We start from the raw sequence: 70,609 nt of genomic DNA on the forward strand, positions 1-70,609 counted from the left end.
ACTTGGCTGTTTTAATATTGTTTCGTCTGTGAGTGCGGAACATGGGACTTGAACTGGCCTCCTAGGTCATCAAGTCCAGACCTCTGCTTTTGCAGGCAAACTTTCTCATGATCCTGGTCACAAATTTATCAAGCCCCATCTAAAAACTACTCTGTTAACCTCCCAATCAGAGTTGTGGGGGCAATTCCAGAACCTCACTCCTCTGATAGTTCGAAATTTCCTTCTAATTTCCAGCCCCAATTTATTTGTGGCCAGTCTATGCCCATAAAACTGCTCTGTGAGACTATGGTGAGATTATGGGCAAGTCACCTGGCTTCCCATTACAATCATGGCCTTGTTGCTATTGCTTAGGATGCTTCTTCCACAAAGAGCAACTGATGAATCTGTATTTGTTTATCAGCCCGGGAAGGAAATGGCCACATCTTCAGAAAGGAGCCTCCTTGAAATGACCCCTTCCTATGGTCCTGGGGATTGTGCCCCAGATCCTAAACAAGCTTCAGCAAAGCAATCAGCAGTGTCCCCGTGTCTCTCCTGTCTTTCTCCTACAACATCTCCAAATTCCAGCCCCCTTTCGTTCTCACTGCCCCAGATCATATTGAGGACCTGATCATCTCTTGCGTTGACTATTGTAACCTCCTTTTCTTTTACTTCTCTTTCTCTCCCCTCCCCCAGCTTTCAGTCTATCCAAAATGCTGCTGAGAAAATAATCTACTTAGTTTGATGCTCTAACTACCTCTTTCCCCTCTTCAAATCCCTCCACTGGCTTCATTTCTCCTTCTACAGCAACATCAACTTCTTGCTCTCCTCTGCAAGGTTCTCCCAACATAGCTCTTGCTTACAATTCTGTTATCATCTCTTGTTAGCAGGAGTCAGATGGAGGTGGGGGAAAAGTGATGATACTTCCCCAACCTTTGCCGACAACGCAAGCTCTATATACTCATGACATCAAAATGAAATGCCATTCATAGTACATTGTGCAGATTTTCATAATATGGGAGCCCTGCTTCTTTCCTGTGTGCTTTGATCAACCAGGGAATAGTTAAGACTGTTAACATATACATAGCTGTCATTAGGCTTCAGTGTTAACACCAATTGCAATAACATGCCATATCACACCTCTCTCAGAACTGTTGCTTCAGGCTGCCTTCAGATTTGGGCAGTGATCACTGCATTGGTTTACATTCATTTCACATTTTGAAGGTTTCCTTTGCAATCATAAGGGCTGGAGAATTTAATTTTTTGAAAAATGAGAGCTCATTCTGCCCCACAACATGGCAGTCCCCAGGGAAAAGTACTCAGTATTGTCCACCCCAAGTGTTACTCCTGGTGGAATTCTGCACCACTGTGCATGCGCAGAATTCATGGCCCCTGCAGATATCTTTGCTTCCTTGCAGAAAAATGGCTTTCTGACAGGGAAGCAAAGGGTAGCCACAAGAGCAGTCATGAGACCCTCCCCTGCAGTATGTTTCGGGTGCCCAGGGCAGCCGGCAGAGAGGTAAATCACTGTGGGGTGGGACTAGGGAAGACCCAGCTGGTGGCTCCTACCCTGTGCTGGGCTCAGCTGCTAGTCCCGGCTGGGTTGGGGAGGACAGGACTTCCTTGTCCTCTGCATGGCATCTGGGGGCAGGTCAGACCCACCCCCAGATTTCTCCCCAGGCTGCAGGAAGCTCTGCAAACTCCCCACCCATTGCTCCTCAGCTGCAGGGGGAGGGATCACTGTATGGGGAGTTGCTCCCCCATCCGCCCAATCCCCGTGCATCCAGACCCCCTCATACCTAGACCCTCCTGTCAAGCCTCACCCCCCACACACAACCAGAGCCCCCCACCAAGCCCCATTTACCCTGCACCTGGACCACCCCAATGAGCCACCCAGATCCCCTTTCCACCGAGCCCCAACCTGCACCCAGATTGCCCCACACAGAACCCTCCCAACCCACACCTGGATCCCCTCACACTAAGCCCCTCCACACTAGGATCCTGCTGGGCTGAGCCTGCCTGCCCACATGTGGTGCACCTGGCACGGAGGGACAAGGCACTGGGGTGTTTCTGAGGCAGGCTCGGTCCTTGCTCTGTGTCAGGGTTAGGTGCAGCCTCAGTGCTGAGTCCATGTCACGGGGGGGAGCTGCAGAGTGATCTTCTACCTCTGTGCAGCCAGTGACCTGTGCTCCCCAATGCCTCCACATTTATTTGACAAATAAAATTTGCAGAATTTTAAAATATTGTGTGCAGAATTTTTATTTTTTTGGTGCAGAATGTCCTCAGGAGTAAAGTGTTCAGAGATCCTGAGTCAGGCCCCCAAAGTCATAAGATTGACTTTAATCCTCCCCCCCCCCCCCCAATTCATGATTTTTAAGTTTGGTTCTTTTTATTGACCTTCTGAGCCTTTACAGTGCACTTGGGTCATATTATCAGGCTTTTCTTTGCAACCAGATCGCGATCGCGGCTTCTTTTTTTTTTTTTTTTGGCTGCTTGGGGCGGCCAAAACCCTGGAGCTGGCCCTGGACAGGATAATGGATGGAGATGTTTTGTTCAAACCAGCAGGTACAAGGTGTTGGGTGGTAACTAACTAATAGGGTAATACATAACTTGTTTGTATCAATATATAAAAGAGAAATCACAAGAGGGACATCTTTGTCTGGCCTAAGAGGCAGCAGAAAGTCCTGTTGCTAACTGAGCTAGTCCATTGTCACGGGCGTACATGCCCTGTAACCATTGAGCCAGGGCACTAGTACCGGTCTTTGTCAACAGTAAAGATGGCCGAGCGCCTTCACCACCGAACTGAGTCTGGTCTTACTGGGTAATATTATTGAGGTCTGCAGAGCTGGGTCAGCACACGCACACACACACACCACCAACTGACAACCACCACAAGTGGATAAGTCACTCAAGCAATCTACCTCCAGCCATGAGGATGGCAGCAGAAAATTGTATCTGAAACTGATGGCAGCCTCTTGTGATACAGGCAAATCTCTCATCATGGGGGAGGAATCCTGAAAGAATTTAATCTAGTTGATTTAAAAAAAAAGGTTAATAATGATTAACAGGTGTGTGGTCTGCAGCCAGGTCCTGGGGTATGATATTCCTTCAGCTAAGGCTTTTGCTAATGCCTTCACTTCAAGAAAAGCCCCACAACAGCCCAAGCAGCTCCACTTACTGAATAAAGGGATATTCAAGGGTAAGACAAAATACAATTTATTTATATATAATATATATGTTTGTATATGTAATGTGCTACCTTTTGTGTGAGAGCGTGAGAGAGATCATAGCCTCCTATGGGACAGAACTGGAACAGCTCCCCTGGTTGACATAAACCCTACATGGCTAATGCCTAAGGGTGGTTCTCCTCGAGCAACAGCCCCTACCATCTGTGCTAAGTTCTAGCCTGAAGCTTCTGTGAAGTTCAGGGTAGTCATGTTGTACAACAAAGGGATGAATATAGCTGTAACAAATACATGATCATCAACAATATTTGTAGCTTTCTTCTCTATCTGTCTTATAGTTCCCAGGCCTTAGGAGGTGAATCTGATATGCTCCGCATCCCATCTGACCTGACCTGGTCACCAATAATTCCAAGACTTGTGCTCTAAAAACTGCTGTCTGCACCCCCCTGGAATAACCATACTGAACTAGGTGGTTATTGCATTGTTGAGCTCTGAGAATGTGCTCAGGTTTATGAAACATAAAGACAATTGTGACACCCCCAGAAGATCTTACAACCTAAGGGCCAAATTCTGACTCCACTGAAGTCAAAGGTGTTACAGCAGCAGAGAACTGGCCCTTCAGAAGAGACAGTGAGAAGACAAGAGTGGTGGGATGGAAGTGAGGATGCAATATTGTGCTGTTTAACATATTCCACCTTCTAGGAACAAACATTAATGCTCTTGAGGAATGATGTATCCTCATTGGCTATAAACCCTTACAGCCCATACTGAAGATACTGTGCAGGCTTCCTGGCCTTCAGAATGTCTTCTTCTCAATAGCTGCGTGTTTGTAATTTCAGAGCAGACTGCAATGATTTTCAATGAGACACATGCTCCTATGTCTCTCAGGCACTTTTGAAACCCCCACCTGAAATGATTATTCTGCTATCTGTCCACAGTGTCTTTCTGTTGAGGGGCTCCTTAACCCAGGTCTGCCAGATTGTTTCCTTTCTCTACACTTGCCTCACTGCCGTCTGAGTCACTAGGCCATTTTAAGAGGAGAGCTTTTACTTGGAATATACTTTGAAGGCATCTGCCACAGCTGAAAAGTCTCTGGTCCATTATTAAATGCTTTGCCCTGTTAATTGGTTTCCTTTCCATTAAATTAAACATGTGATTATGTTCCCTTTCGACATTTCAAATCTCTAGAGGCACCTACCAATGGATATACCAGGAGCCTGAGAGGGTTCTGGATGTCAATGAAAGTGACAGTAAGCAAGGGGCTACTGTAACCTTAAGAGCATAATTGAAAATAGCAGAAAGAAAGGGGACATTCAGAGGCAGCAATGTCTAATGGTTAGAGCAGAGCTGGGCATTGCAAGAGCTGGATTCCAGTCTTGGAGCTGTCATTGATTTGCTATGTGACCTTGGGTAAGTTTCTTCCCTTCTGTGTCTCTTACTTCATCTGGACAATAGAGCTGGTTGGAAAATATCAACCAAAATGGGTTAAAACATCTCTTATCTATGGAGGCTGAAAGTCTATGGTTGCTCTTTGTGTGTGGGGAAAATACAACAAAGTGCACAATATTTATTTATTTATTATATAGCTTTAAAAAGATTGATGGAAGGGAGGGAAAGAAAGGTGACACTGTCTCTTTAAGAGCATCGGTGAAAGTGTTGCTACTGGGAGCTGCTCTGCGAGACAGCCAGCTGGGAAAGTGCTGCTGATAAAGGGAAAGGAGCTAGCTCCAGATCCTTGCGCCTGATAGTGTGTGACAGGCACAGAGACAGGGATCGAGTCAAGAGCACAGTTATCACCCTGCACAAAGACTGGGAGAGGGAGACACAGAGAAACGTGTGGTAACCAAACAGCAGGGGGCAATTAGAAAGCAACGAGTCCTTCATTCTCGTAGACCCCAGGGAACAATATGGATCTTCCCCAAGGCACTCAGGTTTCATCTAATTGCTCAGAGAGAGGCTCTTTCTAAACCCACCTGTGCTGCTTCCAGATAGGAGAAGAGTTCTTGCTCTATTTGGAAATCCCAGAGATGTGATCACAAAGTCTTGTGCACTGTGCAGGGAAGAGCATCCTTGGCACTTAGGGAGTGAATGGTGTGTGTGCATCTCAGCTCGAGGCACTGGTAGCCTTAGATACTTGGATTACTAGGAGATCAGTGCCACCTGTAACTCAGAGGGCAGAGTAAGTAGTGCAGTTACTTTCAGAAGAAGCGTAAGGTTTGCCTGGCTCTGTTCTTTACCTCCCTCTTTCTACAATAAAATGGAGAGTGGAAGATTATCCAGCACACAACAGGCGCTGATCCGGGAGAGCTGGCAGAAAGTGAGTAGCAACCTCCTGCAGCATGGCATCGTCTTGTTTACCAGGTGAGTAACAGGCTGTTATAGCAACAGGAGGCACCTATAGCAGGGTAACTCATCCAGATATGGAGTAAGCACCTGTGGCACTTGCTAGCCTGTTTCTTAACCATCCTCTCTCCCTGACCACCATCCCTGAATTAAGCAGTGGAAGCTTTCCAATCCCTGATCAGAAACACTTTCTTCTCCTTGGCAATGATTTATTTTTTTCTGGCTTCATCTCATTGCTCCTTCTGTCCATTTGTTGTGATTTGCACCTTGGAGAGAACAGGATTATGAAGAAGCTTGTTTGCATTTAAATCTAGAAGTTTGTTAAAAGGAGAACAGGGAGAGTGTATGGGGTAGAAGACTGTGTATTTTTTTGTGCCTTTGCAATAATATCCCTCATTTGTTAGCAGAAAAGATATTTCTGTTGTTTAAAGAGCTGCTCACTCCTTGTGTATATGCTCAACTCTGTGGAGTGTATCTAAGTGGCTTCCTAATTGTTTGTGACACTGCAGTCTTCAGACACAGACAGAGACCTGGCCACTGGGGAGAGGATCAACTAATTCCAGGTTCAGTCCCAGCACAGAGGAAAAGGTGCATGGGAGAGAGCAGCTGAAAATCCAACTCGCTGCCTCTTCCAAGCAAATGAGCCCCTAAATTAGGGACTAGCGGAATGGAAGGAGATAGAAAAATACCTGAAAAGTCCTTTTAAATCATGGATCTAAAAAGTTTGTGACGAGCTCCCAGCTTCTTCACAGCCTGCGCAGAATGGAGTGTTGCATCTGGGAAAAAAACATGGCCCAACAGAACTGAAGAGAGAAGCTATCTAAGGGGATGTTTAAAAGTTTTGTGAAAGGGGGGCGGATGTTGCAGCTGAATGTAAAGTATCTCAGATGAGGTTGATTGTAGGAGATTAGGGAGAAAGCAAATTGGCCATTGTGTGTATGTCTGTGTGAATTGCCATACAACAGAGTCCCAGGAATGGCATTAATCCATTGCATCTTCCTGACCTCTTGTTCCTTTCACCAGTATGTGAGTTATACAGGGACTCTAAGCTGAAAAAGTTGGTGGAAGGAGCCTAAATAGGAAGCCAGTGATGGTCTGTGAGCTAGGGCTTTATATGACCCTGCTCACTAGGGTATCTGGCTGCAGCATTCTGGGCCTTCCTGAAGTTGGTCGAGTTGGGATTCCGGACATTTATAAAATGGGGAATTGCAAGAGTTGAGATGGCAAACAGGCACAAATAAGGATTTCAGCCAAGACAGGGTCAGGCTAAGGATGAATTCCAGCAATGGCTTGGAGCTAATGCTAGGGAGCCATAAACCTACCAGTGAGGAATGGGGATTTGGGCTAGAGTAACAGAGGCTTTTTGTAGCCAGAGATGACCTGAACTGTCCCAAATTATTAATCTTCCTTTCAGAACTCTATGCTTTTCACATGATTGGTGGTGAAGTCAGGTCACCCTTTGGGTGGTGCTGGTGGAGGCTGTTGGATGGATTGGTAGGGAGGGGTCATCCTCTTGGTGAAGGTGGAGTCACTTTATGAGGAGTGTGAAAAGTCTGGGGTTTCTCTTTCTGTTGCAGGTTGTTTGATCTGGACCCTGACTTGTTGCCCCTTTTCCAGTACAATTGCAAACAGTTCTCCAGCCCTCAGGAGTGCCTCTCATCGCCCGAGTTCCTGGATCACATTAGGAAGGTAAGGGATGAAGAGGCCGATGTGATCAGTGATGCACAGTATAGAGAAAATTCCCTGAATGGGAGAAGCCCTGAGTAGCAAACTCTGCACTGGGGGGCCAGGTCTCTCTTACGTCCATTTGCCATGAAATGTCAGGCAACTCACTCCCTGAAATACAGAGACATTAGTGAAGTTCTGCCAGGGGCAAATCCCCATGTGTACAGCAATGAGGGCTGGGTGCCATGTGTCCTTACGCTCTCACCGCAGTTATTGATTCAGTGAAAATCAAAGGACTGGGTTCTTATTCTGAAATGTGCATGTGAATTTCATGCTGCTTAGATGATGAAGGACTGACCACAGTAGAGACTGAAGGTTCTCTAGTTACCTACACACAGAACAGGGACAGTCCAAGCACTTAGATATCACAGTGATAGCATGATACAAAACCCTATCTAGAGAGAGAGGCCATGGGCAAAGTTCCTGCTGTAACTAAAGGGCAGGCGTCACCAGCGATCTCCTCCTGAAGGTTCTCTTGCTGCAGCAACAGAGCCTGAGAGTCCACAGCCCCTTAAGTTACCTATCATGGGACCCATCATGAGGGACAGTGTTATACACATTCACCTCATCCTCAGACATCGAGGATAGAGATGGGGAAATAAAATATCTATATATCATCTTGGAGGATCCTGGTGTGTTTAATGCAGCATAGCAGAATCCCTTCATTCAGCACTGAAATACAGTCACCTCAGGGGTGGAACGCTGCAGCTATTTAGTGACACGCTACAGTGCTACACGATGGTTTGTGACAGGAAATGAAGAAAAATTCCATATTCTACTGAAACTAAAAGGAAAAATTAGGGAGGCAGAATGTAATTATCCAGGTTGGAATTTGACCAACGCTTGCCAAAAGGGTCATGGGAGCTGTAATGGTCACTTGTGGTCACATCCTCAGCTTCAGTTCTCATCCAACAAGCTACATTTCCAGCATCACAGTGTCACAGAGAGAAGAGGGCCCCCTATTGAATCACCAACACCACTTGCCATACCACCTGCTGTCCTGCTTAGCTTGTGAGATCTGGTAGGATAACCGCCTCATAAGGTGAGTGGCCCTTGAGTTTGCCTTTGCCAGAAGAAGGAGATGACGTACACAGGTGGGGAGGGCTGTGGAAAACACTGTTTTTCAACAGAATACAGGTTTTCATCAGGCTCTGTGAAATTCTGACCAAGCTCTTTAGCATAATGGAGCAGAACAGGCCTTCACTGTACAGCAGGCTAAGAATGGCTCCATGGCTGAAGATGAGAAGGCTGTTTGGAAATTTTGTTCCCAGCAGATGTTCTCTGCTAATTCTATCCTCTCTGGATTTCCCCTGCAGGTGATGCTGGTGATAGATGCTGCTGTGACCCACCTGGAGAACTTGTCCTCTCTGGAAGAATATCTCTCCAACTTGGGCAAGAAACACCAGACAGTTGGTGTGAAGGTGGATTCTTTCTCGGTGAGGCATCTTCTCTCTTCATGCTACTTCTGCCACAGCATTCTCCCAGCTTCACCCATGGTACCATCCTGATCCACCATGAATGGCAGTGTATGATTTCCTCATTGTGAGGAATTGCATCCTCACTTCCTCATGAAGCTGGGTTCTAGGACTTCTGCACATATGTTGCTGGGTTATTTAACTCTGTTGCTGGGCAAGAAAACTGGCAGCCCAACCCAGTCCCAGAATCTGAAGCACCTACAAGGTGACCGTTGGCGTGCTCAGGGGGAGCAATCCCACATGCTTGCTCTTTAGGTGGACTTGCGCTAGCTTGAGTTGTATTCCCTGCTCTTTCTGCCCCGCATCTTAAACTCGATGGGCAGAGTCTTGGGGTGCCATTTGCAAGGGAATGCAGCTACATCTCAGGCTGCATTTGCCTGGCACAAGGTTACTGAACCTCAGCCCAGGACATTGCCAGATGTGTGATCAGTTGTCCCAGCTCTCACCTTCCCTCCCTCTCCCAGGTAGTGAGGCTACCCCTATCCCTCATTTCAGACCCCAGCTTCCCCCCATCCTACCAGGGACAGGAGCAGGAGCAGAAACACTAGATAAATGAATTGCGATTATGGAAAGCATCAGGCATGTTAACTTGAAGATGCATAGGCTTCGTTCCTTTACCTCTCCGAGTGTGATGTCTTGTGCCACTAGCAATAGTCCTTGGCAGACTGAGCTAGAATTCCCATTACTTGGTGGATAATTATCCCGCTCTGGGGTTTGTTTCTAGCAGCCTGGATGAGGGAGGTTCTGTGGGGAGCCAGTGTGTTTATTCCATGTCAGATCAGCTATTTATACGGAGTCACCTGGACTGCCATGTCAGTAAAGAGGGTTGGGTTTGGGATGGTGTACCATGTAGTGGAGACTTCCCAGGGTAGGATGGGCTCTGACTATCCGGTTTAGTCTGATACGCTGTGATCTTTACCTGCTGCTGTAAATAGCTTCTGAGTATGCCTCAGTTTTGCCTACCTACTTTCAGATGTCATCACCAGCCTCCCCTGGTGCTAAACTAGGGAAGAGTGCAGACTTCCTGCAACTGGGAGCTAAAGTAGATTAATAATCTTGCCTAGAGTCTCACCCCCACTCCTTTCTGCTGAAAAGCTTCATTCAGCACTGGATTGTGCTCCCTTCAGAAAGGAAGCTATGAGGGAGATCAATTGAGAGCACGAGGGGAGTGGGTACAAAGCAGTGTGGAGCAAGGGAAGTCGGCGGGGCGTGAATCAGCCCACAAGAAGAGGTGGGCGGGCGGCTTGGAGACATTTTGGAAAATTGTAGGAGGATTAGAGAGATGGGGAGGAAGCAGGAGTGGGGATGGGGCACCTGTTGGGTAGGAGCTAGAGAAGCTGTGTTGTCCTGTTCTGGGCAATGCAACAGGAAAGGCTCACAAAGGAGATGAATAAATTCAGCAGGAGAAAAACTGACATCATGGCTGTCCTGAGGCTTCTGACCTCTGATCCTGGTGCCTCTGTTTGGTTTGCAGGCAGTGGGAGAGTCCTTGCTGTTCATGCTGGAGAAATGCCTCGGTACTGCCTTCAGCCCGGACGTACGAGAGGCTTGGACCAGGCTGTATGGTGCCGTTGTGAAAGCCATGAGCCGTGGCTGGGATGCACGTAAAGAGGGGGAATAGACCTAGCAAGTTTGGGCTCTGGCTTTCCTGTTCCTAACCCAGCAGCAGCTCCGAGGAGAGCGTTGACTCTCCCTTCCAACCACACCCATTCCAGGGCCATCTCGGTAGCCCTCTCTGTCTTGCTTTCATATTACCCACATCTCTGCCTCTGACTATGATCCCCCCCCTTCATTACAATGAGCCCTTGCATCCACTTCCAGGGGGCAGGGTAGAGCTGGGCTCAGCACACAGAGATGGAATGAGCTTGTCACAAACTGAAGCTGCCTTCCCTCAAATTCCAATAAGTTTGTCTCTCCACCTAAATATTCTCCTGGAGTCATTGCAGGTCGGTTAATCCTTGCTCTTTATTCCCTCTGCATTTGCCCTAGACTAGATCCCAGGCCCTTCCTCATGTAAGGTTAATCACAGCTGTGTGTATTTCCTAGGGAGAGGCTGGGCAGTGTAGCTTTCTGAACGTGGAACTGGGTTAATCCCAGTGTAAGGCGGCTCTTACCAGGTCTGAGCTGCTAGCTGGCTGCGTTTGGAGTGACTTGGCTGGCTGATTTAACCTGAGAGCCAGCTGAAACGCAGCAGCTCCCAGTGCTTTTTAAAATGTCTTCCCCTAAAGTAAATGACATAAAGTAACGACAAATACAGACTTTGTATTAGAATTAAAGTGACAGATGCAGCTTTCTCCTGGGAGCAGCTTCCAAAAATCATCCTGGTTCTTGGCCAAAGAGAATATAGCTGGAATTCTTCCCATTTACTGATCATTTACATATTTATAGCTTCCTGGGCCCTTAGGGATAACTCCTACCCATCACTGAAATGCAGCCACTCCTGGGGTGGAATAAGACGCCCGATTAACAGCATACAACAATGCTGTGCCCCACTTTAGGACAGGAATTGAGTAAGAACCAATATCCAATTGAAAATATGGGAGGAATGTTCAGGAGGTAGAATGTAATTACTTTAATTGGAATTTGACCTGAACCCCCGGAATAAGATCCTGACTCCTGTGAAAAGTGTCCCATGGGATTTTAAATGACCCCATGTGGCTAGGAACGCGGTTTTATGTCTTATCTGAGACATTGCTCCTCCAGAAGTACAGCGCACCTTGTTTGGGGTGTTGGTACTGACTGAGGGAAGAGCACATCCTACTGAACGTCCAGCACTGCTTCCTACAGGACCTGGATTTTCCATGCAGATCTCTCATCCGAGCACGGACTAGGTACGACTCACTGTTATGTTAATGGAACTGCTACCCAGTGCCCTCGTGACCCTCACCTTGTAACAAGAGCTCATGTCTGTGGTTTTGGAGCAGCTCTGTGCCAGTCGGCCAGGTAGAGAATCCTCAGTTGCATATTCTAGGGAGGCTAGTATGGGTGTCCTGGATATGAAATGCTCACTGAGTTCACTGCATCTCTGATGGCTGCAGCTTCCTTTTATCCAGAGGGATCCTCCTCTTCTCTCCTTATAGGGTTTTGGGCTCCACTCTTCTTTCCCTCTTCTGCAGACTCTGACTACGGCACCAGATCTCCCCTCTTACTACTCTCTCTCTATGTAAGCCAAGCTGGGTGGATGTGGTAGCTCTCCTCTAACCTGCAACTCCTGGCTAGTTAGGGAGGGGGAAGCTGGCCCTGGATCCAGGAGACCAGCGCTGGCTGTGCCTGTATATCCCAGGAAGGGAGAGTTAGGTGCTCCCCTGTGGAATTTTGAAAGGTGATCAGTGCATATCCAATACCTTCTCTGCTGCTGTAAACCTATGAGGTCAAAGACTTGTTTGTGCGTGCTGTGGCTGGGTGGGCAGCTGCGTGTGATGAATAATGTGTGTGGGTATGAACGACCCCCTGTCCAGCTTTCATAGTCCCTCAAGCTCACCTGCTCTCTGCCATGTTTTGTGTAATTCCTAAGAGAAATAAAGCAGCTGTTTGTGTATGCCTCCTAGCCCTGTCTGGACTGTGTTAATAGACAGTTGTATAGCAACAATGCTAGTATTAAATCACACCTGCCAGGGACTGATACAAGGTGACCTGCAAAGGATTTTTTTAAAAACGAGTCTCTGCCTTTTTGGCTTATTTATGATTTCAACATAAAAGACCGGAAAGGTTGAAAAAGAGGAGTGGGCGAGGGAGGGTTTTGTTTTATTTCTGTATGAATCTTGGAGATAGTGCGAATGTCAAGTCTGGCCTTGCCTGGCTTTGCTGGAGGACTGCTCAGTGGCCTCAGATGTCTATTGGGAACTTTTTCCCATGTCTCTTATTGGAAGGGGCACGCAGGCTGTTGAATCTTTAACAAAAACGTCCTTTCTACTAATGGCTCGTTAACCGGTGATGTTAAATAGCCCCTAATGGGATCAAAATGTTCTGAGCAGTAGACCAGTAATCCCTTCCCCTCTCAATTGTTCATCTTCTCTCACTTCCGTGATCATGCCATTGCGCTAATTCTCCAGTTGCTGTCAGCTGTGTCTACGCTGGGGAACTGAACCATTGCTAACTGAAGCAGTGGGATAGCACTGCTGAAAGCACCTACTATGCAAAATATTCACGCTAGCTATGTTGCTTTGGGTTAAGGAATACTGTGGTTTTGCCCCATCTCCCTTCTATACTGTACCTAAGCTAAAGGCTAAAAAGGCTTTTTTTCCCCCTTTACAAGTCACCTCTTAGGCCTTGCATCATGCCTGAGATCTAGGTAGATTCTACAGGTATTATACCCACTTGATTATGGGGGAAACTGAGACATGGATGTCTTGAAGCAAACCCAGGCCTGCAGGCTTCTAACCTCATGCTTTGACCACTCTATATGCACTTTGGAGACAGGCTAAAGGAGTGTTCAGGATTGGAGAGTGCAGCAAAACAGCTCATGTGTCCTAGACCAGAGAAGGGTCATCTCTGTAGCACACGCTGGCAGTCTTGAGGGTGTTATGGCTTTCCTGTCGGATTAACCCTTTATCATAGCAGCATTTTCCAGGCCACCAGTCACACCAATGCTCTAGCCAAAGAGGCTTTCTACCCTATTCTGCTATGCCCCCCAAGGCCAAGCCTTGGCTATGTCATTTTGCATCAGGCTGCATTATGTAATTTTTCAGCCCCAGCTGTGAGAGAGTTTCACACGCAAATGACTGTAATCAGTGGAGTGGTTTCTCTGAGTGACTGAGTGCTCTGAAGTGCAGAATAACAGTGCCCTAAACAATCGTGTTAGTGTCGGATGACCCTTGTTGAGCTGCCTGTTCTGCTCAGAGAGAGGGAAGTGAGCGCTGGAGAGGTTGTGATTACAAATACTGTGCAGAGAGGGCTCTTGCTCCCGCTCTAGGCCTCAACACCTATGCTAAATCTTTAATGCTAACCTTTAAATGGAAGGAGACTGGGGGGAAAGACATTTCTCCGGGGGTCTGTCTCTCCCCCCCCAGAAATCGTCCATTCTGTGATGAAACACTTAAACAAAATAATTGCTGTTATTTAAGTAGGACCTACAGTTCGTGGGGGGTGGGAGAGAACGGGACTGGGCTGTAAAGTCATCCGAGGGAGCCAGTGTTAACTAACTTGTAATGAGAGTGACTCCACAGCAACCGCAAGAGCTGTGTTAATTTCTTATTTCCTCTCCCCACAATCCCTGGGGAGGGATGAGGCAGTCAGGGACTGTCACCAACTTCCATGCTCCCCACTTGTGGTTTGCAAACAGTTCAGCCTGGTGACCTCTCCTTCCCACATCTGTTTTTCTTTTGGCAGGGGAACCCCAAGAGCTTCATTCTCATAATATCCACTACCTCACCTGCCCAAACAATTCCTGATTCTACCTGTCCCCACCTGTCACTCATGTCCTATCTGTCATCCCTGAAAACCTTCCCCAAAGCCACATGTACTTTCTCATGGGGATGGGGTCACTTGCATCAGATCCTCACACTACCACCAGGCTTTCCTTGCCCTATATGCACCTTCTCATATGACCTTCTGTACCACAGTTACCCCCTTGCCCCCAAACTTCCCCTCCTAGGCCAGATCTGTCTCCTGTCTGGTGCGCCAGACCTCTTTCCCTACACCCACTTCAGGGCTGGCCATGCACTCTACCTGTATTCACAGTTGCCAACTTTCACGTGGTAAATAAGCACTCTGACTTCCACAATAAGCCAAAAATCAAGCTTAATCCTATTTCAAAACAAGGTCAAAACAAGCCAATCCCTAAGAACCCCAACCCTCTATTTGACTAGATCCCCTCGGTGTGCAGTCTGGGACTGATGGGCCCACTGTGCACCCCTGACTCTCTCCCCGCTTGCCCCCCCTTGCCGGGATCCGCTTTAAAAAAAAGAATCAACAAGCTACAAGCCAACCAAGCTACAAGCCAAAACCTACCCAACAAGCAACTCACAAGCCAATTAAGCCAAAACTAAGCCCAATTTCTGCATTTTTTCCATGGGTTTGGCATATCTGCCAGTATCCTGATGGTTGTGAGCTCCACCAGCCTCCCTCCTCCACGAGCTTTGCTCCTGAGAATGCCCATGCAATGGGCAGAGTGGGGCACTAACAACTTTACGGGCTAGATGCACAGCTGCTGTGTGTAGTCACTGGAGTTCCACCCCCCCAGGTCTGTACAGCCTGGTTCTCGAGTCAAAGCTGCTCCCCATTGCTGGAGGCTCAGGGTAATTTGTCTCTATCCTGCCTGCTTTTTATTAAAATCCGGATGACAGGAGAAGCAGGAGCTCTGATTTCCATGGCAACAGTACCGTGAGCCTGCCAGGGCAGATGGCTGCCTGCAGCAGCACACAGCTCACTGGGTAACCCCTTCCCACTGCCCGGAGCGTGGCGAGGAGTCCCAAGGAGAGCGGCGTTGGATGAGCATTCGCATGAATAGTGCTGCAGCAGCAGCCAGAGGCCCCTGTGTGCTGGGCCTTGTGCACCGTCAGTGCTTTGGGGCACAGGAGGGCTCTTACTACATAAGATGGGGTGGAAAGGCGAGAAGCAAGAAAACCCTTTGCCTGCCACATTCAACACTGTGCTCCAAGCTGTCTCTGAATGGGAGAGCCGTTAAAGGGGAAAGGCTGCCTGGCCAGGACAGCCTGAAGGGAGATAAATGTATTAAAGCCTCTCAGGCTATTTTGACTCCTGGTGGTGGTGGTGGGGCTTAATTTTCACTCCTCTACTGTCATTTCAAAAGCAGTGGTGCAGGGGCCTGTACACCTAACATCAGGCCCCTCGTGTGATGCTCACGCAGCCCCCTCGCCTCCTGCAGCCCTGCGGGAAAACTGCCCTCCCAGCAGGCAATGCTGTGGTGCCTGCTCTGCCAGCTGTTGCTGCTCCCCTCTGCTGGATCGCAGGCAGATGAGCAGCTGCTGAGTGGAGGAGGTGGCTCTGGCGGAGAAGGAGGTGCAGGCTGAGAAGCAAGATAGGGTGGGGAAGGGAGCGCACACAAGTGTACCCACACAGTCTGGGAGCAAGGCTGGTTCCAGCCAGCAGAGGGCAGAGGCTGGCTCTCAAGCCAGCTTACATGACCCAGTATTTACATGGAGCCCACTGCAGGCTGCATTACCTAAGGCAGGCCTGCACAACTCGTAAAGCGGCGAGGGCCATATTACTCCAAAGAAAACAGCTGAGGGCCGAAACCTCCCGGCCCCGCGGGTTCCCCCCACTCGCTAGTTTCCCAATACACACAGATTTCTCCTCCCTCCCTCCCAGTGCCCTTCCCCACAGCCCCACCACCACAACTAAACAATGCCCCACACAGACCCCCCAGTGCCCTGACACACACAGATCTCCCTCACTGCCCAGCACCCCCCAACAGGCCCCCACTGCCTAGCACCCCAAAACACACAAACCTCCCCCACTGCCCAGCGCCCTCCACACCCTCACAGCCCAGCACCCCCCGCACATCTCCCAGACACTCACTCCACCACACCCTTCCCCCTTCCCTGGCCGCACTCACCAGCCCTGCTGGGAGGTCTCTGTCTCCTAGGGTGAGAGCGGCAAGGGGAGTCTCCAGTGGTGAGCGGGAGCCGGTTCGCACCGGTTCGCGGGAACCAGTTGTTAAATTTAGAAGCCCTTTTAGAACCAGTTGTCCTGCGCGGGACAACCGGTTCTAAAAGGGCTTCTAAATTTAACAACCGGTAAGTTGAAGTGACCAGGACCGTAGCTGGGGGGGAGCAGAGGGAGCGGCTGCTCCCCCGGAGCACATTATCCAAAAGTGGCGCCTTAGGAGCCGACCCCATGGGTGCTTCAGCTCTCCGCCCCGCTCCCCGGCCCCAGCTCACCTCCGCTCCGCCTCCGCCTCTGAACACTCTGCCCCGCTTCTCCCCCCCCCCGCTTCCCGCGTGTCAGCTGTTCGCGCGGGAAGCCTGGGAGGGCAGAGAAGCAAGCGGTGGCTTCGCGCTCAAGCCCAGGGAGGCGGAGACGGAGCGGAGGTGAGCTGGGGTGGGGGGAGCCACCCGCGCCACAGCAGGTAACCCGGGGGGAGGGGCGTGGAGGGGAACCGCTCCCCGCCCCAGCTCACCTCTGCTCCGCCTCCCTGGGCCTGAGCGCGAAGCCGCCGCTTGCTTCTCAGCCCTCCCAGGCTTCCTGCGTGAACAGCTGATTCGCGGGAAGCAGGGGGGCTGCAAGCTCAGCCTGACCTGGTGCTCCAGGCACTGCACGGTGGCGGTGTGGCCCGGCTCCAGCCGAGCGGCGTGGCTGTAGCACCGCCAGCCACCTCCAGGCAGCGCGGTAAGGGAGCAGGGAGGGGATGTTGGATAGAGGGCAGGGGAGTTCAGGGGGGTGGTGGGGGGGCGGATAGGGGTCGGGGCGGTCAGATGGCAGGGAACAGGGGGATTGAATGGGGGCAAGGCTCCCGGGGGGCAGTCAGGAAGGAGCAGAGGTTGGATGGGGCGGTGGGAGGCAGTCAGGGGCAGGGGTTCCAAGGGTGGTCAGGGGACAGGGAGAAGGGGTGGTTGGATAGGGAATCAGGAGAGGAGTTGGATGGGACGGCGGAGGGCAGTCAGGGGACAGGGAAGGGGGTGGATGGGGCAGGGGTCCCGGGGGGGGGAAGCGCTCAGGACGGGGGCGGTGGCTGAGCCCCATGTCCCTGCTGGGGGGGGGGGGCGAGGGCACCGTGCCCGTGTCCCGCTTGGGGCAGTGGGGAGGGGCAGCGGCGCGCGAGGGCTCCGTGTCCTGCTTGGGGCAGGGGGGCCGGTTTCGCACGCCGCGGCCGCTCGGGATCTCTCCCCCCCTCCCTCCCGGGTTTGAGAGCCTGGGAGGGAGGGGGAGACTCCGAGTGGCCGCGGCGCGGGCGCAGCTTCTCCCCCTCCCTCCCAGGCTCTGAGGGAGGGGGACCAGCGGCGCGCGAAACAGCTGTTTCGCGCGCCGCGGCCGCTCGGGATCTCCCCCTCCCTCCCGGGTTTGAGAGCCTGGGAGGGACTGGGAGACCCCGAGCGGCCGCGGCGCGCGAAACAGCTGATTCGCGCGCCGCTGCTCCCCCTTCCTCCCAGGCTTGAGAGTGAGCCCCCGCGGGCCGCACAGTGAGCCCCCGCGGGCCGCATGCGGCCCGCGGGCCCTATGTTGTGCAGGCCTGACCTAAGGTTTTCCTTTGCATCCAGTTAGGCTGCTGCCTTCAGCCTTTTGCTAACTGCAGCTGCGGCTGCGCCGGGCTCCAGGTTCCAGGCTGAATCTGTATGGGTGGCAGATTGAGCAGCAGATCTTCCCTGCAGCCCTGCTCTGAAGGGAAATGTGACTGTGCCTAGCTGTCGCATCTGGCACTATTCTATACGCCTAGTTCTGTCTCTCCTCCTCCTCCCCTAGTCTGTCCATTTCCCCACCCCACTCCCCAGGCACATCTTTTTCACCATGGCCCCTCTCACCCATCGGCTCCCTTGCCAAAAATGTTTTTACTCCAACCTGGTTCCTCTGTCTCCCGGAATGCCCAGTCACCTCCTCTCCTGAAGAGTGTGGGAAGGGTGTGCACAGGGAGTGCTTCCAGTTTGACATAGTAGTAGAAGATCAGGCAAAGTGGGGAACTTTCCTCCCCTCTGGCTGGAGCAGCACAGCAGATCTGTGGAGCCCGTAGCAAGGTACTTCCACCCCAGGGTTTGGAACCAGCTGGGATGTGCCCATATACGTCACTGGTACCTCTCTGAAGCTGCTGTAGTGGTCTCCAGACCCTCAGCTGTCATGAAAAGAAAAAGTCTCTAGCTGCTTTGATTGTGATGAAAACTTCAAAAATGTGAATGGAGGGGCCCCAAAGTGGAGGTGAGTCTGCAGAGAATTTGGAACAATAGCTTTGAGAGGTGGGAACTGCTCCACTCATCTAGGAGCTAGTTGCCCAGTGTTGATAATTTAAATGTTACCATTTAATTCACCACTGTCCTTCCTTGGGTAACAAAAGAGAAGGAGGGTCACAGATCGGCACAATTTGTGTTGGGGGATGGTTCTTTTTGGTGCCACAAGTCGGTGGTATTTGGGAGATAGCAATGATCCCCCACATGCACCGCCCCCCTGAAAAAGGGGGGTGGGGCCTTCAGTTCCACAGGGCTCCTGGGGCTTAGCACAAGCCCCAGGAGCCCCGTGGAGCTGAATGGCAACATGGTCTCATTTTGAACATCTGCACAATCGACTGTGAGCAGCCTCCTCTTCTGGTGGCTTGCCAGGACACGTCTCTACCCCCATTGGATCTTTACCTGGCCCTGTCCCGCACTCTGGGAAGTTCAGTATATTACAGGAAGGACCCAACTAATCCAGTCGAGGTCTTTCCTATGGAGATCACATTCCAACCCCTTGCAACCTGAGTCTGAGGGAACAGGTGCTGGGTCAGTCCAGTCTGCAGCCCAGGCGGGAGTCCACGAGAAGGATCAGTTTGACAGGACGGGAATGTGTCACTCAGTACTGGGTCAAACGGGCTGCCAGGAAGGGGAGCTGTTTTCCTGAGCACCTCATCTCTATTAAAGGGCAGTAAATTAAACCAAGGAGGAGGAGCCACGTCTTCTTGCAGTGAGTATCCTGGAGCACTCACTGCTGTGAGAGGCAGGAGAGCAAATGCAAGCTCTGGATTTAAAAATGGGCTGGGTTATGTTTATGCACCGTAACAGCAACCCTGTGTAGTCTCTCCCAGAGCCAATATCCTTCACATCACACCTCCCTGTCTTTCCTGCTGCGTAGGTGAGTGTAATGCAGTGTAAACAGGTGCCATTTACTGTAGGCAACGACTGGGCGAAGTCATTTTATTCAAGGCACGGTCATAGCAATAAATAACAAGAAAGGTACAGAACTCTGGCACGTTCCTATAGTGTGACAGCCAAGGGAAAGTCAGACAAGGAGCCAGAGCTCCTCAAGGACACCATGCCACTCACAGGCACTTTGCTTCCATACCAGAGAAACAGCAAAAGAGAGAGAGGCGTTGAGGTTAGTTGATCAGGTGCTGATAGCATCAAACTGGCTCCAACAGGAGAGGCAGCATAAGGAACAATCCACCTTCCCACAGAACTGGGCCAGAACAACCAGTGGGTGGAGACAGCACAGGGTGAGTTTAGACAGGGGCACAGTTGGATGGGGGTGGTGGTGATGGCCAGGGAGTAGCTGGCTGGGGTGAGGTGGGTGGAGCTGTGCAGACACCACTGTATACATGGGGATGTATGAGGTGGGGAATGGATGGGGGTGTATATGCAAAGGGACAGATGAGTGTTTGGCTGAATGGCTGCTAGGGGTGGGGGTTATCATGGGCTATGAGATACCAACAGTGCTCCAGGCACTGAGTCCAGGAGGGGTTTGTGATGTGGCCATGTGCACACAGACAATGGGAGGGTCACCCATCGCGCCAGCATCTCTGCTTTTGGAGCTCATTCCCCCCGCCCCCCCTTCCAAATTTGCCATCCCAAGTCCCATTCTTGGGAGCTGCTGTCCGTGGCCTCAGTGCTACTGTGACTTTTCACTGCCAATGTCCCATGCCACCCATCAGCACGCTCCCTCTGGCACCCGTGGGCATGACTGAGGGCTAATGTGACACAGGAGTGGTGCCTGGGAGGCTGAAGCCCGGCCCTGAGGAGCTGAGCCCCACCCCGCTTCAACCCTCCACCACCCTCAGGGGTGCAGACAGGCTGCCTGGCTTACTATACTCACCTTGTGCTCACTGGAGAACATTTTTTAGATGCTGAGCAGTAAACGCTCCCCCTCCTGCCTGTGTCCTGGCCCCTGGGGACAGAGCTGCGCCCCTTTCACCGTCCCCCCCCCCCCCCGGCCTTTCTAAGGGGACCAGGCCCGCTCGCTTTTGCTTGGATCCTCATTTGTGCACCAGCATCATCCCCACAGCCAGCCCAGCTCTGGGAATGGGGAGTGGTAACTGCCCTGCCCATGGGCCCAGAGCCCAGTTTCTGCAAGAGGGTTGTGGCATCATGGCTGCTTTGGCAGCAGCAGGGGAGCCAATATATTTTTAAATTTCCTCACCCTTTGTTTTTAAGTCACGGTTTTATTTGTTGGCTGTGGTGACAGATGGGACTCTGTAATGGGTTCAGAGGGCAGCTCGCATGCCTGCCTGCCTCCCTCCCTCCCGCTCCCCCCCCAGCAACTTGGAGCAAGGCTGAATTCAGCCTGCAGCCACACAGCTCAGTGAATGGTCAGCTATGTAGTTACCAGGTTTGGTGCTCACGTACTCCTGGGGGAATTCTGTGCAACTGTGTGTGTGCAGAATTCATGTCCCCAGGCAATTTTTTTTTTTTTTTTTTTTTTGCTTCCCTGCGGAAAAATGACTTTTTGATGGGGAAGCAAAGGGAAACCATAAGTCATTGCATGTCCATACACACACAGCAGTGCCACTGGTTCAGCTGCTAGTCCCAGGCTGGGTCAGACCCACCCCCAGAAACCTACCCTGGCTGCAGGATGCTCTGCCCCCCCCCCCACTTCCAGCTCCCATCACGCCTCACCCACTGGGGCGGGGGAGAGGGGTCACTGTACTTGGTGCTGCTCCCCAGTCTGCCTAACCCCTGTGCATCTGCCCCCCCTTGCAAGCCTTACCCCCCCCCCCAAACGAGCCGCCTACACCTGAACTCTCAGCCTGCCGAGCCTCACCCCCTGCATCTGGAGCCTCCCTGCACCCTGTTGCAACACCCCTCCATCCACCCCCCCCACCCCTGCAGCCAGACCACCCCCCCCCACACACACACACTCAAACCCCCACCCTGACAAGCCCCTGCCCCTTGTGACGAGCTCGCAGCACCTGGCCCTTCCCCTGCAGCGTCCCATTGCCCCTGCACTTGGAACCCCTCCGCCCCAAAACAAGCCCCTGTGCATCGAGTTTCCGCCCCACCCCACGCAGCCGGATTCCTCGCTGAGCCACCTGCAACCATATTGCCCCCATACAGAACCCTCTCAATCCACACCTGGATCCCCTCACACTAGGCGCCTGCTGGGCTGAGCATGCCTGCCCACACCTTGTGTGCCGGGGGTTGGGGAGGAGGGCCCCAGAGTGTTTCTGGGGCAGGCCCGGCCCTTGTGCTGTGTCAGGGTCTGGAGCAGCCTCACCACTGCGTCCATGTCATGGGGATAGGGTTCGGGGTGGGGGTGGGGAGGGGGGGGTGTTGCAGGGTGAGCGCCCACCTCCATGCAGCCAGTGGCCTGTGCACCCCACTGTCATGCTGGCGCTGCCACATTTATTATTGACACATAAAATTTGCAGAATTTTGCAAAATTTTATTGTGCGCAGAATGTTTATTTTTTTGGTGCAGAATTCCCTCAAGAGTAAGCACTAGCTGACCCCTCCCTGAGGCGCGAACTGCAGCTGAACTGAGCCCCTGGCTGAACATCCTGCAACTTCAAATGGGCTTATGACTCTCTGCACAGGTAGATCTTGAAGGTGACAACAACCTGCCAAGTGGCATGGGGTCCTACAGCGAACACCCCTCCCCTTGCTTGCAGCCTGCCATGCCAACAAGTATCCAAACATTTTGAGCATGCTTTGTGTCTCTCAGCCTTGGGCAGGTGGCTCCTCCACGCATGGCAGAAGGCATGATGCCTGTCTCACTGGGGAAACGGGTGGAGGTGAGGGGGCATAAGAAGTCACTGACCCTGGATTATAAGCTGCTGCAATTGGACAGAACCATGCTTTGGATGCTGGCATTAGCACTGGCGCAGTGTTGCTGGGTACCTGTTAAACAGTTGCAGCAGCCCATGCCCGAGGTGGCTGCATTTCTGAGACAGGTGGTGAGACTGGGCAGTATAAAAGTCCTCTACCAGTGTCACTAGTCTAGCACTGACTTGCCTTCCCCTAGCTCTTTGCCCAGTGCAGGTCATTCAGCAGCAGCAGCTGCTGGGGGGAAAGAGGCGGGTGACCATCCAGCAGCGAAGTGACAGCAAGCTTTCGTTAGTCATCTTGGGAATTTCCAGCGTGAGGCTGCTCCGTGTTCTCAAGTCCAGGTGACGGGGGCAGAGGTTTTTCCAGCCCAGAGATTTCCCAGAAGGGTTCCCCAAAGGAGCTCATTTAATCACATGCATAAGCCCCTGCACGTATAGCGCCCCCCCCCAACTCCCAGCTGCCTCCTTAATTAAGCCCTTGGAGCCTACATGCATCTCCGGGGGTCATGCCCAAAGAGTCGGCAGTCTGGCACATGCTGCTGTACAAAGAGTTAATGCTTCAGGGCACACAACTCTCCTTTTGCTGTTTGTTTTTCCATCCTGGCCTCAGCACTCTCCCCCTGGCGCCTACCCTCTCTCTTTCTCCCTTACCCTGTGCTATGGGGAGCCAGGTGACGGGCCCCACCTCTGACGCTGAACCAAGGCAAGGAGCCCCAAAGACAAAGACAGCATTCAGCAGTCACACACACACAGCCACAAGCAGACATGGGGGGAAGGAACAGATGACACCCAGGCCTGGCGCCAGGGCCCAGCTGAAGGGCAACTCCCCTGCCCTGCTCCTTGGGGCAGCGAGTGAGCGCACCACAAAGCTACGGGTTTGGCATCTGCACTTGAGTCTGATTGGTGCCTGTGGCAGCCAAGGAGCTGCAGGCCTTTGCTTCTGCATTGGACACATTCATTGGTGCTCTCTGGGCATTTTCCCTTGGCAGCAGGAGAACAATCCCGTGCCCACCCCCCAATCTCCCAAAATATGTTGATAAAAAAGGTTCACAGCTACGTCTGCCCTGGCGCAATGGGACCACCCACTCTCCTGCACCCCTCCTTCCCAAAGGGATGCTGAACCAGAGGGAAAGGTAGGGAAAGCAAAGAGGGGTGCCTGAGGTCTGTGGCGACTGACTCTGACTCCAGGAGAAGGGAAAGCCAGGAGTTGGCAGGCAGGCTACTGAGCATGAGATGCACTAGCAATCGGCTCCAGCTGCTCAGAGCTGGAGCACAGGATGGAAGCAGGAGGCCTCCTGGGGTCTCTCCCTCTGTTCAGTTCTGTCTCCACCACTGCACCCTAGACCCCAGTATTATCTGTGTGCATGAGCAGGAGGCCACCGCCCCAGCACTGGGGCTTGGGCTCTCACAGGCCAGAAAAGCCGCTGCTCTTCCGCCGTGTTGGATCTGGTCCTGTTAGCGGCACTGGACCCTCGCCAGAGCCTGAGAGCTGGCGGCAGGGTTGACATGGCAGCTCAGGAAGCTTGGGGCCTACAAGATGGAGTTCCCCCCCGTTCTCAATACTTGATGTCGGTGTTTCTGTCCAGCTGGTGTTGCCGCTGCGGGCGGCCGCTCAGTGGTAATGGACCTGGTCCTCCAGCACGGGCCCGGTTCTGAATTCACCCTCCACAGTCTCCAGCTCCGTCTCAAAGCTCTGCAGGCCGCCCTCCTCGCTGTTCTCCACAGGCTCCAGCCGGTTGCCCATTGTGCCGTAGGACTGGTGAGCTGGGGAGGCAGCCGGCGTCAGGCTCAGCTCCGGCTCCTGCAGCACCGTGGCCACGAACATCTGGGGCACAAAGCAGACAATGGGCTAGAGGCGAGGATCAGAAAGAAACCCCGGTCCCACTCAGAATCCAGGCTGGACGAAAGGCGGGATTTGATTGGCCAATGAGGCTGGGGTGTGTGAGTGTATTACCCTCCATTCACAAGAGCTGCGCACCAGGAGATGAGTGGCCATGCCGGGGTAGAGGCACGTCTGGGTCGCTGTGGGAGTCTCAGTGCAGTGCTCCTGGTCTCAGGCATTAGTGGTTCGTTGCATCAGAGTGTTTTGACGCTGCATGAAGCTGACTCCCGAAATGAGGCGTCTGGTGAGTGAGGCCAGGGAGGGGGCGGGCGGCGGGCGGGGGAGTGGATATACTCACATTTGAGTTAGGGGTTGAGGAGATGCTGCTTCTTTCCGTGTCGTTGAAGGCCCCTTCTGACTGCTCGGACATCTGCAGGCAGATGGCGGGAGAATACAAAGCAGTGAGTGAGGGAGGGAGGGATCAGCTCCCCAAAGTGGTGGGGCAAACCCCAGGAACACACACTCCTACAGCCCTTTGAGCCCATGGGGTTGGAGAGGGAGGGATCATGTCTGCAGCCACTGAGAGCTAGGATTAACTGAGCTGACCACGCCCATCAGCGATACCTGCCCAGAGATAGACCCACAGCTCGTTTTACAGCTCACAGAGATGGGCTGGACACCAGCAGCTGGGGAACGCTGCAGCTGCCCCTCAGCTCTGAGCTCTCACAGCCTGGATTACAGGGGGCTGCTCGCCAGGAGACTGGGGTTTGCTGGGAAGTGCAGTGAGCTCTAACTTGCACCTAGTGGCAGAATGGAGCTCAAAGCACTGGCACCTCTTACAACGCAGCATCTCCTAGTGCTGCCCATGGTGTGAGCGCTGACGGGGGAGGAGGGTGGGGCCCAGAGCCTATGATCTGGAGACAAGAAGGGCCACTTTCAGCTGGGCCACTGCAACTGCAGCACAGACACACCCAAAGCTGGTGATGGTGAATGGGCAGAGGGGAGATGCTCCAGGCGCAACTAAATCCTCAGGCACCTCAGTGCATATTGGCCCCTGAGAGGCAAGACACAGACAAACAGGACAAAGAGATGATGAGTCAGGTCCTGGGACCAAAGTGGCTGCTTCCCTCTCTCACCTGGTAGCTGGAGGGCTTCCTTGGCTGCAGCTTCTTCAGACACAGGCCAAAGAAAGAGAAGAGGATGCAGGATAGAAGAACCACGAAGGTAAAGAGGGTGATGGGACGGATGGGACCTAGAGCAGAGAAAAACAGCCAGCCAGCATGGGAGTCTGCATCAGAGTCCACCAGCTTCACTTCCTACCAGCCACAAGAGCTTCTGAGTACCAGCCAAAATCTCTCCCACCTCTGGCTGAGGCCCCCCTAAGTACCAGCCGAGATCTCCCCCCATCTGGCTGAGCCCTCCCCCCACACGGTGAGTACAGTCGAGCTCTCACCAACATTACCCTTACCCCATTTCTTTTCTCCCTGTCTGCCCCATTCCCCCTCCTCCTGTTCCTGATGAGAAGGTGATGGTCACTAGCTGGATGCTTGTCCCCTGGAGAAGTGAGCTCTGATGCAGATAAGGTCTAGGCCGGAGGAGTCCCTGCCCTGAGTCCACCCTACCTAGACGCAGGACAGAGAAGAAGAGCAGCCAAAACATGCAGAGGATGGGTGCCACCACCACCTGGCTGACGGCCGCCGAGTGGATGCGCTGGTTCAGCTTGGTGGGGATGTACACGTAGTAAATGTTGTAGCGATCGACCATGTGCTTCAGCAGCATGTAGAGCAAACCTGGGCCAGGAGGATGAAAGAGGGTCAGGACAGGTGCCACTGTTGGACAAAGGGGGGTGAGGCGAGAGCACCACGGCTTGGAGAGGGGATGAGGGACTGGGTCAAGGAGAACAGTCCCTGGAATTGATGCCAGTGGTGATTGGGGATTTGGCAGCTGATCCCTGCTCACTTCTCTGTACCAGGCCTGGTTCTCCAGTCACTGCATGACAGTGTGTGTGTGTGGGGGGGTGTTTCAGCAGGAGGCCAATGAGACCAGACAGAGCTGCCTTCTAATGATCATCTCACCTCCCAAGGGAGCAAACAGACTCTCCTGGCAACATGGGTGTGGGCGAGGCTGCTTCCAGCCCCGGGGCCAGGCCCAGAGGAGATGGTGAGACAGCTGAGGGTCGGGCTGGAAGCTCACAGGACTGGCACAGCCACTCACCAAAGGGGACGATGATGGGGCAGGTGATGCTGTAGGTCATGACGACAGCAAAGATGCAGCAGGTCCAGGCGTACTCCAGCCCGAACTGGAACTCATAGGCTTGGCTCTGAGGCACAACCAACAGCACAGTTACCCTGCTGCCTCCAGCCTAGTGCTATCGTGGGTGTTACAGCACTAGCTGGAGGCCTCAGGTGAGAGCGGGGCCCCTCGCACTAGGCACTACACATACGCATAGTGAAGACAGTTCCTCTCCCAGGGAGCTCGTACCCTACATGGACAGATGGAAGGCAGAGAAAGGACGTATTGCCCCCACACCACAGATGGGGAACTGAGGCACCGAGAGATGACAGGCCTTGTCCTAGTTCACCTAGGGAGTCTGTGGCAGAGCCAGGAACTGACCCCAGATCTCTCAGCCCATTGCCTTACCCCTGGCCCCATGCTCCCCAGCACCTCTTCCAGGGCCTGGCAGCAACTCCCAGTCCTTTATGCTTCCCTTCTTCCTTTATAAGCCACCCAGACAACATGGCGCAGCCATCGCCTGCTGACCATGGAAGGGATTCTCCTTCAGAGCCGGGCGCTGCTGCTCTTCACACAGCCAGTGGGGTCACTACTGAGCGACACAATGTACTCCCTTGCCCCGCTGCCTTCCCAGACCTGCACTGATTGCTTCCTCTGCACAGCTTACCCCTGGCAGCCACAGAGGGACTGGAACTAAAGCCAAGCCTCCTGCAGCAGCCTCCAGCCAAGAGCCTGTCCCCAGAGGCACTGGGACCAGAGCTAGGGTTGCCAACTTTCGAATCGCACAAAACCGAACACCTTAGCCCCGCCTCCTTCCCCAAGGCCCTGCTCCCCCGCTCACTACGTTCCCCCTCCCTTGGTGGCTCACTCTCTCCCCCCTCACTCACTTTCGCTGGGTTGGGGCAGGGGATTGGAGCTCTGTCTGGGGGTGCAGGCTCTGAGGTGGGGCCAGAAATGAGGGATACAGAGTGCGGGAGGGGGCTCTGGGCTGGGGCATGGTGTCGGGGTGTGGGAGGGGGTGAGGGCTCTAGCTGGGGGTGTGAGCTCTGGGGTGGAGCCATGGATGAGGGGTTTGGGGTGCAGGAGGGGGCTCCAGGCTGGGGGATGGGGCAGAGGGGTTCAGGGTGTGGGAGGGGGCTCTGGGCTGGGGCAGGGGGTTGGGGTGCAAGGGGGTGAGGGCTCTGTCTGGGGGTGCAGGCTCTGGGGTGGGGCTGGGGATGAGGGGCTTGGGATGCAGGAGGAGGCTCCGGGTTTGGAGGGGCTCAGGGTTGGGGCAGGGGGTTGGGGCATGGGCTTACCTCTGGCAGCTCCCTGGCAGCAGCTCAGCAGAGGGACTAAGGCAGGCTTCCTGTCTGTCCTGGCACTGCGCTGCGCCCCGGAAGCGGCCAGCAGGTCCAGCTCCTAGCCGGAGGTGCGGCAGGCAGCTCTGCGTGCTGCTCTTGCCCACAGGCACCGCCCCCGCAGCTCCCATTGGCCGCAGTTCCCAGCCAATGGGAGTACGGAGCCGGTGCTCGGGGCAGGGGCAGTGTGTGGAGCCCTGTGGCCCTCCCCGCCTAGGAGACGGACCTACTGACTGCTTCCGGGGCGCAGCGTGGAGCCAGGACAGGTAGGGACTAGCCTGTCTTAGTGCTGCAGCACCGCCACACGGACTTTTAACGGCCCGGTCGACGGTGCTGACTGGAGTTGCCAGGGTCCCTTTACGACCGGGTGTTCCGGTCGAAAACCGGACACCTGGTCACCCTAATCAGAGTCCCACCTCCTGGAGCAGCCCTAGGCCACGGCCCTGTCCCCAGAGGCACTGCGACCAGAGCCCCACCTCCTGAGTACAAGAAGTTGAGTTTCTGGCCAGGACAGTGGAGACAGGATCTGCGGGTCTGAGTTCCCAGGCAGGATGTGGCAGATGGGCATTGTGTGGGTGCGGGTGTGCAGGGAGCGGAGCCACATACCCGCTTGATGTGGAGCCGCTCTGGCTCAGACTTGGCGAAGCAGAGGCGGGTTGCATAGACGATGAGGCTGGGGATGCGCAGCAGCTCCATGGCTGTCCCAATCAGGCTGGACGTGATGACGTAGTTGACAAAAAAAGCGCCGTTATCAGGGAGGAAAACGCACCTGCCCCGAGAAACAACAAGGAGGGAAGAGAATGAGACGTGCCCCAAGCAGATGGCCAGAGAAGAGCTGTGCCAGGCTGGAGGCTGCAGGACTCATGCCCGAATCCCTCCAAGCTGCTGCCCAGCAGTGCAGGGGGTGACAGCTGCAGGATTGCTGGGTCCATGAGCTTGCAGCCCCTTCTGCTCAGGGGATCACTCAGAAATGGGGGCCAAAACTAGGGACAGAGGAATTGCATTTTGCACTGTCGGTGTTTTTTGGTTGTAGTGTTTTGGGACAAACACTACAACCAAAAAACACAGACAGTGCAAAATGCAATTCCTCTGTCCCTATACACACCCAGCTGTGCATGCAGCTCCCCCTAATCTACACGTGTACACACATCCCCACACAAACACGGCTCCACACATGTTCAGGGCCTGCCAGTACTCACTGGAACTTGATATTTGCCTCATCCAAGAAGTGAATGTCAAAGAGCCAGTGGAAGAAAAGATCTAAACTGGATGAGAGAAGGGAGAACAGAAGCTGGTTAGACATGTGTTATACAGACAAGAGAGAATATTATGGGCAAATAGGCAAGAGTCTTTCGCTCTCTTGCACGCACATGCAGAGAGCAGGAAAAAGTCTTGCAGCACACCTTTCCCCCACCCATCTCTGGACTTCCCTTTGGCACAGGGCCTGACCTCGGTGTGGCATGTGCCCAGCCTGTTTTGTTTTGGCATTGTGTGAATAACAACAATAATGATAATAATCAAGGCTGGTCTGGGAAGGAACAGCTGGTCCACATGGTGCAAATGCTGGAAAACACTGTTCTGTCAAAGGTGGCAATTACTGAAGGATCTGGTTACAAGACCTGGAACGCTCCACAGAAAGGGTTAAACCTACGATGGAGCCGTGTCAAAATCTTACTGGAGTGGCTGCTGCTCCTGCAGAGTGCTCTTGGCTTGATGCTTTGGTCCCTTTGCACATCTCCAGCTGCGCAAAGGGCCACTAGCTGCTTGGCAATTGCCCCAGCACAGCCAGAATCCCTAGGTGGCATAAAGCTGTTGGCATCAGGGATATGACTGAAGGGTCGCTATGCTCTGACCAGTCCCAGCCGATAGAACAACCCCTTGGTGCCACAGGCAGCTGAGGGCAAGTTAGGTCAGCCCCACGGCTTCTCTAAGTTGTGCTGGGAACCAAACTGGATCCCAGCCTGCTTCAGAATAAGGACATCCCAAAGGTGATTAAAACCACCTTTGCCCCCACCCCAGGATCCTGAATTGATCACAGCTTGGCTAGACCTGAGAACAAGGCTACATACACACCTGGCTAAGGAGTTCCTTTGCAGATCAGCTGAACAAGAGACGGGTTAATACCCAGGGTCACTTGATCTAGCTCATACTCAGGAAGGAGGGGGCTGTGCAGCTGGGGGTCCTTGGGCTGAGGGGTCACCAGGGGAGAGTTTGGGGACAGGACGGTGACAGACAATGAATGCGCTGAGAGGGGAGGAGCGAGTGCTTTCTGGCTAAAGGGCTGGACAGTTGGGCCTCAGCAGGAGTCTGGGCAAGTGCAATAGCCTGTGAGTAGCCGTGCTGCTCTTGCCATTTCTGTTTGATACACACTATCAATACATTAGACCAGGAGATTCCCCAGAGGGAGATGGTCAGTTCTCTCTCAAAGACAAACTGGGCTACTCCACAGCCCCTAAAGCTATCGACTGGCGTTGGCCAAGGAGCAACACCACAGAGAATGATAAATAACCAGCTATTGATCTGTACGATATTTTTCCTCTTTAAAGAGTTACTGCTCCAGGGGATGCTGTGCTGTGGCAGTCTTTCGGAGGAGATGTAACACGGATGCCCTCTGGAATACACATGGTTATTAAAGACACGATGGCACATTGCCCAAAAGTCAGGGAGTTAAACTTGGCATCCTGGTCAGTTGGGCCATGGGCATTTCCATGCTTCTTCCCTAATTTCCTATTACGTTTCAAATGGATACAATACACTTCACGTTCTGCCATAACTGGTGTGTAGAATTGCTGAGTGCTAAGAGCTGCTGTGTCCCACTGCAGAGGCGGCTGCATTTCAGTGGCGGGTGAAGTGATCCCTGCACACACAGTCTCTGCAAAATGCTTTGGGGTTGATCCCTCAGGATGAAGAGCTCCAGGGACATGTATATAATTCCCAGTCTGCAGGTGAATGAGGAGGGCTGTGCACATGGGTTGTACCTGGTCAGCCCCAGTGAGGGCAGGATGATCACCATGAACACCAGAAAGAAGTAACACTTGTGCATCGTGACTTGATTTTCATTCGACCTACAGAAAAAGGAAAAGATCTTTATACATTTTGGAGACAGAAGAGGAGCTGGAGGGAGAGATGCTTGGGGCTTGGGTCCGGTTCTGCACCAGGGAATCAGACTGTCCTCAAGGGGACACTGCTCTGTTGGAGCAGAGCGCTAACTGGGGAAGGTGGGGATTCTCTCCCTAAACTATGCAGAGGCCACAATGGGGGAACAGGGTGTGGTGAAGCCATCTGGGGAGTCCCCCACCCTCCAAATCCCACTGTCTCTCTCCAATTCTCACCACTTCCCACGACAGTATTTGCAGCTGGAAATCTGACCGTAGCTCACAAGCTGCAATGGCCAGCTTTACCACTCCCCCACGAGTCATGGTTGGCTCACCAGCTCAGGACATTCAGCGCTGGAGACTGGAGGCACACATTTTGTGCCCAGGGAGAGAAGTGTGGCACTTGCAGGGGATGCCAATGGAAGGAGCATGGCTGGGGGACACTGGGTGGCTTGGGCCACCTGCAGGGGGTGCTGCTGAGTGGGACATTGTGAGGGGAGCAGAGAGGGAACGCAGCTGGACAACCACAGCTGGATTGCTGGTTGAGGCCATGGGGAGACATTAGTGCAGCCCGAGAGCAGGTTTAAAGCGAGAGGCATAGATAAAGGGAGAAGAGAGGGGACTACAGGAGGTTCATCAGGTGGGGCAGCTTTGACACCCCCTCCGGTAGCAGGTCAGTTTTTAAAAGGTGGGCGCCTGTACCTCCATCCCCACAGGCATGGGAATGACTGCACTGGGAGCCATTCAGCCTGACTTGTCCTGGAAATTCAGTGCCTGTTTGGAACGTAGCCGAGAGCACTGCAGTGGACTGAAGCATTTGTGTGTGCAGCTGCCAGGTGACTGCTGACCAACGGAGGCGGGAACAAACAGCACAGCACCTAGCACAGTAACCTGGCTAGTGCAGACATGGGCAGATGCAGTGATCTCTCAGGGCACGGAACTGTCTCCTCAGGGAGGGACTGGCAGCCTGTTCAGTCCAGACTGGACAACACCCTGCGGAACAGACTGTAGGGACCAATCCCACCCTGACCCCTGCAGATGGACTAAATGGTACCTACTTGGGTTTTCATTCAAATCCAGATCCCGAGTGACTCCAAGGGGGCAGGCAGGCCCCAGGGTGAAAGGTCAGAGTGTAAAGGCCATGAGTTACCTGGTCCAGTGTGACTCAAAGAAGGCGGAATAGTACACGACGAAGGGCAGGAACACAGAGAAGGCCCAGAGCAGCAGCGTGGGGAAGAACTGGGTGAGGACGGGATTCTGGGGAGGGGAGAGACCGGAAACAAGCTCAGGACCCTGCCTGGCTGGTGGCAGAGCCCCTGGGAGGCTCGCTCCACCGCTGGAGGGGCGGCAAGGCTGGGGACAGAAGTCTTTACTGGGACAGAGCAAGCACCCAGCCCCCCAGCTACAGCTCACAGGTTACTGCGGAGGAAGGGGCTGGATTAATGGCAGCTCTGGAGCAGCCCAGCACTTGGTGCAGTCTGTAATGGTCCCACCCCACCTCCTTTGCTTCGGCACACTCACAAAGCTGCCCTGCCCCATGGGCTCCCTATGTGTGAGGTTGTGTGTGCCCCTCCCAGGGTATGGGGTCACTGCCTGGGTTGGGGGGACACACACACAACCTCACAGAGAGACAGGACCTGAGGATGCCTCCATCAGGGACACGTGGCTGCCCACCATGTGGGCTCTCCCTTTCTCCCTGCCAAGAAGACACCCATCCCACTCGTGGAGAGTGCAGAGAAGAGGCATACCCTGCTCTCCTCGGGGGGCACAGAGACAGCCCACACCCTCCCCTCCTCAGGCAAGCTCGGAGATGGGTACCCCCTAGGTGGGTCCCTGAGTCCAGCAGGCAGACCCCCGCAGGAATAAGCTACCTTGAGGCTCTCCACCGGCCGCGTCACGTTGAACATGTCTATGGTGTTGACGATGATGGCAGGTGTGGTGAGGAAGAAGAGGAGGATGAAGAGGCAGAAATTGAGGAGGACAAATCGCACCCACCATGACGTGCCACGGACAGATAAATTCTCCCTACAAGAGAACAGAGTATCCAGCAGGTGGAGCACAGGGAAAGGCACAGCGGTGCGGGTGGCTGGGGTATCCCTCCTGGTACCCGGCTGGGAAGGGGCTCTCCCCACTTCAGCAGCCTGACCCACTGGCTCCCATGCTCGCTCTGCCCTATACCTTCCCCCCCACATAGACCCCATCCTTTCTGATTATTCTAGGGCTTCTGCTTTTGGGTTTCCTGCTATTAGTCCCCATCCCACCCCATCTCAACACAACTGTCCCCTGCACTGTCCCACCTGGAACTGGGGGCATCGCCAGGGACCAGGAGAACCAGCACAATGGAATCTCTGTGCCCCCTGCAATGGGCTCTGGATTCACCAATGCCAGAGAAAGCCCGGGAGACTTCATTTTCCCCTCCCTTGCCTGGTCTAGCTGAGACTTGCAACCTCGCTGCATTGGTGTCACTGCTCAGGCCCTGCATAGGCAGATTCTCAGCCCTTAGCACTCCCAAAGGTCTGGGAGAATTAAAGCCTTGGATCCACCTTGTGCCCTGGTGCCCCCTCCATCCAGCTGTGTGGGGATTTACCAGATGATGTCACTGGGGGCGGGGGCATAGCGGACGCCCCAGCTGTGGGACTTTACCACCGTGGTGACGGAGGATTGCTGTGGGTGCCTGCGGCAGTGGATGCGGCTGTAATCCTTCAAAATCCTACAGGAGAGAGGAGGAAGAGAAGACCTTGGCTCATGGGACAGATTCCTACTCCCATATATGAGAAGAGCCAGGGAGGCGGGTGGGAGGGAGAAGGGGTTCAGGATCTCTGCCACCCTAAACGTTCTTCCCACAATCACAGGCTGTGGCCCTCTGCCATACTCAGATCATACTCTGCTGATATGATGGACAGAGTCCAGCTGAGACTAAACAACCATTTGGGTTTAGCTTACTGAAAATCAGAGTCCACACGGAACCATGGAAATACTCGGCGCGCCCCTTGATAGCCTCAAAGCACCAGGGCCACTGACAATCCCACCCCAGAGCTGGGATGGGCACCCCTGTTGGCTCTGAAGCAGGAACGGACTAACCATTCCTGATCCCAAACCCAGCAGGGGAAAGTGCTAGAGAAGCCAAAGCTGCTTGTTATTTTTATATTTACACCCCAGAGCTGTGTGAATTTCAGGTTGATTTCCCATGGGGAGGGGGTAATGTGTAAGCTGCCCAGAGGGCCGTTCTAGTTAGCAGGGCCTTGGCCCGGCTCTCTGAGGCCAGCACTCACACTGCTGTCATCCTCTCATCCTGGAAAGTGACGAAGGCTATGTCAAGACGCTTGAGTGAGATGCGGTTGCGCTCAGCATTGAACTCATCGGTCAGTTTCTCCTCCAGCTCTCCGTAGTACTGCTCAGCATCCACCTGCGGGGGGGAGAGGAAAGATCACTTTAAAAGGAGCTCTCCTCCCAGAGAGACGGGGACTGACATCCCAGCAGACCACTGGGGATGAAATCTGGGGGCTGCCACATCAACACCTGGACTGGCTGTTGGGGGGCAGTCATGGAGCAAGCTACCAGTGGGAATGAGAGGAGCTGGGTGCCTACGAGACATCAGCCAGTGAATGACGCAAGAGGCACATAGGGAGAGCTGGCCCTTACACTGTGTAACTGTCAGGTGAAAATGCACCTATGGATTTTAAACCTGACTCTATCCGGTTGTATCCCTCTCCCAACACCCTTCAGGTGTTCCCTGTCTTCTTAGGCCCCCATCCTGAATGGAGCTGCTCTGTGTGGGCGGAGTCTGTGGTGGTGCACACAGGGGTCTGCCAGTGAGGAGCAACTTGCAGGATCAGGGCCTTTGAGTGTGAGAGCCTATGTTTTTCTGTGGGCACATACAGCACCTAGCACAACGGGACCCCGATACTAATCGTGGCCTTTGTGTACTGGAGGAAGAGATATTAAGAAGTAGAGTTCAACAGCTGACAAATGCTAACCCAGGATGCACAGTTGCAGTGAGTCAGCTGTGGTGGGGAGGTGGGTGTGAAAGTGAGAGTGACTGTACGTCATTCCAGTCTCTCCAGGCAGACACGCTGCTTGCAAAAGAACAACACTAAGATCTGTGTCAAGGAGACAGCTGTCTGGGTTGGAACAACAGCTGCAAGTGACGGTTTGTGCCTCTAGCGGGCAGTAGCAGGTGAGTGTTTCCTACATACACAATTCAGGTTCCGGTGAGCCAGCGTGGGTGCCTGATTCTGGGTTGTTTGTTGATCTGTGGAAACCTCCCTCTGGCCCTGAGGGTTCCCCTGGCCCATCTCAGCCAGTGTGAGATGCTGGAGCTCATTCTCCTGAGCCTCCATCCCCCAGTATGTATGGTGGGAAGGAGACTGGAGAGCAGCACCATTTAGTGGCTGTCACAGAAGCAGAGCAGTGGGGGGAGGGGAAGCTGTAAGAAAATCTCCGATCAGGTGCCTGGGGGTTGCTGGGGGCGAGTGTTATCCAGCCCCACCCCGCACCCCTCTGATCTCTTACCTGTTCAAAGTTGCAGCTGTGGCAGCAGAAGATGCGGGCGCAGGGATGAGTTTTGATCATGATCTTCCCCTCTTTCTGTGCCTTGGTGGTGAAGTAAAGTCGTCCCTTCATCGCCTTGCGCCTGCCAGGAATGGGATCAGAGAAGACACTTCATGAGGCCTCCCAGAAAAGAGAGCTCCCCTAATTTGTTGGAAAGGAGCCTTTTTTCCATATACACCCAGATGCTCCCTGTGTCTTCCATAACATGCCCCCTACAGCACACCAGGCCAGGAATACCCCAGACGTACCAATGTGGACAGGGACAGAGGGGGAAGCCCGATATGCCCATCCTGCTGGGCACGCTCCTCCTGGCATGGGAGCCTGGTGCCATGCTAACACTAGGAGGGGACAGTGCTCACTAGCACTAGAGAGACCTCAGGTACCCCAGGCACAGCCTGCCAGACAGGCAAGGCCACCAGGAACCTCAAATAAAGAAGCCACAAATGCTAAGGGAGGCCAAGGTATGAGATTTTCCCCTGCCATCACCTGGGACTCCTGAGGCCATGTGGACAATGTGGGTATGCTCCCCAGGCTTACAGGACTGTTCTTTTACAGGGTAAAGTAGATCCAGGCAGGATGACGGCTCCGGAGAGCCTGCAGAGGCAGTGTGCATGCAGACTCTTGAGCCCATCAGTGGGTGATGTGCAGGCACTATGGGATAGCTCCATGGGACTCCTAAGGAGTTCAAGGCCCCAGGGCCCCAGTGCAGACTCACCTCTCTCCATCCAGCTTCATCAGCTTGCGAACATCAAAGCAGAACTGGACATTGGTGACAGTACAGCTGGGATAGGCCTCGCTGCGGGGCACATACACAGACAGATATGTGAGACCCTCCTCCCCAGGAGACTGAAAAGACTCGCTTCTCCCAGCCCCACTGGCTCCTCATCCCCACCTCCACAAGGAAGGGAGAGCTGGGATTGCTGAGGGGGACAGCCTCCTGGCCCCAGGCACTTACCACCCCAGGAGGTGAGTCTTCCTGGGCAATGTTGGATGAGAAGAGGGAGGATGGCTGCATTTTCTGTACCTGCCTTTGCCATGGCAGCCAGCAGGGGGCAGAACCACCTTTTTCATTACCCGAGACCTTTGGCTGCGGGCAACATCACCTGCTTTCCACACTGATGTTCCTCTAATGTTTTCACCCCTCACCCAGACCATGGGCATTCCGACCTATCTCCCTCCAGTGAGTCGGCAAGAATCAACAGAACCAGGGGCAGGGAAGCTCATAGAGATGGGCACAGATCAAGCAGCTACCTGCGGTTCTACTCACTGAAAATGCTTGATGACAAGGGAGGAGTCTGTGATCTCCTTGGGAATCCGGGTGACCATCAGTGTCCGTGCGACCTGGGAGAGGAGAAGAGGAGCTGAGACAGAGGGATCGGGGAGCAGAACCATGCTTTGTCTTGAATTCACAACACCCCCGGCTCTGCAGCACCTCACATTCTCCCTGGAAGGAAGGTCAGTATCATTTCTTCCATTGCACAGATGGAGAAAACTGATGCACAGAGACTTGTACAAGATCATCCTGTGAATTGGTGGCAACACTGGGATCCGGGAGTCCTGATTCCCAGTCCCCAGCCAGTTCACTACAATCCCTCCAAGAGGTGGGAACAGAACCAGGAGTCCTGACTTCTAGTTCCAGGCTCTAATTACTCAAGCACACACCCTCCCAGAGCTGGGAATAGCCTCTGACCCCTAGGCTCCTGCTGTAACCACTAGACACTACCACCTCTTACACTGCTTGGACATGGGTTGAGCTCAGTCCCTCGATAGCAACACAAACAAGTTTCAACTTGATGGGGGCAGAAATGGTGCATAAGCTGAGGGTTTCTTTCATTTTAAGGAGAATGGGAGAAATTTGGCAGAAACCAACCTTCTCTTTCCCAATTAACCCAACTCCAGGCCATTTGTAAAGATCTAGTGTATTCTAACTGTGGTTCCGTCAAAAGCACAGATGGCAAAGAACATGCAAAGTTGTGCAGGGTCTCCCCTTGGGTTGGGAGGGGCAGAAGAGGACTAGGGGAAGCTTACCTTCTCATCCTCCTTGTATTCGAGCTGGACAGAGTGATGAGCCATACAGAGGATGGTGATAATGAAATAGATGAGAGCGAAGATACTGTGCAGCCATAGGAGACGGTCTCTGTACAAGAAAAAGGAACAGATCTGCAACTTAACAAAGCAGCACCCCTATTGGAGATCAGTCAAACCCACTGCAGTCCCATCCTCCCCTCCACCTGGACAGTAAGCTATCAGCCCATCATGGTGCAAACCAAAAGCACATAGCATCCAGGCTCATAGCTACTGCAGTCCCAGCCTCTTCCAGCACAAGGTGCTGTAAGGAATGGGTGCAGGAGGGCGAGCTGCTGGGAGTTCAGTTATTGCAGGCCTAGTTTCTTCCAATAGGGAACACCAGCGGGAATGCTGCAGGAGCACTAGCTGAGCTGCTGGACGAATGAGGCAGGAGAACTTGTAAACTCAAGCTGCTCCTGACCAAACCCATCCCAGCAGGAGGTGCCGTACTGAATGGTGTAGGAGTGCTGGCTGGGGAGGTGCTAGCTCCAAGCTACGGCAGTTCCAGCAGGAGGTGCTATAGTGCACGGCGTAGGAGTGCTGGCTCCCATCTCTTCTTGTACAGCTGTCCACGTCTGGCCATCAGGTGCTCACACGTCTTTGCAGATCTTTATGAACCATGTAAAAGTAAACCCTGTCCCTGGTCCCGGGGCCAGTCCCCACATTGCTGATGGCCTAACCCTGTGCCCCTGGCAGCCATCCCCACAAGCGGCAGAGAGTGCAGCTGCAAGGTGTGGGGGGAACGTACTGTGTTGGGACGTTGGTGATAGTCGTCCGGCCAAAGTGAGCTGGACTGCTTCCTGGAAGAGAAGAGGGGAAGCATGGAGGTTATGGGAGCGCCGCGCATCTCAAGAGGTTCAGGCCCAGAATACAAACAGCTCCCCTATGACAGATGCCTGGGTCCCCTCCTGGCTCCTTCCTCTCTGCTGCTTCCCTGGGGTTTCTCCTGGCCTCCTCCTGCAAGCCCCAAAGCTTCTCTGGTCTCCCCCATTTCCTATACCCCACAGCTGGCCACCAACCCACACCCCGTGGGGTCAATCTCCCAGGCATGACCCCTTGCACTGGACCAATCTTCCAGGCACCACACCTTATTCAGAATTTCATCTTCCCGGCTAACTGACAGCATCATCATTCCCCCATCCCGCTTGGTGCATGATGCCCACCCATGTGCTGTGGGGATGTGTGCTCTGCCACTGGGATCACCCAGTGGGCTTGGAGAATTACCTACCCAAGAGGTCCCCAGAGAAGTTGACAGGCAGAATGACGGCCACAGAGAGCACACAGACGATCATGACCAGCACCAGGATGTGGCGTTGGAAAGAGAGGTAGGTGGTGGCGTCGATTCCACACTTGCTCTGGAGCTCCTCATCCCTTACCGACACAGAGGCGGATGGTGTGTTAGTGCAGGTGATGTGAGATCGCCTCTCCCCGCTCAGGGGGCACGCCCCCCCCCCACTCTCCAGTGGAAAGCACCAGCCCCAAATACTGTAGGGCTCAAACTCAGGCCATCCCTCCTGAGAGCACATACGGGATTCAGGAGGGGAATGCTCCGAGTCTCTCCCTGGAGGATGGCATTTTGGCACCTGTGGAATGGGACATCTGGGACGTCTAGAGGGTTGCAGACTGGTCCCCAAGGGAAGGGCTGGGAGGGAGCCCCATCATTTGGGACATTTAATCTGGGCTTGGACAAAGCCCTGGAACATACACTGAAAGGAACAATCCTGCACTAGCCCCTGGAGGCACCTAACCGGACGTCCCCATCTTTAACTCCCACACAATAGGTTGTTCCTGACATTCCATGGACCGGATCCCTGGATGGACACAAGAAGGAATGGTGATCTCCCAGCATTTGGAGAGTCCAGCCAGTGAACCACCAACAAATCTGGATGCTTTCCTGAACTAGCCAACTCTGCTAAATGGGAGGTGGAAATCCCCTGGGTCTGGTCTCTCTCAGGGGAGTTCCAGCCCTTTCTGATCCCCACTGGACATGAGAACAGACTTTTCGGGCAGTCCTTCACTCTTCTGGACCTGATCAGAACCAAGGGCACCACAAAAATGAGGGTGGGAGGGGAGAAGTCTGTCAAACTTTTTCTGAACTTCAGATATGTTGTGGGCCTCCTGAATGCCCCTCAAGATGGGAGGGGAGCACTCACCAGAACCAGGACAGAGGGGAGATGGGACAGCACACAAGGGACAGCAGGGTGTAATGAACAAAAAGCCCATATTCCCCTCCCCCTCCAGGGGAGGTGCTTTCTGATCAAGGGATGCAAAGCAGATACAGCAGCATTGGGATATTCACTGGTGATGGGTGGTACCCAGGTGGTGTCTTGGATACACGGAAAGGCAGAGAGAGGCCAGGTAGCTGCCAATCCAATGCAGACAGGAAAGGACATGTACTTACTTCATTTGGTAGATGGAAATGAGCCAGGAGCAGAATCCCTGGAAGGGAAGATAACATGATCAGCTGGTTGAGAGCAAACCAAGGTACCAGAAATGGAGTGTGGCCTCTGAGTGCTTAACATTGTGGGGAACTGGGGACCAGCCGTGTCGTGACTGTGGCCAAGTGGGGCATTTGGGGGCTGGCCGCATGGCAACTATTGCTAAACTAACAGAGCTGCTGCTCTGCACTCAGTGACCAGCTCTGACAGCACAACTAGTGTCAACGAGGACAGAACACGGAGGTGATCACCTCTGTTTTTCTGAAAATGCCACGGGACCTTTAGCGTCCAGGTAGCAGCCAGCAGACGGACTGGAGAAGACGTTTGAGGAGCGCAGAGAGGAGCCAACAAATAAATGCACCAGGCCACATTCCTTCTGGGGGAAATCCATGGGCATGAATGAACCTGGATAGCACTGCCTAGAATAAAGATGACTCTGGGGGGGACATGATCACAGCCTACAGAAGCCGTCAGGGTGACAGTACAAGTGAATGAAGGGAATTATTAACGCTCTCAGGAGATGGCAGGACAAGGAGGGATGGCCCTGAAGTGATGGAAGGAAAAGTCTAAGCTGGAGATTAGGGAATTTGTCTTCACAGCAAGAGCAGCCAGGGCAGAGGCTAGGAGGGGGAAGCCCCATCACTGCAGAGATCCGAGAGCGGGTTTGAGAAGTACGGTAGGTGGGGATGACAGGGGCCTGAATCCTGCAGAATCCAAGGACAGACTCAAGCAGCTTTCCTTTCCACCAGCTGGCATGGCAGTCCTCAGCTCCAGGGCTCCTCTGAAGGACAGGCCCTTCGACAGCACAGCAGTCCCCTTCCCAGCACTGCACAAGGGCATTAGCCCTGGAGAGGAGCTTACCTCCCTGGGGCAATTCTCCCTCCACAGGATACAGGCCACTCCCATGGGATTTCATTTGACTTCACCCCATGGAGGAAAGAGTCCTTCACACAGCGACTCCTGAAATGTACATGCCCCCTCCCCTCCCAATGACAAGTGAACAGGGTCACTAGTCAGAGGGAAACTGCCAGAAACAGGAGAATTCATGGTAAATGGCCAGGACCTGCTGTGGAGAAGAGGTGATGCCAGGAATGTCACCAGAGCCATGGCCAAAGCCACTTTAGGGGTTCATCTTTTTGTTAGCCAGAGCTTAAATTTTTCTGTATGACAAACACGCTGAGAGCGAGAGCAGGGCAATGGAGACATGGAGGAGAGGGAATGAGAGAGAGAGAGACAGGCTGCATCTACCCTGGGAAATTTAGGAAAATCTTCCATGGAGGGAGTGTGACGGTGCACCCCATACGGCTTCATGGAAATATGCTTCTTAATGTATATATATGACATAACTGGAATATGTTTTATGCTACATATGCCATGTAACATATCTCTGTAAAGGTTATGATCTACTGAATCTATCATCCTATTTGTATGCATATGTCATTGTTGTATTTGAAGTTATGAATATTGGCTGTGTACTTGCTTGATTCCTAAGTAGCCTTAGTAAACCATTTGGTCACCTTCTTGAGAAAGGAATGCGCAAATTAAGTGCCCAATCAAGAAACACTTAAAGGACAATGAATCTTGGGTGCCACAAGTACTCCTGTTCTTTTTGCAGATACAGACTAACACGGCTGCTACTCTGAAACTTGGAAAGCTCCAATCCACATAAGAAGTTTACCTGAGGACGTTCAGGGTAGCATGTAAACAATGGCTGCTGTCTGTAAAAACTGAGTCATACATGGACATGTGACTTGCCCATGTGACTCCAAAACTTCATCTTGGAGCTGGACTTTGCATAGGAGAGAGGAGGGGGTCTCCAGCCACAAGAGAAAGTCTACTTAAACCCCTGGGAGACCCCTCCATTTTGGATTCAGCTGGCTAAAGAGAGAGCCTCTCCACCCCCAAGGATACCTGAAAGAAACTGAAACAAAGGACAGTAACTACAGGGGGTGTGAGTGATTGCTGGACCCAGACTAGAAGGAGACTAGTCTGTAAAAGGAAGCTTACTGGAATTCCTCTAAAGGTGAGGTTTTTATCTGTATTTAGTTTTCTTATTGTATTAGACTCAGACTTGCGTGTTTTATTTTATTTTACTTGGTAATTCACTTTGTTCTGTCTATTACTACTTGGAACCACTTAAATCCTACTTTCTGTATTTAATAAAATCACTTTTTACTTATTAATTAACCCAGAGTATGTATTAATACCTGGGGGGGGGGGACAAACAGCTGTGCATATCTCTCTATCAGTGTTATAGAGGGCGAACATTTATGACACTTATACAGGGTAAAACGGATTTATTTGGGGTTTAAACCCCATTGGGAGTTGGGCATCTGAGTGTTAAAGACAGGAACACTTCTTAAGTTGCTTTCAGTTAAGTCTTCAGCTTCGGGGCACGTGGTTCAGACCCTGGGTCTGTGTTGGAGCAGACTGGCGTGTCTGGCTCAACAAGACAGGGTGCTGGAGTCCCAAGCTGGCAGGGAAAGCAGGGGCAGAAGTAGTCTTGGCACGTTAGTTGGCAGCCCCCAGGGGGTTTCTGTGATCCAACCCATCACAGGAAGTACTGACATAGACAGTACTCAGGAATTGCTACCACCATGTGGTCTAACCCTGTTGGGAACGGATCTAGAAAACACAATGGCAAAAGCACCATTGTGCTGTCTACTCTAGCACTCCCACTGCTGACACCAACAACAGCTCCCCTGGTGCTAGAGCAATGGGGGGGGGGAGATTTCCCAAGCATTGACACTCACTATAAGAGCATTAGAAAAATGCCGCTTCCCAGGAAAACAAAGAGCAGCTCCTGGCTCCACCATTGGTTCATATTAAACAGGAAACTTCAGACTGGTGACCTAATCTAATCTTAAACCTGGGCTCCCTGTAGTAGAGAGAGCTCCTCTTTGCACAGGATGGAGCAAATTTCCCTCCCACATCCCACTGAGACTCACCACATCTTTGTTATCGACATCCGGCGGGCTGGTCTCCGACGGTGATTTCTCCTTCTCACTCTGCTCCCCGTAGAACAGCGACGTCAAGCTTTCAGGCAGAGGGAGGAGGAGAGAGAGGGCAAGAAAGGGGGCACAGGATGGAGAGAAGGGGAGAGAAAGAAGAGAGGGAATGAGGGAGAAGCACAAGAGAGGGAGCAAGAAGGACAGGGAAAAAACCCAAGATTCTGATCAGACCCACTTCAAAGTGACATTTCCCCCATAGCAAGCAACCCCTTTCTGAGAAATCAGCCAACCCAGGACAGCACTTGTACATTTCTAGCCCAGCAGCTGGGAGGGATTTTTCAGCTCAATAGCTGCATGGAGTCAGCTCTCATCAGACAGTTTGTTAAGATGGTGAATCAGCAGGTGGCAAAAGGATTCTATACATGCAGTAACTGCACACCAAGAACCTGCCACCCCCAACAGTTCCCCCAGGAAATAACTGCACCGCCCCTGCGAATGGCACAGATTCAGTTTCACGGGAACAGTGGTTACACACACACAGCCCTTGTCTAGGACATATTGAACTGTATTGATGCACACTGCATACAGGAGAAATGAGACACCAAGTCAGTCAATAATGATAATATTGTAATGAATTGGTGTATGTGTGTCTGTCTATGCATGCAGTCACTGCCCTCTGCACAGCAGAATCAGACCTCTTTCACTGTGGGTCATAGTCCCTATAGTGCTGGCAGCTAATGGAGTGTCACCATTAGCTGTGGGGGGAGGGATAGCTCAGTGGTTTGAGCATTGGCCTGCTAAACCCAGGGTTGTGAGTTCAATCCTTGAGGGGGCCACTTAGGGATCTGGGGCAAAATCAGTATTTGGTCCTGCTAGTGAAGGCAGGGGGCTGGACTCGATGACCTTTCAAGGTCCCTTCCAGTTCTAGGAGATAGGATATCTCCATTAATTTACTTTTACTAGCTGAAGTGCTAGGGCTCTATGCTTTTAGAGTGGGAGCATCCCAGTTCTCTCCTTGCTCATGCTGTTAATTTCTGAAAGGCCATGGATTTGTTATGATATAATAACACTCTGTCCTCTGGCTCCATTTGTTCAAGGTTCTCTTTATGGTTCACAAACACTGCTCACACTTCACAAAACCCATGTGAGGTCACTACCTTCAGGACAAGTTAAAGGAGGCTCCTCAGAACCAGGGGCAGTGCGGGGAAGATATTAACTATTCAACACTTCTCCCTGTATTGGCTCCTTTCCAGGAAAATCCCCTTTGGTTTACACTTGTGACTCCCTGGAAGTAATGAAGAGAGAATATCCCACCAGATCAAAGTAAAAACAAGATCCCACTAGCGCATGAGGCTCCATTGTCTGGTTGTTTCCCCGCTTCTCTTCTGTTATCACAGATACTTTGGTTAAAGAAGAGTTCCCCACTCTTTGCTCCAGCGAGGTCATAACTGCATGTTTGTGACATCATTATGGCAGTGACTGCAACATCACTGATTCACCACCATGACATCACTTGCACTAGTCTGGTAGAAGAGGAAGAACTTGGGGAGCGACAAACTCTTAAAGGGACAGTGTCAAGTCATTTGTGTTGGAATTTAGATTGTGTGAGAAAAATGTTTTTCAAAACTTAATAATAAAATTACAATAATACAGTAATACCTAGCTCTTAGTGCTTTTCATCAGTAGATTTCAAAGCACTTTACAAATGAGGTGAATGTCAGTATCCTTATTAACAGCAAGGTTTCCATTAACTGAATGGAAACACATTTTTGTTTAGCTTTAAAGCCTTCCTGGCAGTTTGGGAAGCCACAAACCCAGCAGCCTTGGGCTAGTGCCTGGCGACTAGCAAGGGAAAGTATCAAGAATGAGGAAGTGAAAGTGACCAGGCTAAAGTCACTGCCCAGGAGGAGTGAAATTCAGGGAGTAAAGCAAATAGGGGATCACTGGGGAAAAGTGACTTGGATTTTTACAGTTCTGTCAGTTTTAAACATGCCACGTGACATTCTAGTACCAGATTTTTAATCATGTCTGCTGTTTTAAATCTTGACTGTCCCTTTAATCTCTCCAACAAGTGAAAACATCACTGACACATTTCCAGATTTAGAACCAAAGCCAGCGCTTGAGAAAAATCAAAGAAAACCGAGGCTCAGAAGAGGATTCTGGAAAGAATTCCCTAGAGCCAGCCCCATACCTCTCAGAGACACCCTTCCCTACCCCCTCCAGAAATAACAGCCATGGGAAAGAAAGAGGAACTGCTGCAGGGGTGGGGAGCAGGATGGCTGTGAGGTGCTGAGGAACATGGCACCTGTTGTGAGGATGCCTGATATTTTGGTCTGGTTTCATGCTGCCAATCAATGCAGGTTTGGACTTGTAAATGGGGAACAACGTCTCTCAGAATCCCAACATTCTTTTAATCAATAACAAATATAGGGTCTGATTTTTTTTTATTGTGTTGATCACATTTTTCTCCTGAGTCCTGTCCTAAGGCCCAGCTGGGTTCTAAACCCCTGGAAATCTGCAGGCCAGGAGAATGCTGATATCCTCCTCCACCCAACCGGACTAGAGCACCAGGAGAACCTCAGTGCTGTACCAGAAACACGTAGCACTCTCTCCCCTCCTGCTGCCAGACCACACTCTGTGTCTCCTACCCCTTTGGTGGGAGATCTGGCTCCAACCCCTGTGGGAAAGCAGCTGCTGTTTCTCTTTCTTTCCCAGGAAGGCATTTTTCTTGTTACCAAAACCACATTCACCAGATCACCATTATCATTACTCGTAGGAATTCCATGTGCTTGGAGGGATTCGGCTGGTTCAGAAGTGGGGGAGAGGAGACAATTAGAAGTATCAGTAACCATCCGGGAGACTATATCATTCCCTGCTTATCCTCCCAGTTTTATCTCCCCAGTTGACTATCACCCGCTGGCCTGCAGCCCATTGCACCTGCATTCCCCCCAAACGCTCATCCCCACTCAACTCCACCTCAGACTATGAGTAAGATAATGACAACAAGATGCCAGGTGCCATGAACCCCCCAATCATCACCTACCACCCACACCTCCAGCTCTATTTCTAAACAACCTTCACCCCCACACCCTTCCATCCTCTCATCCCGAGCAACCCGTCTCCCAAACCCACACCTACAAACTCCCCGTCTCTCCTCCTCTCTGGTCATATCATAGTACACAGATTTCATTCAGATACATGCTCTGCGCCCCTCTGACACTTGCGCCCTCTTTGCCAGAAGGCCAGAGCATTAAGCCACATGCCCACATTTAGCTAGTTCCATAACCCTCAAGGACCCCTTTGCTGACGATAGATCCTTCTCCCATTTCCATCAGTAGCTGTTCTGCGACAGCGTTCAGCAGGCATCAGATCAGGTCCTTAGGTCCTTGACATCCCTGGTCAGGACCTTTTGCCAAGGGATGGTGCAACTGCTGAGAGGGAGGTGGGGGATGGGGTCCCCTCACCGTTAGTGGCTGGTGTGTTAGCTCAATAATTGCTGCACATGCTAACAGACTCGTGAGCGGTTTGTTATTTAACCTTTTGGTGCAATGTTCCCTATTTCTTCCTGGTTTTCCAAGAAAGAAAAAAGGAAGGAACATGTTTCTTAGCTTCGAACCTACAAGTGAAAGCTAATGCAGCCCTGGCGCTGACTCGGATAAACCCGCCAGTGTCACTCTAGAGAACCTGGCCCAGCCAGCGCACGGACAGCCCTGCCACTTCCACTGCTACAGAACTGAACTTGCCTTCAATCCGCCTGCAGCATGGAGATAGGAGAGAGCTCCAGAGCTTACCAGAAGCAGCATTTCCCCCCTGAAACGTGTCCATATTATAAAACCCAGCAGCACAATGGGCACTAACTGGCCTCCATTTTGAAAGGCTCAGCAGAGAGGCTGACTGGGCCCTGGAGGCTGAACTGCCCTCCCATCCCTAGCCAGTGTTCCTCCAGGGCAGGGATGAGGGAGCCTGTGAGAGAAGCTTGCCCTGCTGCTACCCATGCTGTGCCTCTCCGTGGGGATGAACTGAGATGCTCAGCCCCCACAGCTGCCAGTCTGGCACCGTCCAACAGCCCTGACATTGACTCTGCTGGGCTTGTTTTGGAATAAGGGCAGGGAATAGACACTGCACCTCCTCTCCCTGCTCTGTCACAAACACTTGGGGGGGGGGATGCTACCAGCCCCTAGGAAGGGAGCTCAGTCCTTACCTGTCATTATCCATCAGCAAGGCCAGGCGCCCATAGTCCCAAGCTGCTTTCCGAAGGCAGGAGAAGACCAGGAGGAGGAGCTGCAGCAGGAGAGAGAAAGCAAAGGGTTGATGTACCAGCCACCTGATTTCTAGAGGCCTCTCCATTCAGAGAGGCTGCCCTCCACAGGTGGGCCCAGTCATGACAGCAGAACCAGTCAAAGCTCCTCTCAAAGCCAAATTGAGGTCCTGCTCCAGTGACTCCGCTGCAACTGGCTCCTGGTGACTGCACTCACACACCCCAGCGGAGACCCACATAGTCCAGAGTACCTCACCCCCACACCCATCCACACAAGGTGAATATACCCACACAGAGGCACACAACCGAGGTGACCATACACACATAGAAAGGCAGAGACCCATATAGCCAGAGCAAGCCCCCCCTCATCTCTCTCTCGCTCTCTCTCACACACAGAACAAGAGCCACACACACACACACACACACACACACACACAGAACAAGAGCCACACACAAAGAAACTACCTCCCACCCTGTAGTCAGAGCTGTATGCCCAGCATAGTCACACAATACAACCCTTCCACACCTTCCCAGGCCCAGTTGTACACCCACCATGGGCACAACACACACTGGAACCCACCCAGATGCCTACAGGCAGAATCGGATACCTGCTGCAGGCTCACGTAACGCACACACATGTCCATGATTATGACATTCGTCTCTCCTCGGGGACTCCACTTGCACACACATGGCCTCGTCGGCACCAGGAAAATCAGGGCCCATAGTTCACCACCTGGCCAGCTCCATTAGCAAGAGCTGCAGTGGAGACAGGGCTCAGGCATTCTGACCACTGTGTCATCTGACCATGCTGAATAGGTGATATGGTGTCACACTTCAAAGTCCTGTGTGCGGTTCTAGTCACGCTGAGTCACTCCCACCCCTGAGGCCCACCTCTTTCCTTCCCCAGCTCACTTGAGGCACTGCCGAAAGACTGGGCAGACACTGGGAGCTGGGGACAGGGGGTAGAGCACCTTGGCACGGCCCCCTCCTCGCCTCGCTCACCAGCCAGAGGATGAAGTTGATGACGAGCACGGTGGGCACGCCGCCGAATGGCAGCCCCTGCAGGACCGTGCTCCGGGAGCGGGCGCTGAAGCACTGCTCCTCTGTGCTGTTCGCCAGTGGGTCCAGGAAGCTGAGGACATCCAGGGAGATGGGGCTGGCACCCCCGGGCGCAGGCTCAGCCAAGTACATGCTGTCCATCTATGCCGCCACACAGACCCTGCAAAACATCTGGGCAGAGTCCATCAGGGGCAGGATGGAGTGGGGGAGTGGGGGAGCGTTAGTGGGCAGGAATTCACAGCTACTGCAGTCCTGGCCTTCCCCAGCAGGTGGAGCTGGCTGTGAGCACAGCTATTAGAGCCCCAGCCTCTCTCAGCATGCAGCACCACAGAGATGAGTGTAGGGCAGGTAGCTGTCAGTGAGCTCCTAGCTAGTGCAGTCCCAGCCTTGCCCAGCAGCTGGCGCTGTAGGGATCAGCACAGGAACACAGGATGGGAGAGCTCCCAGCTACACAATTCCCAACCTCTCTCAGCAGGAGGTGCTGTAGGAAATGGGGCAGGGTTCTGCTGGTGGGCTGCTCACAACTTCTCCAGTCTTAGCCACTAACAGCAGGAGGTGCCATGGGGAATGGGACAGGGGGCTGGCTGCAGGGAAGCTCCCATCTGCTCCAAGCCCTGTCGCAGGGCTACACTCCATAAGACTACACACGATTGTTGTCATTTGGCTTTTCATATGCCGTCTCATTTTTACTCATACCTGACCAAGGTCCCTCGCTGCCTTCCCCACTCAGTCCTGGCGGCTGGAATCAGTCACTGCCATCACGATGCGGCCAGTGTGCAGGAGCGAGGCACTGAACCGTTCACCCGAGCTGCTATGAGTAAGAGAGACACTGATATTAGGAGAGGGGCAGACAGAGTTCTGCTCACCTTGTTCCCACACCACCTTAGTTTCACCTTTTGTGGCAACCCAATAAATTACACCTTCACCCCCCTCTACCAATACCCAGAATCTTTGACGCTACAGATACGAAAGTCCTGTTGGATCCTCCAGTCCATCTTCTTGCCGGCATAGGACTGTTCACTCCGGGATATTTCCTCGGCTTTACTACAGTCCAGGTGTCAATGTCCCAAGCAATGGGGCTCCCACTGCTTCCCTTGGGAGATGACGTGACAGCCTCACAGAACTCGCTGTTAGGAAATATTTATTGCTCTTCACCTTCAATGACTTCAACCCTTGAGCAATCCCCTTGTGACGTTGTGCAGTCTACATGGTTTTATAAAAAATTTGATAATAAGTGACTATAATGCAAATGGGATATGCTTTGTGCAAAAGGTCTCTTGTAAGGTATCATTACAAAGCTCATAATCTACTGAGTGTGATCATCCTATTTGTAGAAATGTACCACTCTTGTATCTAAAACTAGAAATATAAAATGTAACTCTGAGGGCCTATTGTAATTATGTAAAGTGTGGGCCATTAATGATGGTTTGGAATCTTGATGACTCCCATTGTCTGCAGATGGCTGTTTACCTGTGAGTCTCCCTGTATATGTGTGTGCTGGCAAGTGAGTAATGAAGTCTTGCAGTGACATGTGATCATGTCACCTGAACTGGAATCCATCTTTAACCTGGTGCTTTTCCAGTGAGGGGAGGGGGTGGGAACCCAGAGGAACAAAGGGTTCCCGCCTTATGCAAAAGATATATAAAGGGGTGGGAGAGAACAGAGGGGGAGAGGAGCCATCATGGAGAATCCCCTAGATAACACCTAAGCTGGGACAAAAGCTGTACCAGGGGAAAGAATTGTGCCCAGGCCTGGAAGGTGTCCAGTCTGAGAAAAACTTACTGAAGCATCTCTGAGGGTGAGATTATCTGTATTTAGTTTGATTAGGCATAGATTTGCGCATTTTATTTTATTTTGCTTGTGACTTACTTTGTTCTGTCTGTTACTACTTTGAACCACTTAAATCCTACTGTCTGTATTTAATAAAATCACTTTTTATTTAGTAATTTACTCAGAGTATGTATTAATACCTGGGGGAGCAAACAGCTGTGCATATCTCTCTATCAGTGTTATAGAGGGCGAACAATTTATGAGTTTGCCTTGCATAAGCTTTATGCAGGGTAAAACGGATTTATCTGGGTTTAGACCCCATTGGGAGTTGGGCATCTGAGTGCTAAAGACAAGCACACTACTGTACGCTGTTTTTGGGTAAACTTGCAGCTTTGGGACGGGTGATTCAGACCCTGAGTCTTTGTTAGAGCAGACTGGAGTGTCTGGCTCAGCAAAACAGGGTGCTGGAGTCCTGAGCTGGCAGGGAAAACAGGAGCAGGGGTAGTCTTTGCACATTAAGTGGCAGCTCCCAAGGGGGTTTCTGTGATCCAACCCGTCACAGTGGCGTAGTCGAGCAGGATCTGTGCACAGCTGATTGCTTTGAGATACTGGTAGTGATTTTAAGTGAGTTTTAAGTGTGGTGGCTGGAGAACAGACAAAGTGGTTACTGGTTTGTTATTTTCTGTTTGCTTATTTCGGGAAAGGGAAGTAGGGACAGAAAAGGAAGCAAAATAAGTAAGAATGAAGATCAAAAGAAGCTAAAACTACACAAGTTTCAAATTGCCCAGAAAGACTGAACAATGGGTGCTGGGAATGTCTCTGTTAACTAAGAAGCCCCTGAGCTGAGTGATCTCAGTTTCAGTGAACTGCAGATGGGTGTGGCCCAACCTCTGTCTGTGCTGAAGCTGACTGGAGTGTCTAATTTAGCAAGACAGGAGTGGAGGGGTGCCTGTTCTGGCAGGAGGGTGTTCTCTGTGGTATCCCAGCTCATCGAGTGGTGGTCTCAAGGGAAGACAAATGGAAACTGATGTACAATTTGCCTGGGAAAAGGCTGACCTGGAAAAAGAAAAGGCTGCCCACCAACCTGGACTTAAGAGACAAAGCAATTAAGACCCAGAAGCATGACCTGGCTGTAATGGAGTGGAAGAGGTGCACAGAGACATGTATCCTGGAGCTGGAAGTTGGGGTCCTGGTGACTGCTGCGGTGGGAACAAACCCCAAGGACTCTAGCTGGAAGCAAACCCAACCTGAGTGAAAGGGGGGGGATTTTGCTGGCCAGCGAAAGGTCCCTCATAGCTGGTAGCTGTGAGCCTACAGCTGGGTCAGGGTCTCTTTCCCTTTTGGGGGACACAGGAGTGTCTGCCCCATAGGGGAGCCCAAAAACGAATTTTAGGTATACTGCCTCCGCCATGGTCAGTGTCCAAGTCTCTGGCAGTAAGTTCAGGAGGAGGGTGTGACGTTGTGCAGTCTACATGGTTTTATAAAAAAATTGATAATAAGTGACTATAATGCAAATGGGATATGCTTTGTGCAAAAGGTCTCTTGTAAGGTATCATTACAAAGCTCATAATCTACTGAGTGTGATCATCCTATTTGTAGAAATGTACCACTCTTGTATCTAAAACTAGAAATATAAAATGTAACTCTGAGGGCCTATTGTAATTATGTAAAGTGTGGGCCATTAATGATGGTTTGGAATCTTGATGACTCCCATTGTCTGCAGATGGCTGTTTACCTGTGAGTCTCCCTGTATATGTGTGTGCTGGCAAGTGAGTAATGAAGTCTTGCAGTGACATGTGATCATGTCACCTGAACTGGAATCCATCTTTAACCTGGTGCTTTTCCAGTGAGGGGAGGGGGTGGGAACCCAGAGGAACAAAGGGTTCCCGCCTTATGCAAAAGATATATAAAGGGGTGGGAGAGAACAGAGGGGGAGAGGAGCCATCATGGAGAATCCCCTAGATAACACCTAAGCTGGAACAAAAGCTGTACCAGGGGAAAGAATTGTGCCCAGGCCTGGAAGGTGTCCAGTCTGAGAAAAACTTACTGAAGCATCTCTGAGGGTGAGATTATCTGTATTTAGTTTGATTAGGCATAGATTTGCGCATTTTATTTTATTTTGCTTGTGACTTACTTTGTTCTGTCTGTTACTACTTTGAACCACTTAAATCCTACTGTCTGTATTTAATAAAATCACTTTTTATTTAGTAATTTACTCAGAGTATGTATTAATACCTGGGGGAGCAAACAGCTGTGCATATCTCTCTATCAGTGTTATAGAGGGCGAACAATTTATGAGTTTGCCTTGCATAAGCTTTATGCAGGGTAAAACGGATTTATCTGGGTTTAGACCCCATTGGGAGTTGGGCATCTGAGTGCTAAAGACAAGCACACTACTGTACGCTGTTTTTGGGTAAACTTGCAGCTTTGGGACGGGTGATTCAGACCCTGAGTCTTTGTTAGAGCAGACTGGAGTGTCTGGCTCAGCAAAACAGGGTGCTGGAGTCCTGAGCTGGCAGGGAAAACAGGAGCAGGGGTAGTCTTTGCACATTAAGTGGCAGCTCCCAAGGGGGTTTCTGTGATCCAACCCGTCACACCCCTGCTCTCCTTGGGGCTTCCACCCTTCAAACACCTGTGAGCCGCTACCCACCACTAGGTCATTGCTTAGCCAAGCCAAACATACCAAGCTCTTGTAATCTTTCCTCATAAACCAGCCCCTCCATCTCTTTCATTGCTCTCCTCTGACATCCTCCCAACTTGCTGATATTTTTCTGGCCCTGAGGTGCCTGGGATTCATCTCATAGCAGCCATAGAGACAGAGTTCATTGCTTCCCTGCTCCTGGAGGCACTGTCGGAAACGGGGCAGAGGCACTGGCAGTAGGGTGACCAGTTAGAAAGGGTGAAAAATCAGGACAGGGGGTGGGGGGTAATAGGTACCTATATAAGAAAAAGCCCCAAATATCGGGACTGTCCCTATAAAATTGGGACATCTGGTCACCCTAACTGGCAGTGGGGTTGCTCACAGCTACTCAAATCCTGGCCTTGCCCAGCACTTGTTTCCCTGCACTGCAAGCCCAGAATTATTTTTCCAAGTGTTCTCGCCTCAGGACTTGTCTTCACTAGGAAATGCTGTGTTAAAACAAAACGACACATTGCCAACCACAACTAACAGGTTAGCATGGACCTAGCTGTGGTTGGCAACGTGTGAGCTGCCTTTGCTCTTCACAATAGTGTTTAAACACAGGAAGGCTTCCTACTGCCAACAGGCCTCAACGGCCCTCCAGAAGTTGGGTCAGCTGGACTCTGTCACATCAGACTTATCCAACAGTTGAGCTATTTTAGCATTGTTCTGACTCCATTCGTTTTCCCTGGTAACCAGAGGAGACCTCCTGGTCTGAGCCTCACAGCTAATCCCCAAAGCAGCTTTTTTGGAAAACAGACACCATGTTAGCAGCTCCCTGCAGGCACTGGTTTTCTGCCTATTTCCTCTGGCTCTGTCAATCTCGCTGTGATTTCACACTCTTTCCTTCTAAGCCCTCAGCTGATCCCAACTGCTCCTGGCCATTTACTGCATTTAATTAACCCAAGCTGCTCTATACCAGTGGCTCTCAACCTTTCCAGGCTACTGTTCCCCTTTCAGGAGTCTGATTTGTCTTGCGTACCCCAAGTTTCACCTCACTTAAAAACTACTTGCTTACAAAATCAGACATAAAAATACGAAAGTGTCACAGCACACTGTTACTGAAAAACTGCTGACTTTCTCATTTTTACCATGTACTTATAAAATAAATAAACTGGAATATAAACATTGTACTTACATTTCACTGTATAGTATATAGAGCAGTATAAACAAGCCATTGTCTGTATGAAATTTTCGTTTGTACTGACTTTGTTAGTGCTTTTTATGTAGCCTGTTGTAAAACTAGACAAATATCTAAATGAGTTGATGTACCCCCTAGAAGACCTCTCAGTGCCCTCAGGGGTACACGTACCCCCAGTTGAGAAACACTGCTCTATAACTCCCTCCTCAGCCTCTGTCAAGGCTACATTCTGACTCCCCATAAAAATGGACTTTGGGGTAGGAATTTCCCTCTGGTTTTCTACAGTAAAGACTGATGCCGAAAAATCTACTTCTCTGCCACACACCCATTCTCTTTAACTGCCCCCTCCCCTGCATGGCTGGCCAGAGCATGTCTCAGTGCAGCCTTGCTGCTGCTAACATACATGAAAGATGGGCTATTAATTACCTAGATAGTGAATGAGACCCAATGCGGCCCCTCCAAAAGGAAGGGGGGGTCCTTCCCCCACATGCCCTCCAGGCCAAATGGACAGTCCTGACTCTGGCTGAGCCAGGGCTGGTTTTGATGGGCTTCTGAGACAGCTGAGTCCAGCCCTTTATGTGCGCATAAAGAATGAAATCAAGAGAAAGAAAAAAGTTGTTTGCGTTAAACTCATAGTGACCCCAATAATACCAATGTCGTGTTATTTAAGGTTTGGGCTAAGCAACAGAAATAAAGAAAACACGGTTAACTTGGCACCAGGGGTAGTAAATCATTGGCTAGAAATGTTAGTTGGGGAAAAATATGGCAAAGTAAGATAAGGGGAAAAACCCTGAGGAGAGCAGAGTGCAGCCCTAAACTGCTTCATCTGATTCGAGCTAAGGTCTAGCAACCAGCAATGACATCTCTTGCTTGTTATAGTGTATAATGTTTGCTAGGGGTCCTTTGTCAGAGCTTTTCCTTATGCCTCGAGCCACACCATGATGGGAAGGTGTCTCCCAGGTCTGAACCTGTTGCATTTTGGCCAATGCTTATAAACTGTTTTGTTGCTAGGATAGGGAATACAGGTGTGTATATATATGCTTATAGTGGTATTTTGGTTGCAATGAACATCAAGTGGTCTTTGGACTAATAGGAATGCCTGTGTGGAAACTGAGTCATGGTAAACCTTAATAAACATATTAGGAAAATTCTCAGTGTGGCACCTTTTGTTGGGGGGGCGGAGGAGGGAAGAAATCTAGGAGGTACAGCATCTCCGACAAAAGGTAGGTGAGAAAACCAAGGTGAGTAGCTTGTGTGAGTCACTTTTTGATCCTGTCCCAAGCTAGAGGATAGGAGAGTCTCTCAATAATAACATCACATGTTTCTACAGCCTCTTTCATCCTGAAAGTTCCCAAACTGCTCTTGCCCGACAGAGATCACTCACTCTTCCCTGAAATGCATCCACTTCTGAGGTGTAACATTTAACAGCACACAGCAACAGCACACAGCAAGTTGTGGAAGAACCACCCTGTATGCCAGGGATCTCAAATGTTTTCACTGCAAGGGCCATATCTTCATTGACAGACACCCATTCGCCATCACCCGGCCCCGCCTCCAGTCCCACCAGGGATCAGCTAACAGCTGTGAGGCAGCTACAGAGATTGCCTTAGTAGGAAAGCTGCATTAGAAAAGTGTTACATGTATTATTCACCTTTAAGAGTGTGACTTAGCAGCTAGAAACAAGGAGCAGCAGCCAGCACCAGTTTGGGGACCACTGTTGTCTGCTGCTGGAACTGCTGTGTAAATTCAGCGAGGCAGAATAGAATTACCCAAATTGGGCTCTGGGATTAAAATTCCTAGTTTTACTAAGTGCCATGAAATCTTTAGTGGGCACGGACAGCCAAGGCCGCAGCTTCATTTTTCATATAAAAGATGGCACCTCCATTGGCACAGCACCATGCTTCACAGAGGGTCAGGAGTGACCCGGGTAGAAGAGGGCTCTCTCCAAAGCTCCCATCTCTGCAATACCCGGAGGGGGAACAGTCTGCATCATTATTATTAAACAGAGAAGTGCTATGGGGCTACCTTAGCTAAAGGCAACCTAGGCAGCTGCCTAGGGGCAGGAGAGGCTGGGCTAAAGCTGAGTGGCACTGCGACCCCATGAGCCAGGGGTGCAGTGATAAAGTGGGGGGCCAAGTGCCAGGTCACAGAACCACTCACTCAGATTTGGTCCAACCGGCCCCATCATGATGGAAGGGCAGCCAAGCAAAACCTGAATGGGTGGCGCTGTGACCTGGCACTTGGCCCCCCACTTTCTCACTGCACCCCACACTGACAAGTCTAACATGCCTCCCGCCCCCAGCTGAGAACCTCTGTCCTAGAGGGTAGGAGAGGGCAGCATGCTGAAGTTTTGCCTAGGGCAGCAGATCGGCTTGAGCGGCCTTTGGCAGTGCTACATAACTCAGCATACCAGGTAGTGCAGAATGGCCTTTCTGTGCATTGGAGGAGTGGCAGCAGAGGGAACCAAGATTCCAGATTCAGCAACAGGTCAAATAATAAAAAATACTGGCTGGAGACAGAGGGGCCAGAGTCTCCCACCAGGAATCTGCTGCTCCAGAAATCAAGCACAGTGAAACCTGTATTTCTAGCCACCAGCTCTCCCCGACCACCTGTACGAAGGGCTAACAAAAATCTCAAGCCCTATGAGATTTGCAAGCTCCTCTGCATTAATGCACTCTGCAGCAGGTGGCCATGCATCTGACAGGTGTTCAGGCTCCCCCGTCCCATCCAGCTGTGCAAGTTACAATCAACCTTTTTTGGGTGGCTGAGGAGCAGAAGCTGCTTCAAGATCAGGGGGAACTTTTCTAAATGTGACGAATGTTAATTACAACTCTTAACTTGTTTCAATAAAGAGGGGGCTATGGGGTGGATCTAGTGAGGGACCCCCAGAAGGCTATGGGGTACAGTGCTTAGTGAGAGGGTTGGGGGGTAGTGCTAAGCCAGGGGTCCCAAAGGATCCAAAGATGACAGTGCCCAGTGAGAGGGACCCAGGGATATGTGTGAGAACCAGTAAGAATTCTCTAAAGGCCTGTTTGTCGTGCCATGCTAAGTGGCCACCTGCCAACATGGATTCCCTATAGAATCATAGAAATGGAAGGGACCTCGAGAGGTCATATAGTCCAGTCCCCTTCACTGAGGCAGGACTAAGTAATATCTAGCCCATCCCTGACAGGTGTTTGTCTATCCTGTTCTTACAAACCTCCAAAGGCAGGGATTCTATAACCTCCTTACGTAATTTGTTCCATGCATTAGGAAGTTTTTCCTAAAATTTAATCTAAATCGCTCTTGCTGCAATTTAACCCCATTACTTCTTGTCCTGTCCTCAGTGCACGAGAACAATATATCACCCTCCTCTTTAAAACAACCTTTTATGCACTTGAAGATTATCATGTCCCTCCTTAGCCTGCACTTCTCCAAACTTCAACAGACCCAATTTTTTCAATCTTCCCTCATAGGTCATGTTTTCTAGACCTTTAATCATATTTGTTGCTCTCATCTGGACTTTCTCCAGTTTGTCCGCACCAATCTGAAGTGTGGTGCCGAGAACTGGACACAATACTCCAGTTGAGTCCTTATCAGTGCTAAGCAGAGTGGAAGAATTACTTTTTGTGTCTGCTAATACTTCCCAGAATGATGTTTGCTTTTTCTGCAATAGTGTTATATTGTTGACTCATATTTAGTTTGTGATCCATGATAACCCACAGATCCTTTACTGCAGTACTCCTTCCTAGGCAGTCATTTCCCATTTTGTGTGTGTGGAATTGATTATTCCTTCTTAAGTCTAGTACATCACACTTGTCCTTATTGAATTTCATCCAATTTATTTCAGACCAATTCTCTAGTTTGTCAAGATCATTTTCAATTCTAATCCTGCCCTCCAAAGCACTTGCCAACCCCTCCCAACCTGGTATCACACACAAACTTTATCAGTGTGCTCTCTTTGCCATTAACCAAATCATTTATAAAGATATTGAATAGAACCAGGCCCAGGAGAGATCCCAGCGAGACCCCATTCAATATGCCCTGTGAGTTTGACTGGGAACCATTGATAACTATTCTTTGAGTAGGATTTTCCAACCAGTTGTGCACCCACCTCATAGTAGGCTCGTCTATTTCCCTAATTTGCTTATCAGAAGCACGGTGGCTCTGAGCACATTTTAGGGTTGCTATTCAGCTGGTTCCCTCCTGTGCAACTCTCACTGGCTTAATGGTCACAAGAAGAATGACACAACATCCCCTTCCCCCTCCTGGCAGCAACAGGGTGACATCTAGGGCCCAAGCCCAGTCCTGGAAACACAGGATCTGGTTTGGGTCTGTGGTTTTCTCCAGTATCAGTAGAGGGTGAAGTGGTGTCACTGCAGCACTGTGCTTAGTATCTGTGCATTCAGAGGCAAGGCCCTGGGATCCAGCTAAACCTGCTGCTGTAGGGATGAGAGGATCTAGCCTAGAGAACAGGGCCTGATAGGGTTGGCAGGCTGTATTGAACCTTATGGGGTGCGCTATCGTGGTGCCGCAGCCTAAAGTCAATATGGTTCCACCCCCAATGCCACCTTTTAATGCCTCCAGTCACTGGTGTCTTGGCACCATGGGGCTGGACTTTGCAGCTTGTGGCATGCAGGGTCCTGCACTGTTTTAAAATGATGGCTCCGTAGGTAGCTCTGAGCACCTCATTCCATGAACACTGAGCATGTAGCCAGCACTGGCCACATCTACTGGCATCCTGCTCCTTTCCATGCCCCGTCTCTCCCCGAGAGATTGGGGAGAGGAAAGCCAGGGAGCAATGCTTGGATCTGGTGCAGCAAATCCTGGATCCCTAGGACAGGCTGACTGGGGCTCGGTTCTGTACCATGAACTGTTATTCTTAGTGAGGAGAAGGGAAGGTGCCTCACGACTGTTTTGCTGGGCACGCTTGTTCCCTACCTCCACCCCTCGTGATGTCGCACCCCTATCCGCTGCACCGGGCCATGCCAATTTCCCTGCAAACTGCTGGTCTCGTTTCAACCTTCCTTAAGTGTCCAGTGTGCTACAGCAATGTAACGTGCTGCAGATGTGCCAAGCACTAATATCCTGATTACTCTTAATGCTAGAGCCAGGTGAAATGCCCCTGAGTCTGTTCACAAGCAGTTTGGTAAACCGGGTCTCACTGCTAGTCAGTGTTGGTTTCATACCCTTCTTTTTATTTATTTACCAAGATCAGGGCTCTGTTGTGTTAGGTGCTGTACAAACACCCAATAAGAGACAGTCTCTGCCCCAGTGAGCTTACAGACTAAACAGACATGACAGACAAAGGGTGAAAGTGAAAACAGGGGCGCAGAGAGAGATTAAGGTAACCCAGCAGCTCAACCAGGAATAGAACCAAGACTGCCCAAGTCCCAGTCAAGTGTGCCACCCACTAGACCACACTTCCCTCTGGAATTTGGCCTTATGTTATGGGTCTGATCCAAGCAACAATGAAGGTGAAAACCAAGACAACCAGCTGTGCTCAGCACTGTGCAACGAGGATGGGGCTTTCCTTGACCTGATGGACCTGCCCATGGGACTAAGCACATGCATGATGCGTATGGTGCTCTACTCCCCTGGGACCAGATGTGATTGGTTTTGCTACAAAACCAAATGAGAATCTCTCTGCAAACAAAATCTGCCTCTCTACAGGAGCAGCAACATGTTCTGATGGAAGAGCCTCAAAGAAAGTATGTGTATGTGTGCAAAACGCGTTGGCTTCCACCTTCAAACCTGGAACTCACCAAGCCTTAAGCAGTTTGGGGTTTGGTTGGGAAAAGTTCCTGTGGATCTAGTTAGCATGCTGACTCATGGGGACAGGGAAAGTGCCTGAGAAGCTTCAGTCCCCAGGAGAGGTCAAGGATTCAGACCTTATATCTTATCCAACACAGTGCCACCTAGCACTATGTTGGGGTATTGTGTCCTGTACTCACCCCCACCTCCTCCTACTGGGTTACCCCCACTACTCCCTGCAGAACTGCATCCCCTACCATCACAGTGGGACAGTGGAGTCAGTACCAACTCAATGCCTGTGACTGAGTCACCCACGCTGCTCCCTGCAGCACCTTGGGTTCTCCTTGGGTTCTCCAGTACAGACTTGGCCTGATCCTGCTTAAAATGTGAAGTCTGATAAGATCCCAGCCCAAGGTGGGATGGCTGCAGGCCATTAATTTGGCCTCCCATCAGGGGAGGTTCTATGTCATCTTCTTGGATTGGCAGGAATCTTTCCCAAGGCTGTGTCTACATGGCTGCCTCCCATTCCTTGCTTGTCTCCTCCTTCCCTTACCAAGTCAGGGTGAATGATACGGTGAGCCCCAGGGAGATGACAGAGGCTCTGGAAATGGGATTCCATGTGCATAGGATAAGTGGTCCCATGGAAAAGGAATGAGCAGGTGCATATGAGTGCGAGCAAGGTAAGCACTTTGAAAAGTGAACTGGGGACAAGGGAATTTACTGCAGCCCTCTTCTCAGCCTGCCAGTGCCCCAGCCCATTGGTCTCTAAGAGAAAAAAGACCCCACAGAAGGCTGGTGAGGCATGAGTGGAACAGATGAAGGCACAGGGCCAGTGAGGGTTAGGCACTTCCCTGTAGAGCTGCACTCAATCTGTTCATCTGCTGGGTGCATGTCTCCCTCCCTCCCTTCCCCAGGTAAACAACAGAACTGTCGCCATCTGGCATTTTCAGCTGCTAAATAATTTATCTCCCTTTTGTTAACAAGGAGAGAAAGTCTCTGATGGACGGAGCTGCTGGATCTTTCGCAAATAAACAAGGAGGCTCCTAGCAACCTGCAACTCCTGTCCTACCTCTGACCCGCTTTCCTGGAGCTAGAGCCCATGACTGTTTCCATGGATCACTTGATGATTACCTGTTCTGTTCATTCCCTCTGAAGCACCTGGCAGCGGCCACTGAGCATGTCAGAAGACAGGATACTGGGCTAGATGGACCTTTAGTCTGACCCAGTATGGCTGTTCTTATGTTATATTCCTTATGAGCACTACTTACTCTTCCTGCCACAGGGGAGAGCCGGTGAGCAAAGGACACAGCTACTCGGGGGATGGGGGGGATGCTGTCTTTTCCGACTAGGTCCCTGATGCTGCCCCCTTCCCCACTAGCTATCTAGAGAAGCAGATTATAGCTTTGCTGATCCTCGTCCAGCCAGGAGCAGATTCTTCCTGTACATGCTGCATTTCATTTCCCTCCAAGTTTTCCTATCCACATGCCTCCCAAAGGCAAACCTCCTGTGTGCCCCCCAAATTCAACTCCATGTATATCCCAAACCAACTCCTGCCCCAGCTCCCTGAGCTTAACTCCCTTTTTTATTGCTGCACTTTATAGATTGTAAGAAATTTTAGGAATAGAAAGAGAGCACCCCTGCCCAGCACCCAGGCCCTCCCTTTAGTTCAGCTCCATTCCACCCTCCTCCCATCCAGGCCCATGACTCTGCCCCTCTGCAACTCAATCGCAGCCCCAACTCAGCCTCATTACAATCCCTCCAGTCCCATCACACAGCCCAGAGCCCTGAGCTGGCTCCAGTCCATTATCCAGAACTTTTAAATCAACCTCAATCCCACCCCAGACGTCTCCTTCTCCAGACACCAGTGCACCAGGCACCTTTCCAGCTCAGGTGTTCCAAAACAAACATCCTGGTTTCCTTACAGTTAAAGCTGTAGAAGTTATTAACACTCTGATGCAAACTACATAACTACATGCATGCTATGAGAATAACCAGCTGAAGGTAATTTACATAAATATTCTATGATTCTTGCTTCATATGTTTGGTCAGCAATAATATTGTGGTAATTCCAATGACAACCTTAGCTCTGTCCTGCAAGACATGCTTATGAACTCTTTCAACGGAGAGGTCACTAATTATATACCTTATTTACAGAGTCATAATCATATTAACGATACATATGTTGAAAGGATTCTTAATTCTGACCCACAAGATGTTCTTAAGGTTACTACTGGAAAGCATAGGTTAATTTCCACATGTCATTATCATTGTGAAATACTCTGGTATTCTAAAACACTGTGCTAACACCACAGTATGCAGCAGTATTGTGGGCCACGACTGCAGCATATTAAATCATTTCTTTATGAGGGAGAGCTGGGTTGAGTTAAATGCCTTTTAGACACTGATTTACCCCTTTCCAAGCTGTTCAGTTGAATAACACAAGTATAAATAACCAAGAAGAATACAGCTCTCTGTACCCCAAAACTAGCTTGCCCAACTTCCCTTAATAGGATAAAGGATTTTGGTTTAAACTCTTATCTCTTATTTTGGATGTGTTTAGGAGTCTGCCTCCCTAAATTTCCCCTGAAATTTTCAGCTGGATGCATGGTTATGCTTCCCTTCTGTTCTAAACTGTTGTGTAGTATTGTTGTGTGCTGTAAAACAACTTCTGTGTTCTGTGCCAGAGGTGGTTGCATTTCAATGTTGTATGCAGGGATGACTGTGTACAGAGAATTTGTAAACGTCTTTGGGATGAAAGGCCACACAGATTATACTAAGAAGTGAGCATATTCTAATAGAACAAGCCAGAGACATGAAATCAGGAGACCAGGTTCTATTCCCAGCTGTGCCACTGACTCACTGTATGACCCTGGGCAAATCACTTCCCCACTCTGTGCCTCAGTTTCCCCATCTGTAAAATGGGGATAACTCTGATCTACAACGTGGGTTTGTGCCTTAATGTCTATAAAGTTCTTTGAGAACCTTCTATTATTATTTATTATTTGTATTATCATAGCACTTAGGAACCCCAACCAAGTAACAGGGCCTCACTGTGCTAGGCGCTGTACAGACATGGACCAAAGACAATGGTCCCTGCCCCAGAGAGCTCACAATCTGCATGCCAGGCAGAGCACAACAGGTGGATGAAACAGCTGAATGAGCTGGGGGCAGGGGCTGGTTGATGAGGTTACAATAAAAAAAGAGTTTAGCAGAAAAGCAAAAGTCACAGTGCGTTGCTTGCCTAACCAAGATGACAAGCGAGAGATCCTAAAGACGGCAAAGAAATATATACACAATAAAATAAGAAATTGTATCCAATTTATAGATAAATCTGTGACCTGCCCTGAGTTTTTCTCACTTAATACAGATATTTGTGTTTGGACAAAATGTTCCTCCTTCAGATCTTGTGTCCTTCCCACATTAATAACAACACGTTGTACAGGACATTGAGACCCTCCAAAGGAGGTCACTACACCCAAGAAAAGAATTAAGTAAATTTACAGCTAGCATGGGTAGAATCATGCATAATTCATCATTCATTTGGCATATTTTGTTTTTTTCCTGTCCACAAACTGTCCATGAATGGCCTGCGATTCTCTTACTAAGGCCTGGTCCCCACTAACCCCCCACTTCGGACTAAGGTACGCAAATTCAGCTACGTTAATAACGTAGCTGAATTCGAAGTACCTTAGTCCGAACTTACCGCGGGTCCAGACGCAGCAGGGAGGCTCCCCCGTCGATGCCACGTACTCCTCTCGCCGAGCTGGAGTACCGGCGTCGACGGCGAGCACTTCTGGGATCGATCTGGGATCGATTTATCGCGTCTAAACCAGAGGCGATAAATCGATCCCAGAACATCGATTGCCTGCCGCCGGACCCTCCGGTAAGTGTAGACGTACCCCTAGATGTGTTATTCAAAGTGATTTGCCAGACAATTTCTGCAAATTTCTGGACATGTTTGTTTCTGGTGTCTGACTGGATGAGCGTAACATGCAGAATCAGATGTCCCATTATAAATATGAAATTTGCTTTACGTGAATGTTGTCCTTTCTCTTGAACATCCCTGCCAGCAAACTCACTTGCTAGGGTATTCATGGAAAGTGAAATGCACAAAGACCATGAACACAGCAAAGCAAATCCTTTGTAAAATTCATATGAATAGTCAGCCACTTTGGGGGACAGTATTTGCCTAGAGCTGATCATAATCCTTATCTATGTCCCAGTGGGGCTATCAGCTTTGTTTTGCAGATAAGAAAACAGAGGCACAAAGAGGCTAAGAGGGATTGGCTCATGGTGGTCACAGAGAGCCAACCGAAGACGTGGGATTAGAACCCAGCAGCCCTGATTCCCAGTTCTATGCTTTGGCTACTAGATCACACTGCTTCCTGAGCTACACTTTCCCTGCTCTCTTCTCCCCTCTGCCCTTCCTAGGTATGTGCTGGAGGAATTCTCTCCAGCTTGCAGGAGTGGAACGTGGGGAGAGATGTATTGTCAAATCAATGCCCCTTAAACCCCCCCTCTCCCCACCCCCAAACTGGGAAGAGTTGATAAAGCTCAGACCTATGACTTTGTGTGATCAGTGGAAGGTCAGTGGTGACCCTAGAGGGGTAGGCAAGGAAAACTGAGCTGGTTACATTGACTCAGCACCACAGACAGGGATCAATAACAAGCTCAGGCTGGAACAGGTACGTCAATATCCCAATGCTGAGCTCAGCACAAACGTGAGAGATGTGGCTTTACCAGAGGAGGGCACAGTGACCTCTAAAGTGCTTCAACTCAGTCTGGCAGGAAGGCGCAAACACACCATGCCCTGCCCAGGGCACTCCCAATTTCGCACTTGGGCAAAGGGGAGCGCAATGGGGGAACAGGATACCCAAAGCAGGACCCACTAAAACTACACTGTGGGGCTGGGGCAGTGGTGCAAGCAGAATTCATTTCTTACTGGTACGCTGCCACCAGTTAAAGGGGGGGCACGTGAGTGCCCCACATGACTCCTCACGTGACCCCACTGTGCTCCCAGCCCAGGGCCCCGCGCTCTCCACCTCCCCATGATCCATCCCATGTTACCTGGGGGGGGGGGGCTCTGTCCTCCTCCCGCTGCGCCAGAGACTTCTGAACCGCAGGGCGCTCCGGAACCCCAGTGGCAAAAGAAGCAGAACGTCGGGTGGCACCACGCCGGCAACTCCTCCAGCGCGGCTGTACCACTCCCAGCCCCCCCCCCCCATCCCTGTCCTCTGGTGGGGTTGCTGTACAGACCCCGGACAGGAGACACAGGCACGCAGCTGCGTGAAAGGGTTAGGGGTGGTACAGCCGCGCCGGAGGAGTTGCCAGCATGGGGCTGCCCGGCAGCCCCACACTATGCTCCTCCTGTGACTTTCCGGTGTGGTGTACTGGCTATAAATAGCTTACTGGTATGGCGTACCAAACCGTACCACCCAACTTGCACCACTGGGCAGGGGGTAGAGTCTTTACTCATTCTGTCTCCCTATGAAGTTCACCCTCACTCACAGGCGCCAACTTTTGTTGGCGCCGGTGGGTTCTCGTGTCCCCCACCGCCCCAGGCCCTGACCCGACTCCGCCCCCTCCCTGCCCCTATTGGACCCTCCCCAAATCCCCACCCTGACCCCCCTCTTCCCTGAGCGCACTGCGTTCCTCCTCCTCCCCCCTCCCTCCCAGCTGTTTTGCGGCGCAAGCACTGGGAGGGAGGGGAGAGAAGCAGGACGCAGCGGCGCGCTCAGGGGAGGAGACGGAGGTGAGCTGGGGCGGGGCCCACCAATTTTTCCCCATGGGTGCTCCAGCCCCGGAGCACCCACGGAGTCGGCGCCTATGCCCTCACTTCTCAGGGTAAAGCTCTATCTTCAGTAGTGAGGGGAGGGAGCCCTATCTCCAGTGGCAAGGGGTGTGTATGTGTGGAGGGGCAAATCCCTCTGCTAGACGTTGAGGTGTGTGTGGGCAGAGGGAGGGAGCTGTGTATCCCTTGCAGAAGCTGGAGCTGCTCCACTCCAACATTTCCTTTGGCTTCAGCCCAGCTCCCTGTCTCCCACCTCTCCTGGGGCCCTGGCCCCTCCTGCAAGTTTCCCCCAGACATGCCCCCCTCCCCAATTCCTCAGCTGCCCCATTTCCCTACTTCAGACCAACTCCTTTCCCAACTGCCCTGGAGTTTTCCAGAATCTTCCTGATCCTTCCTCCTCTTAGTAATGGGGCATCACTCCCCTCACAGCCCTGCCCCAAGTGTTTGCCTGTTGTTTAAACCAGCTTTACCTTAGAAAAGAATATTTAAAGGGAAACACATTGCCCTTCCTTACAGCCCCCTTCCCATCTCACGCCATCACCCACCACAAATCCATATTAAAAAATCAGGGCTGGCTAACACCCCCGCCCCCCATCCCATTTCACGGCTCCCATCCTTCGTACAGAGTTGTCTTTTCAAATCACATATTCTGGCCCAGAACAACTGCAGTCCCTGAGGCCATTCAGGAAACAGGCCCTGGAGACTAAGGAGGGGAACAACCTATTCTGCCACAGAGGATCTGCTGAGGGTGCATCCTGTTGCTCTGGACTGAACAAGAAAAGTCAGGAGTGTAAAGATGAGGTAAAGAGCAAAGTCGAACATGGACAGTGAGTGGACGGCGCATGCTGTCTGGGATTTGGTTCCTGCAAAATAACAAAGCTGATCCCAAAACACAGGATGCAATGGATAGTGACTGTAATGTGATGTGTAAATGTATATAAAGGCAGGGGAATGTACTGAATGTGGGACTGTACTGAGAAGCTCTGATGTAAACCGCTGACAGCCCCAGAAGCTGACCTGGTGCCAGGGACACTATCCAATAAGCAATGCTACTGAGGAAGTGTGACATTCTATACCTTGGGGGAGCGTGCTGTAACCCCCATATTTCTCATTTTCATATAATCATGATCTTACATAGAAAGCATGCCTTGTAAGGTATCAGGGGAAAGGTTATGATCTCCTGAAAGTCATTTCTCTATCCATATATGTATATCATTAATGCATATGAAATTATGAGAATTGTGTAGTGTGGTTGTCACTAAAACATGCAGTAAGTTGGGGGAATCAGCCAGATATTAGCTCCCCAGAGGCAACAGCAAGGAAAGTAACCAACGCCCAGGCGGGGTGTCAAACAACCCATCAACTGCCATTGTCCAGCAAGGGAGCTACAATGCAATGACTCACCTGCATGAGGCCACACCAGGGGAATTGCTCAACCTTGCTTGGAGAGACTCACCTCTCCTGACTCTGAAGATGGGGGGGAAAGCCAAGAGGGAGGAAAGGACATGATAAAAGGAAGAGACATTTGCCATGCTCTTCCTCTCTCTTCCTCTTTCTTCCTCCTACATCTACAGACACCACACCAAGCGACTGAAGCGCTGATCAAAGGGGAGAGCCTGGCTGAGGAGCAACCAGCCAGCCTCTGGTGAGAAGCATCTAAGTTTGTAAGGGCATTGAAAGTGTTAAAATCAGCTTAGAATGAGTTTTGTTTTTATTTCATTTGACCAAATCTGACTTGTTATGATTTGACTTATAATCACTATCTTTGTAGTTAATAAATCTGTTTGTTTATTCTACCTGAAGCAGTGTGTTTGGTTTGAAGCGTGTCAAAAACTCCCCTTGGGATAACAAACCTGGTACATATCAATTTCTTTGTTAAACTGATGAACTTACATAAGCTTGCTGCGTCTAGCAGGCATAACTGGACACTGCAAGACGGAGGTTCCTAGGGTTGTGTCTGGGACCAGAGATATTGGCTAATGTCATTTGGTTGCACAATCCAAGGAGCAGTTTACATGCCAGAGGCTGTGCATGAACAGCCCAGGAGTGGGGGTTCTCACAGCAGAGCAGGGTCAGGTTGGCTCCCAGAGTCAAGGATTGGAGTGACCTAGCAGATCACCGGTCCAGATAACACCAGAGGGGAACATCACAGGAAGCCCCTTCAACCTCAGCTGCATGCTGCTCTTTGCCCCCAAGAACATCAACTCAGCACTAGGCAGTGTTTGGCATTCTGCTCATTTTCCTTCATGATCCAGGCATCACAGTGCCAAGGAGTGGTCAGGAGGGTAAATTTCTGCACTCCCAGCAGTGCCAGCTGGGTCTCCAGCAGAGGGAGTTACTGGTGCAAGAAAAGCTTCCTCCCATATTTTCCTACTCAACTTTACCAAGCCCCCCTACCCCCACCTCCCTGAACCCACATCTTAGTGCTGGGATGGCAAGCTCCTTGAGACTGATATCCCAGAGTCTCTACCTCACTCTGATTATCCCTATTGGAATCTGTTTGGGAAACTTTTCCTTTGCTCACAGCCATTTGGAGTGGGCTTTAATCCCATCAGATCCCAGATGTGAGCAGAAAATCTGCCTCTCCATCAATGAGATCAGATCTGGGACCAATCACCAGGCCAGCAGATTCGGGAAATCTGAGCCTCCTCTCACATCCCATAGCCCCTACACAGTGTGAGCTTCTGTGAGGTGAACATAGCCTATGGATCTAGTCATTACCTTGTTAATGGGCTAGGGAAATTAAGCCATGTGTGAAAATCACTACCTCCAAGTCCTGAAAAGAGATCAGACCCCAGTGATTTGGGATATGTTGCTTTCTGCATTAGGACTACCTGGCATTCCTCTCTCAAAGAACTACACAGTGCCCATCAGACCCAGATTCCACATGCAACTGTCCCACCAAAAAATGCTTTGATTGAAATGGTGCCTATAGCCCCTGACCAGAGACCTAACACAAAACTACTAATGTCCTCTCCTGCTGTCCCCTATAATCAGGGGAGTCGGCCAGCAATCTGCAATCAAGAGACCCTGCTGGAATGTCTCTCTCAATTGTCTGAAGGGCTGGGGATCCCCCTGGGACCTTAGGATCACTAGGGGTCTGTTGTACACAGATACAGCCCCAGCTCCACCCTTGACTCAAATCTTCTATTTGCACCTACGGTCTCTAACCATGGTGCCTACCTCTCCTGTCTGGCAATCTACCACCTTTCCAGCCTTGCTGCAGCTGCGCCTCTACCGACATCTTAGCCAGACCTTCCACTCCTCTCACTTCTGCTATGGCAGCTTCCTTCTCTATGGCCTCCCAAGACTCCAGCTCTCCAGACTCCAGCACCTGCACAGTGCTGCTACCACTTTCTCCAATGCACAAGGAGGAGCAGTCCCATTGCCTCCCTCTCACCGAGCACTGCTGGCTCCAGGAGCATTTCAGGGGATGATTCAAATCTGCCGTCTTTGTTTTTAAAAGCTCCAGGGCTATGGCTCAGAGGACCTCCAGGCCTGTCCCTCTTTTTACTCCCCTGCTCACTTTCTCTGTCATTCTACTACCAGGCTCCTCATTGTCCCTCTGTACAGTGCTACCAGGTTGGTGAGACAGCATTACCCTCTGCAGCTCCCAGAATCTGCAACAGCCTCCCCATATTTCTCCACCCGATCCATGGTCTACCTCTTTTCTCTCTGGCCTCTTAGCGTCACCCTGCCCTGCTGATTATTTGGTACCTAATTCCATAAGGTAGTTGGTCTGAAAGATACTGTGCAAAGGAACGTGGCATCAGTCCATTCTTCACAAGACCAGCCTGCCAGCTACACCTCTACCCCGATATAACGCTGTCCTTGGGGGCCAAAAAATCTTACCGCGTTATATCGAACTTGTTTTGATCTGCCGGAGTGCGCAGCCCCTCCCCCCCCCCCCGGAGCACTGCTTTACCGCGTTATATCCGAATTCGTGTTATATCGGGTCACGTTATATCGGGGTAGAGGTGTACTTCTCTCTGTCAACACAGGCCCTTGCATGTCTCTTGCTCTTAAACTTACTTCAGGGCAATGCTACCAATGTTACCATCTAACCGACAGGAAGAGGAACAGGTAATGTCACAGCTGGAGTGGATGCAACCAGGGACATGCAAACAGCTGTGCAAACCTGACCTCTTAAGTTGAGTCTGTTGTGTCCAGAACTATATTGTCAAAGTCCCAGCAGCAGGAAAAGAATCTTGCCATGTGGGAGCTGCAGTCTCAAAACCTTGCTGGTAGCAGCCTCCTTGGTGCGAAGGGAGAACAGCAAAATGAAAACCCAACGGAAAGGAGGTGGCATGAGAGGAGGGCTACAAACCTATTTAGACAAGTCAGCGAAAAACCTGCAGCCTGAGATCTTGCTGGGACCAGCCTCTGCTTTTCCAAAGGAGAGAGCAGGGTAAGAAGCACTCCGTCTGACAGGAGCTCAGCCCATGCGGATCCCATACTGGAGTTAGTCACTCAGTATGATCAAATCTCCTGAACCCAGCAGCAGGGAATGACAAGCACATTCCAGTTTACAAATGGGGCAAAATCATCCATTGTCTTCAGTGAAGTTACATCAGGAATGAGTTTGACCCATGGAGTTTAGTGCTGGTGAAAGGTGCCAGTTTGACAACCTGTAAGACTAAAGTTCCTCTGCTTATCCACACGGCACGTCCAGAATGGGCAGTGGTATGGCATGGGGTCCCTGAACAGCCATCAGTGGCTAAATGAAACTGAAGCTCAAATAGTGCGGCAGGGAAGGGAGGAAATAATGGTGTTGAAATATGTTTCCTCTCCTCTTTCACCTTTCCCTTCCTCCTATTGTTTTTTCATGGGTGTAGGCATACAAGGGGTGGGTGATGTGGCTATTTAGATCCAAACGGTGTGGCCAATAAGGATTTTACTATGTGCAGCTCAGGATTACGGTCATCCAATCAGAACTGGTCCTTCAATCTTGACACGAACATTTTTCTTGTGTGCAAACAAAAGGAAAGTATCAGCCTCTCTCTGAAGCCAAGCATCTCTGGATGTGAGGCTGTCCTCTCAGGCTACAGCTCAGGCCCTCTGGAGGGGAAGAGGGGTAAGGTGCAAGGGGTTCCGTCTAGTCCTTGGAGATTAAAGAGGAGTCAGTTTCCTTTGCTGCTGAGGACTCGGCAAAACTCAAGAGCCAGTTTTACTGAGGACAAATAAAAGGGATGAAAGGGATGACTCCCTCTCTCCTCCACCCCATTGTATGATCAACTTGTGGAACTCACAGCCACAGGAAGGCAGAGTGTGAGATGCTGGATTGTTTTCTTCTAAAGGGCTGGATAATTTTGTGACCAATAACAACATTAAATGAGTGAGATAAATGATATTTTTCAAGT

At 51.4% G+C, this 70,609-nt stretch overlaps 2 protein-coding genes across 2 annotated transcripts; one reads left to right on the forward strand and one right to left on the reverse strand.

Annotated features, from left to right (window-relative positions):
* Positions 1-5,418: 5,418 nt before the first annotated feature.
* On the forward strand, positions 5,419-10,325 carry NGB (neuroglobin). The gene is made up of 4 exons (XM_065404443.1): positions 5,419-5,522; positions 7,082-7,193; positions 8,546-8,665; positions 10,179-10,325. The coding sequence occupies exons 1-4, from the start codon at positions 5,419-5,421 to the stop codon at positions 10,323-10,325; spliced, it is 483 nt and encodes a 160-aa protein (XP_065260515.1).
* A 13,608-nt stretch (positions 10,326-23,933) lies between these two features.
* Positions 23,934-48,275, reverse strand: TMEM63C (transmembrane protein 63C). Its single transcript, XM_065403685.1, has 23 exons — positions 48,078-48,275; positions 47,019-47,098; positions 45,588-45,620; positions 42,815-42,902; positions 39,830-39,867; positions 38,657-38,799; positions 38,177-38,228; positions 37,390-37,498; positions 36,629-36,702; positions 36,077-36,157; positions 35,323-35,443; positions 34,083-34,216; positions 33,398-33,520; positions 32,682-32,835; positions 31,961-32,067; positions 30,694-30,780; positions 28,915-28,980; positions 28,322-28,484; positions 26,358-26,463; positions 25,766-25,933; positions 25,280-25,395; positions 24,502-24,573; positions 23,934-24,146 (listed from the first exon to the last, which is right to left on the reverse strand). The coding sequence occupies exons 1-23, from the start codon at positions 48,273-48,275 to the stop codon at positions 23,934-23,936; spliced, it is 2,526 nt and encodes an 841-aa protein (XP_065259757.1).
* Between the last annotated feature and the right edge of the window lie 22,334 nt (positions 48,276-70,609).

This window comes from Emys orbicularis, chromosome 4 (genome assembly GCF_028017835.1).
Source record: "Emys orbicularis isolate rEmyOrb1 chromosome 4, rEmyOrb1.hap1, whole genome shotgun sequence".
NCBI classification, from domain to species: domain Eukaryota; kingdom Metazoa; phylum Chordata; order Testudines; family Emydidae; genus Emys; species Emys orbicularis.

Coding starts and splice junctions, on each gene's coding strand:
- NGB (XM_065404443.1), top strand. CDS start 5,419: ATGGAGAGTGGAAGATTATCCAGCACACAACAGGCGCTGATCCGGGAG. Junction 7,194..8,545: donor TCCTGGATCACATTAGGAAG/GTAAGGGATGAA, acceptor TTTCCCCTGCAG/GTGATGCTGGTGATAGATGC. Junction 8,666..10,178: donor TGAAGGTGGATTCTTTCTCG/GTGAGGCATCTT, acceptor TTTGGTTTGCAG/GCAGTGGGAGAGTCCTTGCT.
- TMEM63C (XM_065403685.1), bottom strand. CDS start 48,275: ATGGACAGCATGTACTTGGCTGAGCCTGCGCCCGGGGGTGCCAGCCCC. Junction 36,703..37,389: donor AATACAAGGAGGATGAGAAG/GTAAGCTTCCCC, acceptor CTCCTCTCCCAG/GTCGCACGGACACTGATGGT. Junction 24,147..24,501: donor CCTCAACCCCTAACTCAAAT/GTGAGTATATCC, acceptor TTTGTGCCCCAG/ATGTTCGTGGCCACGGTGCT.